Source organism: Leptosomus discolor, chromosome 12, assembly GCF_034619465.1.
Source record: "Leptosomus discolor isolate bLepDis1 chromosome 12, bLepDis1.hap2, whole genome shotgun sequence".
Lineage (NCBI taxonomy): Eukaryota > Metazoa > Chordata > Aves > Leptosomiformes > Leptosomidae > Leptosomus > Leptosomus discolor.
In genome coordinates this window covers 1,706,823-1,775,891 of record NC_141402.1, presented here as the reverse complement: position 1 = coordinate 1,775,891, position 69,069 = coordinate 1,706,823, and the positions used below count along the sequence as shown (strand labels likewise).

Here is a 69,069-nt window from a genome sequence, read left to right as displayed (position 1 = left end):
AGGAGAAGTCTTATGTGACAGGAAAAAAGTTGGAGTAAATCTGTACAGGACAGAGTAAGAGTATTTGCAGGGCTCAAAGCTGCAAAACTAGAGGACTATAGAACTTAAGGAGGAGATCTAAAATTGAGTTGTCTAAATTACTGAGCTAGAAACTAAATTCTCTGCTCATCAGCTGCCCTGGGGAGCAGCAGGAGAAGGGGTACTTGGTCAGGAGGGGTGGGTTGAGGTGCGTGTGCTGCGTAACTGCCAGGCAAGGCACAGCCACGGAGGGCCTGGAGGTTTTGTAGACGAGCTACGCGTGCAGATTATATGCTGTATGTGTGTGCAGAAGGTGCTGTGCGTGGGTGTTGCAGAGGAGGGATGTGTGTGCTGGTGTTTAGAAGTGTAGCTAATGGAGGCTCTGTCTGGAGAGAAGGGCTTTTTAGCTGTGGGTTATGGAAAGATATATATAAGGCTTAAATATGACACAAGATCAGAGAAACCTGGGCTTGATTCATCCTTGCTTACATAAGCAAAATGAAAATAGGATTCCTGCCGCCTTATCACATGCATCCAAATCTGAGATTCAGGAAGAGTAAAGCTACTTCAGCTTGGCAGGATTCAGCCCAGGATTTTGGGTTTTATCTTGCTGTGTCGTTAGGGAAGCGCTGGGTGGGCAAAAATTTCTCGGGAGAGGAGGAAGCACTTGGTCTGCGGGTCCTGGGGGTCGGTAGTACGTCGAGGCGCAGGACCTGCGCCGTTTGCTTTCTCGCACCTCTTGCAGCAGCGCTGCGCACGTGTGGTTACAGCATCTTTCTCCGAAGCACCAGCTGGAGGAAGTGGCTTGAGGGAAAGCGAACTGGTAAGTGGCAGGGGAACTGCCTGGATTTGATTTCCACTGGGTCTGAATTTGGGACTTCATTTCCTAAACCGGGAGGGAGCCGGAGCTGCGTGCACTGAACGGTTGGTGATTTTACTTCTCGCAGGCACGCTGCGCTCTTCCCCGGTGAGCTCCTCTGGGTTCCTAACGGACGAGCCTTTTGGGCTAGAGAACAGCTGTCGGCAGCTGGAAGGAGGAGCTCGGCTTGTCTCAAGATATTCCAGGGCATCTTAGCAACACCAACGTGGAGAAATAAATGGAGGGCTGCAAAGCGAAGTAATCGAGGGAAGCCACGGAAAATGTGGAGACTGAGAAAAAGGGAGTAAGAGAATGACAGAATAATGGGGGAGTGGGTTGCCAGAGGGAAGAAAAGATGCCTAAAACCTCGAGGCTTGGGTGAAGAGACAAGGGAGGCTTTCAGAAAGCGGCGTGCATAGGTGTGTGCGTGAGATCAGGACGACTCTGAGCGCAGGAAGGTGGTGTTACTACCAGGTGTGGGACTACGTCTGAGAGGAGCTGCGTGTAGAAGCAGCACGTTGGTGTGCGCATAACTGTGGAAGGAGGCTGCTCTCCCAGCTCGTGCGTGTGCAGAGCAGCGCAGACTTCGGAGGGTCTCTGTGAGGTGACTGGGATTGGAGTTCCTGCAGCACTGAGCCCTGGAGGGTGTTATTTATAGCAGCAACCACTGAGGCAGGAAAAGTTTGCTCAAGCTGTCATTTGTGCGAGCCAGAGCGCTGGAGTTTAGCTCGCCCTCCCTCCTGCTCTTGCTTTCTTCAGATTTTCACTGTAATTAGCAAGCTTTACATGAGCCGGGTCAGAGCTGGCAGCTTTCTTTAGAAGACTGTGTTCTCCAGGCAGGAATAAGGAAAGATTTTTTTTTCCTTTTTTTTTTTTTTTTGTTCTGGGAATACTTAGCCCGATCATTTGTTTTATTTCAAGGGCTGTTCTCATGCACTGAGGTGGAAGCCACGAGATGGGAGGGGCAGAACCACATTTCTTCTGAAGTTGCAGCAGCAGAAGCCAGCATCTGAAAATTCAGAGTGAGGCTTTAGATGTTCACTTTGAGCTTAGGAGCGAGAGAAAAATCTTTTTAAGATTCTAATCTGTGCCGATTTGGGCTTGTCTAGGATGAGAAAAGCATGTTAGTCAATACAAAGCTGTTCTACTGTTGTTTACCTTGAAAGCCCATTTCCTTTAAAATCTGAAAATCTTCCTTTTGAGTACCCGAAGCGATGGGTTGGGAACAGCAGAAGGGCAGCATACAGATCCAGATGGCTAATATCTGCGTTTGTGACAGACAGCGGCAATGCTCTGTTGTCACAGGCTGTGAGGCCTCTTACAGTGACTACATGCAAGCGATATTATCGAAGTCAAGGAAATTTCCGAGCCAAAATTCACGGTTCTCTGCTATAGGATTTTAGCAGATAGGATGTGGTTATGCTAGGTGGGGTGTACGTTAAAGGAGGTCGCTGCTGTGCTGACACTTGCACTGGTAACAATCCCTACCTTTGCCTGTGCGCGTGTTCGTGCATCCTGAGCAACGCCCGTATCCTTCACCAGACAGAGCTCGTTACTTTGGTGTTTGATCTTTGCTTCGTTAATGCCCTGGGGTAAACATTCAAGTGAAAGTGGATATGCGCCATGATACGGGCACGTGGCCTGGATTCGTGCCGAGAGAAGCCCTCCTCTGGAAAACAGCGGTCCTGTGGATGTTGGGAGACTCTTAGGCTTCACAAGATCTCGTTGGAAAAAAAAAAATTAATTCGGGGTTGGTTTATTTTGAGGTTACTTCTGTGCAGTTGTACTCAGGACAGGGAATGATCTCGATGTAGGGTTAGGTTTCTAACTAGGATGCCATGGATATTGCTTTAGGTTTGTTTTATTAAATGTGTTTGCAAGGATCACTGATAGCTCTGCTTGCGGTGAATCCCGATGTTACATTCATTTGCAGTGAAGGCTCTTAAGAAATCCAGAGTTGTGGGCAAGAAGAGATTCTGCTTAATAAGGTACAAGGGTGATGCTCTCGGGAGGAATAAGCTATTGGAAAGTGGGAACCTTGGCAGGTTTGGGGAGTGATGGGAGAAGGCAGACGTGGATGTGCAATGAGCTACGGGCACGGTATTTTCAGAAAAATCACAGCACTTGAGAATAGTCCCTCTCTGAAATACTGCTGCAGAATGAGGTGGGCCCTTGGAATACGTGGTGTGTCGGGGTGTGCCTGCGGGGAGTTTCATTTGAACATTGGAAGGAAACGGATTTGGATCGTGGGGGACTGGTAGGAGAGGTGGACTTCATGGTTTTGGAGCGACCTGTTAAGGTAGTTGTGAAATGGGTTAACGGCATTTGTGGGGCTGGTTGTGGGAGCAGGGGTGTAACGGGGGAACAGTTGGCAAAGGGTAACGTGTTGTGGGTTAGGAGAAGCAATCCTTAGTGGTGAATGACCTGGAAAAACAGTGACAGCTTAATTGTTGGAGACATTTACAATAACCTAGAGAGAACTCTTGACTTCAGATCTCATCCTGGCTGGTTTAAGGACACCGCAGAACGTGTATGGCCTTTGGGGTGTATGCCCTCAGTGACCCAATCTTTCCAGTCTGGTCTCTAGGAGTGTTAGATACAGGCACATCCTCGCCCAAAGTAAAGAATCCGAAGCACAAGTGGCAGTCTGAACCCAAGTGGAGGCGTAAGCTGTCCGACAAGATCAGCGGATGCGTTTTAGTGCAAATAAAAAAAGAGACCAGAGAAGCGGCGCAGGGGCCAGATGTTTGTTCGGAAACAGAGCGTCAGCTCCGTGTCCCGTGGAGGGAAATTGCTGAAATGAACAGGCAGCAGCAGTAAAAGGAGAATAGATTGTATCCAAGTCAGGTTTAGACTGTTTGAAACCAATTTCCAGCCTAGTTGAGCCTGGCGGTTTCACCTCGTTGGCATCCACATTTAACGAGGACAAATTGCATCAAGAAAAGGTGCGTTAGGGTTTAGTCTACCAAAGAGCTCGCCACATAGCAGTGATTCTCAGCGGTTTTGACTTGCAGCTGGGCACGTACCTGCCTAACCACGTGGTAACGGGACGTGAGAAAGAGAAAATTCGCAGGATAAGTCGTAGTGGGTTGTGAAGCAGAAAAAGAAGCGTCGTCTGTGAAGCCCGGTGAACAGCGCGTTGCAACGTGGAGGGAGAAGCTGGAGGCCCTGAAATCTTGCATGTGCCCCTGTTGCTCCTGGTTATATCCCCTTCAGGGCTAGGGGGGAGAGAGAAGAGGCACTGGTGTTAATCCCTTAGCATCTTTCCCTTCCAGAGACGCCTTCCCTCGCTGTCATCAGGCGGTCCTTGGATGTGAGCAGAGCCAGCATTTCCTCCCGCCGTCCTGGCGGCTGCACGTGGAGGAAACCGCTCCGCAGCGATTCCCTTCGCTCGGGAGCCTGGTGCTGCCTCTCTGCTGCTCGAACGGGTGTGCTGCTGCTCGCCGGCACGCGTTTTGGGGAGGGGAGCAGGGAAGGACTGCCAAGGAGTGGTGTTGACCGCACAGTTTTCCCCAGTTTGGCACTCGTCTTCCGTTCTCCCACTTCTTTCACTCTTCGCGTATTGGCAGCGGTGGTCCGTTTAGCTCCCGTAGAATGACTGGTGGCTTTCCCTGGATGTGACTCATCCTCTAGGGAATTCCTGAAGCAATGAGTCAAGTTATTGGGAAAACTGTTTGCCCACTAAGCGTAAACTAGGAAGCCAGGGAGCCTGCCTGTGGTATGGTAGAGAGGCAGTTGCGTTTTGGTACGGCTGGGGTTGTCCTCTCTCTTCCTAAAAGCAGGTCACTTCAAGGTTCGCTGTAGCAGGGATATTGCTGAATATATTTATTTTCACCTTGAAATATGCTCCTCCTGATTTTTTTTTTCTTCTCCTGTTTTTTTTAAGGTGACTGATCTGATAAGCATTCCGGGGTGGAGTAAAAGTGACTGATTTGAATTTGCCAGTATCGTAGTGATAAATAGCTTGCCTAAAGAAATGAGGCTGTCAGATGGGCACCAGGCAGCTACATCTGAAATCCTCCTTTCGTAAGTACTGTTTACCACTTCATTCTGCCCTGGCGGACTTAATCCAGCCCTGCTTGGTTTTACTATAGACAAATTAATGGTTGTGTGGTTTAAAACCATGAATTAAGAAATTCTGGATACAGCCATGGGATATTACACCAAAACCAAAGAACTTTGATCCCAAATAATTCTCTGCAGGAAAAAGTAACTATTGTACCACATATGCGAGTGTGAGCTGACCAGGGTTGTTTGCATTGCCTGCAGATGCTGGTCAGATTTGGGGTGCCCAGCCGCTCAGCGTTTTTGAAAGCGAGGTGCTTGCTGTATCTGCCGACTTAGGTCAACTCATCCGAGTGCTGTCTTTCCATGGCCTTTCCCTGCCACGTTCAAGCCAAGCTTTTCTTATCACTGGTTGCTGCCTATTAAACATTAGCAGATTTTATTACCCTGTAGAACAGTAAGTTCTATTTAAAATACAAAATTAGTTTCACTTTTTAGTACATTTTCCCCCTAGCAACTTGGACATTATTTTTGCTCAAGCTTGGAATCGTTAGAAAGCTCGCGTTGTGGGCTTCACTAGCACAAAATGTAGGTGGTTGCAGATATGTCGGCATTGATACAACGATTGGGTGTTGTTTTTAACTAAATTAGTGTCAGCAGACTTGGATTGTGCTCCTTCTCCACTCCTAGGTTTTCAATAAAGTGGCTGATTTTAAGGTAAGCTTATTGTTCCACTTTGCTTGTTTCTTGACCAGTTATTCACGAAGCCTTTTAATTTTCTGTAGTCTGACAAGTACGAAGCTTGGAGTTAAATTGCACTCCTGCCGAGGTCAAGGAGAAAAGTACTGGTAATCTTGGAGCTGTAGGGTGAGGCTCTTTTCATCTCTCTCGGAACATTATTCTTCCTTTAATCTGGGCGGTTGAAATATCTCACGGTGATCGGTGTCTTTAGGTACTAAATTGAAAGCGTTTTTAAGAGGCGACCTGTGCTCATCCCTACAAACTTCTTCCTTTTTGCCCATGGACAAATCCTGACCTGTGGGGTATCCCAACTGGGAAAAAAAAAAAGAGGAGGGAGACCTCAGATCCTGCTAATTTGTTTTTCTTCCTATTTACACACCCACCTTACTGCAGCCACCCTTGGCAAACCCACCTGTCTGAGTGCGCTTGCTGGAGACGTGTGTGTGCTCTAGGGTGCCAAGTGCTGCCGGGATAGCAGCGCTCAGCTGGTGTATTGTGAAACACAAGGTGGTGCAGAGAGGGCGGGAGGTGTCGGGGGATATCCCCCTGGAGGGAACCGTTGTGGCCACCAGCGTCATCGGTTTGTAGGACTGCGATCCCTGGGAACGGGCTCTGAACTGGTACCGGTTGGTTAGAGGAGGCACATTCCAAAGTCAGAGATTTTCTTTGTTTTCTTTTTCATTCAGTGGATCCCTTATCCTGCTTTCAACTGGTGGTTGTAAAGTTGTGACCAAACGCTGTGTGTTTTGGTACCGTTTAACTCTACTTAGGACCTTTCCATACTCCTGAGCTGAAAACAATGAGAATTGCAAGATAATACTTTTTTTTTTTTCCTGAAAACACCACCACTGTGGACAAGTACATGCCACGTAGATACAGCGGTCGTTCTGGTGTCTCTGTAATAAAAACCTGATCATTCAGAAAGCGTTTTCAACTTGGCAAAGAATAGCTTTGTTCCTGAAGGCCGCAGCGGCATGGCTAGCCAGCCCTCCGAAAGCAGATGAGCCACTGTCACAGGCTAAAGGCGAGAATTTTATCTGGTTTCCCGTTGCACGTTGGATGTTTGTGTGTGATTCCGCGGAATTGGATGTTACCAACTTGCAGTGTATTTTTTTTTTTTCTTAAATGATCACTTTCTATCATGTTGTTGTTAGACAGGGGAAAAGTACTGATCCTTGCAGTTGCAGAAAAATGCTTGAAAACTTGAAGCCAAGTGCAGAGCCCCAAAATCTGACTTAAATATTTTAATGGTAGCATCTCTCTTTAAAAATACTTGTGAATTTTGACCCGTCAGTTAATGGCTTAGACCCCCTGGGGTTATCAGGACTGTCGCTCAAGAGCAGGCGATGCGTCAGCGTTGGACCCCGTGCGGTGTGTTGTGTGCAGCGATGTTCTGCAGGAGAAGGACCAGTTTGGAGTGAATGGCGAATGTGATACTAACTCCTCTGCATTAATAGGAAGGTTTTGAGCTGATTTGGGTTTTTTTTCTCATGAGAAAAGAGGGACCATTTAAGAAAAACTCTTTATCAGAGGCTTTTGAAATTCAAGCCTATAAATTGTAAGGCTGCGAGGTTCAGGAAGGTAACAGGTAGACGTTGGCTATGTTTGAAAGTGGCGTGGGACTCATGAGAGCTATTTCTCCCCAAGGCAAGAGGTGTTTGGAGTAAGGGACAAAGGGGGTGGATTTAAGCAAGGAGCACGTGCCGTTAGAAAACATCTTGAGATGTTCATGCTGCCTGAGGCAAAGGGGCTTTGTGAAGAAATAGTAGGAATAAGCTGAGATGGAGATGGGCCAGTGTTGGGCCAACTGGCCAGTAGTCTGGTCTTGTTACTACCAATATATTCTCGTGACCATCGCCGTTGCACCTCCAAGGGTGTATTTATGCCAGCAGTTATGGTTTAAGCTGGTGGGACGTAGAGGTAAGTTCTTGCCCCCTGGGTTTTGAAGGTCAGTTTATACTCCGAGATGTATTTTGGGTATTTGTGTCGGTGGGCAGTGTTGTAGTTCCAGGTCTAACCTAATCATATTCGTTCTGTAATGATGACATTGTAGTGAGATGATTGTGATGCAGTGGCCTTATCCTGGGGGAGCTGCATCTGAAATGTGCCAAGTCACAAGAGGCTTTTTGAACCTTTCCTTTCTCAAACACGATGGCTTAGTCCCATGGCTCTAGCGCTGACTCATTTTATTTCCTTCTCCTTGGAAAATGGGAGACTACAGAGAAGAATCTTAAAAGTAGGTGTGAAATTGATATTCCAAAACTAAAGACCCCGTTGAGTTTTGCCAGCGCTCCCTGCCCTTGCTGAGCAGCCTGTGGCTTGGTTGTAAATACAGCTCTTGGATGTTACGTTGATACGTACAATATTCTGTAAAGTACAGAGCTGTTCCCTTCACCGTATTCAGTCGTGCTGGAACTATCCTCACGACCTTCTGGCAGCTGCTGTGCCATCTCCCCCCCCAGGGAAGGAGCTTTCCCTGCAATTCCTGCAGGCGTCGCTCGCCGTAGACGACATCTGCCACTCGTAAAAGGCAGCCCTGTCTTGGAAGAGCTCGTCTTCCTTTGGTGCTGTGTCATTTGTCCCCACCTTATATTATGAGCCTCTGTTCCATACCGTGTGTGTTGAGTAGCTATTCCTCCCTCTTAGAAGATGCTCTGAGAGATTCCCACCCTGGATGGCACTTTTTGAAGGTTTGGATATTTTTTTTTTTTTGATCTATCCTACCACTTATTTCTGCTGTTTCTTGCTAATGGTCGTTACGGGTACATTGCACAGGGGAGGTACACAGCAACAGACCTTGCTGTCTAGTTCATGCCACACACCGGGTCCTGCAAGAGGTGCTGGAGGAGAGATGGGCCTGTATGTGTGCGGTCGTAGGCAAGCAAATGCCTCCTAGCCAGCTTCAGGATAGTTTGTGTGGGTGTAACTGCATCCCTCCTTCTCCCTGCAAGGGAAGAACAATTCCCAGATTGTGAAGGACCGAGCTCAGAAACAGAAAGAGCTCCATTTAAGGCCCTTAAGAAGAGCTGGATGAGGACTGGTGAAGTTTGATCCAAGTCCTAATTGATGATTTCCGTCAAGTACAGTAAGTGCTTATAGAAAGGCATGCTTAATGGGAACAGGAGGTCTCTAAGCTGAAGGGGTGATGACCCAACCTGGGGTAGAAAGCCCCTGTGCCGTGTGGGACGTGCTTGTGAGGAAAGGAAGGATGTGGGGTTCAGGTGGGGGTGACTTGATGGGGCTGGAACCCTGTCTGTTAGTGAAGCGCTACTTCAGGGGAAGGGTTTGTGTTTTATGAACCAGCAGATGTTTAAGGGTCAGGAGCTGTACGGTTAAGCATGTTGAATGTCGTTTTTGGTCACCCAGATTTTATGAACGTCGTTATTTTAAAACGCTGTTGCTTTTTGAGGTCACTTCAGCATAAAAACGCTTCGGTATCTGTTGTAGAGAGCTCTAATAAATAACTTCAGAAAGGGGAAACGCAGGTACACCAGCAAGGGATGGAGCATGGTTCTGTTGGTAGAAGATGAAGGCTGTGCAGTGCTGTGGAGGAGTACTTGTAGTTGCCACCTTGGGTGGTAGGAGGCAGAAGGCAGTTCTAGAGGACCTAACTGGATGGAGCTCATCTGGTGGTGTTCAGACACCGTCCTGGGCCTGCCTGGGCTGCTCAGGTGGCTCCTGGGGCTTATTCTCCTCTTGAGGCTCTCGAGCCAGGCTGCAGCACCCAGGCTGCACCCGCAGGACCGGCACCTCTGGCTACCCGGGCAAGGCGACCCGGTTGTGCTGGCGGGGCGAAGGGAGCGGAAAACAACCCCCAAGGAAACGCTGCTGTTTGAGCCGCCGTCAGACAAAGCCGGTTTCCTCTCAGTTCTCCAGCTGGATTCTCCTCAGCGGCTCTAGCAGATGATCCGTGAGAGCTGGCAGTGCTGGGCTGCGACTTCCCAGCAGGTTGGGGCTGGGACGTTCCCTGGGAACACGGTGGCATTTCATCCAGCGCCGCAGGAGCGTGCCCCCGGGAGGACCAGCGTGCCGGTACACGTCGCTGGGTTTCTGCAGAACAGCAAAGGGCTTTGTCCTGTAGTGACTCCTGCAACTGTCTACAGAGCTAAGATGTAGAAATCCCCTTTCTTTTGGGCTGGGTCGCTGGGCTTTGAACAGTTGTTTTGAGGGAGTTTGGGTGAATGATACTGTAGGACTCTCGAGCTGAGGCAGAATTTGGGGAGACCAGCTGAAAGCGGGTGCTGACAGATACGGAACACAGATGAGAAGGGATTGCCTGGTCATACCTGAGTTGTGTCGAGTTGCAGGGAGGTCAACCATCTCAGTCCGAGGGGAAAGGTAGGGCATGAATGTATTTGGCTGGCAGGGTTTCCTCTGCAATTGCTCCGCAGACATCGCCAGCGGTCTGTCAAAGCGAGAAGAAACTCTTGGCACTGGTGGATCTGATTTCAGGGCGGTGTCGGGCTCCCCTCTTCTGCTTGACAGCAATAGCAAGTGATGGCCTGAACTGCGGGAGGTTGAGTGGGGACCAGGAGGAGTTTTTTTGGGTGACGGAGGTGAGGATGCAGAGCAGGTTTGCAAGCCCTTGTGGATCCCAGGGATGAGGGTTTGCAGGGGGTTAGTGTGTTGGCTTGCGTGGGTGCAAATGTGCCTCGGGTGTCTGTGTGGTGCTGTGAGCTTGAAGCAAATCTTGCTCGCGGATTTGGGTGGTGGGGAGTAGCTGGTTCTCTCCCGGGCTGTTGGCATGGTGTGGGTGGTCTCCTGCGGCGCGAGATCCACTCGCAGCCCTCTTCCTTCAGCTGCGGCCGTGTTCGGCTTGTATTTACTTGTGTGCCTTCTTCTGAGGCTAATGTCAGATGTGATGGGATGTTGGATTAGGCTAAATCTCCTAGGTTTAGCTGGAATGTTGTCTCGCTGTAGCATTTTTCTCCCTTGCTCTTTTCTCTAAGCCTTCCCCTACAGACAGCTAATTCTCCCCTTCCCCCACATCCTGTCATACCCCAGAGCATGTCACAAGGAATTAACGGCTGAAAAGGCCCGGGAGAGGCTGCTCCTCTGGAACAGTCTCTCCTTTCTGTGACCGGGGTGGCCCCCTCTGTGTGCCCCTTTTGTGTCCCATCCAATTCCCCACCCCCTGACCATTCAGTACATGCCAGAGGGAGAGCCCGGCGGCCCTGAGCCTTTCCCAGCCCTGCTCTGGCAGCGCTGCCCGATGCCATCCACCGCAGCCGAAGGGCTTCCCGCACGCACCCGGGGCTCTGGGACAAGCTCGACCCACTGCCGCAGCGCTCCCGGTCCTGCCAGCTTCTCGGGGGCGAGAGGAGGAGGTTTGTGCTGCTGCAGTTGCTGCTGGAGGGCTTTCCTTCTCTCCCGGCTTTGTGCATCTCTGACAGCATCGCCCGCTCTCGCTCCCGGTCCTCCTTCCCACAATTCACATACAATCTCCTCAGAATAGGGATGATGTCACTTCCTTCCAGAGGGTGCCGGGGGTGTGGAAGGGGGGAGTCACGACCCCTGGCTCGGTGGCTTTCAGCAGCTCCCATGAATAAATGAGGTGGCTGTCTTGGAGGGAGGGAGTTGCTCTGAAGATGATGCCCGGCTCTGTCGGCAGGCAGTCACCACGCCGTCCTTCCCTTTGCCGAGTGGGATTTTCAATGGCTGCAAGAAGAGTTTGCTGCTCCCTCCTTCGCTGGTGATGTCTGTCTCCGTGGATATACACTTTTCCTGATACACCCTGACGGGAGAGAAGAATGTGCGGCGGCTGGACCACATGCCATGTAAGATTTCCGTAGATCTTTCTGTGATCTGAGGGTCAAGGGCTTGTGGGCTCCTTGCACACAAAGCCTGTGTCTGCATGTGCTTCCCCCTCGTTTCGGCGTTGGGAGGTTGGGGCTGCTTCTGCTGGCGTTCAGGTTGCAAGGTCCTGGGAATTTGTCACTCTCTGCAGCAATTTTAGGGGCAGTGCAAGGGGTTCTTGCTGTCACAAAACTAGGGTCAGTGGTCTTAGGGCTGTTTGCACTCTGACCTTTGACTTTCCTCCCAATTCCCCTGCTAGATCTTCTGGGATCTGCTACCCTGGGATGAAGCCAGAGTCCTTGCGCTGAGAGCTTTACTTTTTTGGGGGTTTTTGTGGGCTTTACAGTCTCAGGCCTTCTATCACCTCCCTTCTTTCCAAACTGGGAGCAAGGCCCCAGACCTCAGAGTTTAGATTTTTTTCAACAGACAGTCTTTGAAAATTAATTGAGACTCTTTCTGCAGTGTACTGGGAGCCTGGTAAGCAGACAGCTAGGAGTGACAGTCCCACCGTGAGTGACAAGCTGCTCTGCTCTGTCCCCATCTGTTGCTGGGGATAAGGAATTCACATTAGATGTTTGCTGCTCGTGCCAGTACCCTGCCTCTTAAACTGGTGGAGGGCGGTGAAAGCGGGCAGAGCACCACCGCTCGTGTCCAGAGAGGTGGAAGAGCTGCGATGGTGGGATGCGGCCGTCGGCCCCGGGGTGGTTGGGACTGAGGTCTGAGCTTGGCTGGGAGGTGCTGCGGTGGCCAGGGCTGAGCAGGGGTGGCGATATCCGAGGTCCAAGTGCTGTCACACGGGCGGTGCGTGACAGGCAGGTGGGTTATTGACGGCAAGGCTAGAAGTTGCCAGATGGCCAGAGGAGTGAGCAGTTTGAAGGTAGAGCTGCAACGTACTGAGTGCTCTGATTATGATGTGCTGAGGAAGTGTGAATCCAAATGGTGTTGTAATTCCGCATTGGCTTTGTTTGTGGAATAGAGTGTTTCCTTCACTCGAGTGAGTAACATACTGCAAGTGTGTCAGCCTCTTAACTATGGAATCTCCCGGAAAGTGTGAAAGATTTGTGTAGGTTTTCAATACTTGGTGACTGAAATGGGTAGGAAGGTCTAGTCCACTGGTTGTGGGTGTCGGTGCAGGAGGGGAGGCTCCTGTTTTGAGGTGTCCTGCGCAGTAGGTAAGTGACGGGGTAACCACACCTGGCTGGTGAATAGGTTTCAGTAGAACAAGGCAGCTTCTGTTAGTGCAGCAGTCTGTGGTCTGCCACAAAACCAACACTTGTGTTACTTTGAAGGTTCGGATTAGTTTAACTGTGGTCATGTCGTTTCTCCCCTTTTTTTCCCCAGAGCACTAAGTTAGAGACATCATATACAAGTTTGATTATTTTTTTTTTTTTTTGCCTGGTGCACGAGGTATGGCAGATGATATTCCCTCTGAAATGCTGTTGGAAATCCTGATTACCTCGTCAGTAACAAGCGTGGACACCTTGATTTTTGCCTCTGTAAGCGTGAGAGCAAGTTGGCAGGTCGGTGCAAAGAGCAGGTAGTACTTTGGAGCTGCAGCTCTGGAGCAGTGTGGTCGCTGCAGGGCACGGGTGCAGTGCATGAACGTGAAGATGGGGAGGTTAGTGGGGTTAGAATAGGAGAAGTGCTGTGATTTGGAACCGAGATGTGTCGGTTGGGAGGACTTGGCTCTCTTGAGATGGTGGCTTGGAGCAGCGAGGACAACTTATGGTGTCCCCTGGTCTGTGGTAGCACAGGAGGGTAGAGGTAAGATGTGTGACAGGGTTTAGGGCACGAAAGAGAGGGACAGGAATGACCGCTGCAGTCAGGAGGTCATGGGTAGCTGTGGGCAAACCGCGTAGACACGATCTCAGAAACGAAAGGCTGACAAAACCAAACAGAAGTCGTGGTTGCGGGTCACGGTTGAAGTGTGGTGGACAAGAAATGCAGAAGGGAGGTTAGGGGTGTGCTGCAGGAGAGGACTGAGCTGCTCTGATGTGGTGGACTCGGGACTGGAGCAGGCTGGAGTATGTACAGCAGAACTGAAATGGTGTGGGAGAGCTGTGTTGGGAGGAGGTGTCTGGATAGCCCTGCGGAGTCTCGTGACTTGTACCATTGCTGTTTTGGTTTGGTTTGTTGTTTTTTTTTTTTTTTAAAAGGGTTTGTGAAGCTTTAAAAATAGGAGTACAAACAAAATGTCAGGAGGAACAGCCAGCCTCTCAATCTTCAACCTTTTAATTGTTAGTGCCCGTCAGGGCCAGTGTGAACACAAAGGAGATGTGGAGCTGGCAGAGTGCTGCTGTGCAACTGCTGGTCGAGCGAGAGATCTCCTAGGAGCTTGCTCCCTCCGCTGTAAGTGCTTGCCGTTGGGAGCCAGTCAATAGCTTCCCCAGACGCTGCCACTAACAGCTAATGGGTATTTTGGCTTGCCGAGCCAAGCGAGGGAAGGAACTGTTGGACAACAAGAGAAGAGGCTGGCAGCAGGTGTGTCTGTGGAAGAACAGGGTGATAGGGCCGCCTTGAGAGCCGAGGCCAGTATAACCTGTCCAAAACACCCCACAGTGACTGCTTACCAACACGCAGCCCTAACAGGATTCCAAGTAATCTTGTGAAGTGGAGCTGGGTGAGTGGTGATTATGTTCAGTGAGTTACGCACCGGCTTCACCTAATACTTCCCACTCTTTAAACTGTACGTTCCTCGCCGGTACTCTCCTCCTCGAGCATGCCGTGCCCCCTGGTGCTAGAAGGAAGAAGCTCTGCCGTCTTTGGTGTGAAACAGGATAGCTCTGAGGTGCACTCCGGCTGGCGTGGGGTTGTGGGGCTCTCCTGAAGCGGGTCGAAGAGGGTCGGCAGCATCTTTGATTCTGCTCTTTTTCCAGGAGGTGAGTGTCGTGCCTGCTGAACTTCCTCAGACCCGCTAGCCATGCCAGGGATTGTCGTGTTTCGCCGTCGCTGGTCTGTAGGCAGCGATGACCTGGTTTTGCCAGCTGTCTTCCTCTTCCTCCTGCATACCACCTGGTAAGTGAGAAAGGCAGAATGATGGTTTGAATTCCCCCATGATTTTTTTTTTTTTGGCTATTCCTGTTTCTTGCAGCTGTAATTCTTCCTGCGCTTATACATGCGGCTGGAAGGTTTGTTTGGGGCATTTGTGACACACCAACATATTTCCAGCTTCTGGTTCTTTGGATAAGTTCTATTCTAAGTTCTAGCTCCAGTTCCAAAGAGGGAGCCTGACCAGAGCTCCCTGTGTCCTCCAGTGCTGCCCAAGGTTGTCCACTGGAGTCTGGGGCTGTGTTTCTGTACAGGGGCTCAGGAAAAACAATTGGAGTGGCAGATCCCATGGGATAATGTGACTTGACACAGCTCATCAAATTGTTCTGACTGGGGTAGCAGGGCCTCTGGATGGCTTGTGGGGAGGAGATTTCTGGACCAAATTGATGTTAGTTGTAAGTAGCTGTGGGACCCTGAGATCCTCAGTAGCTTTGTGAGGAGAGCAGGTGTGGGATATTACATGAGCTTTCTTTGGCTTACTGCTGGTAACAAGCTGGTTTGTGACTGGCAGGTTTGTGATCCTCTCTGTGGTGCTCTTTGGGCTGGTGTACAACCCCAACGAGACCTGCTCGCTTAACCTGGTGGACCACGGCAGAGGCTACCTGGGCATCCTGCTCAGTTGTATGATCGCAGAGGTGGCAATCATCTGGCTCAGCATGCGAGGCAGTATCCTGTACACAGAGCCCCGGGACTCGATGCAGTATGTGCTCTATGTCAGACTGGGTAAGAGGCAGCGGCCTGAGGCCTCCTAATGACTCAGCCTCCACACTGCCATCTGCTATTGCAGAAGACTTCTCTCCCCACACCCTGACAAACACACAGCTTCTGAAAGACATCCAGATGGCCACTTGTATGTGATATGCATCTGAATACATCACATATACTGCACCCTGTCATTGCTGTAAGACTCTCATGCAATGCCCCAAATATCTTTCTAGCAAATGTTTAACTTGTCATCCTCATTGTGATGCAGGTACATCCTTTTTCTCTAACAAAATATGCTCCCCTTCTGTCTTGCAACACCGATCTGCCACCGTGAGATGCATCTACACCTCTCCCCCACCTCTCTTCCACACGTTCTCCTATGATACAGGCATATGTCTGTGTAAATCATGGTGGTTCTGACCCCGAGGCATGTGCATGTCCTTGCCTGTCATACAGACACTTACGTCTATACCCACCTACCTCCAGACATATACTTGACCTCTTGACTCACATGTGATGCATCTCTCCATCCAGCAACCTGCACTTTTGATACTCCCACCTCCAGGCACCGTGAGATAAATAGGTTTACCACCTGCTCACTGGTTGCGTCCTCTCTCTTAGAGTGCATATCTGTCTTCCTAAAAACATTTCCTGTCTCAATCGCCCATCAAGAAGTAGATCAGCAAAGAGATTGTTCCTTGATCTCTCCTTCAGGGCTTCCCTTTTAGCTCGGCTTCCCTCCTTTGTTCCGTTGTCTTCCAGGTACAGAAACTTGGTCAGCTTTTTCTGTGCCGAGTGAAGATTTCGAGAGGGAAAAAAAATCTTTTGGAGGTGCAGAGTCAAGCGCGTTTCAAACAAAGCTGCTCACGATTTTGCATCTCTGGGGTTTTTTTTGGTGGGTTGTTTTCATGCAGGCTCTGCTAGCATACGGGTAACCTTGCTTGAAAGCTCTGTCTGGGAGACATTTCCGCCTTTGAGTGCTAAGTGCAAATCATTAACGTGAATAGCAAACAAATCTTTCTCTCCAGCTTCCCAGACACACTGCAGTCTCCCTAGGGAAGCACGTAGAGCCTGACAGTTTGAGTAACACTGTGTTAAAACCAGACTAAATGGGGCAAGGGAGGTAGAGAGAATCCAAAGAGCCATCGTCCTACCCAAGAAACATCCACTTTTCTTCCTTGACTGCCTTAAACTATTCGTGGGTTCAGCATCTGTATTGACACTGTGTCTTGGGACTTACATATGCTTGTTTTGTGGGGCTTTGTACTCTGAATGGCTTCATCAGGTTTGACGATAGAAATAGGAGTGTGACCGTTGTGTGGGCAAGGTCCATGTGACTGTCCCATTTTAAGCCTGTGCTGTTTAGTGCATATGAATCTAGGAAAAGAGTTGCGCTATGAACCCAGGGAAGTCTCATCCGTGCTACTGCTGCTCCTGTCCTGCAGCAGGTCATCTCGGGGGCGAGACAAGCCGAGGTAGGCAAAGCCTAGCTCAGTTGAAGAACCTAGATTGGGCTGATCAGGAGCCAGGTCCAGCCCTGGTTCCTTGCCCGCTGCTGTTGAAAACTCGTTGCGATGGCTCTCTTTGGTCTTCCCAGGCTAGTGAGAGGCTGTAGTAAGCCTCTTAGGAAAGACTCTGTGCCACCATGTAGGTAAGGAGGGTGGGTGGCTAGCTGGCTAGGCTGGGACAGTGGGTTTAGTCTCCGCTCCACCAAAGGCTTGCTAGGCATTCCGAAGCAAGCTGTTCCCTCTCTCCGTACCCGATTGCCCTCCTGCAATGCGTAGAGAGGGTGTGGGGACGGCCACTTCAGAGCAGTGTTTCCCAACGTTTACGTTCCAGGGAACTGTTGTTAATCCTCAGTTTCTTGCTCATTGCCAGGGTAACGTGCAAAACCGAGGAGCCAGTAAATGACTCCTTAAGGGCTGCGTCCTGGGAACCATTACTGGAAGGACTGGAAAGGGCAGAGGTGCTGGGAACACCACGTGCTAAGTGTAGTAAGCGGGATTAGTCCTGGATGCACACTACTATCTCATCTCTTTGCGTCAGGGCAGCTGCCTGAGGTGGTTAAGACCTGGGCACTGTTACGTGGTGATTCTTGTTAGCTAAGGGACGCTTACCGCTGTCAGGGGCAGAAGGGAAGGCTGTCGGATTCGCACCTCTGATACAACAAAGGGCACCGACAGCTCTGTGTGGCCCTCGTGTCATTTAGGAGTGAGTAGTGTTAAGGACACATAACATTTTTGGTTCATCTTCTTGACTATCACCTTGCAAAGCTTTGGGGCCCCATCCTGCGGTCATTTGTTCTGTGCCACTGTCCCGCTCAAGAGCCTGTCTTGGGGTTTCCTCTCCGGACGGATGGGGAGAGGTAGTTGCTAATCCTTAGGGAGATGCTGCTACGATCCCTTGTGTTCCTTTTGTTTCAGCTATCTTGGTGATTGAGTTTGTGTATGCTATTGTGGGCATCGTGTGGCTAACGCAGTACTACGCTTCCTGCAATGATATCACGGCGAAGAGTGTCACTTTGGGTACGTACTTGGAATGCGGTTTGTGGGCATTCCTCTGTGCGCACAGACCTCCTCTTGCCTTGGAGAGCTCCTTCATTCGTGCGTGTGGGGATTGACTGTTGGAAGTGGATTGGAGCTGTAAATGTGGTGCTTGTTTTCCCGAGACATTATTGCTCAGAACAGTTGTTCTATTCATTTGCCTGTGCTGTCTGCGCTGAGGCAAGAATTCACATTCCCAGTGGAAGGGTCTGGCTGGGGAGTCTGTAAGACCTGGTTCCCTTCCTTCAGTTCAAAATGGCTTTCCTGTTTTCCTAGAACTCCCTTTTCAGTCTCAGCCAGTCTCCTGGCGGGGATGATGCTAATGTTGCAGTCCCCCTAGATACTCAGTGAGTATTTAATGGCCTTCTGCATGGGCAATCTCCTAAAACAGCTGGAAAAATCTTTCCAGAGGATTTCCTTTTGCTGCAGCTGCCTGCAACAGCGTTTGGGGCAACTTTCTCTGCCCTGCAGCCGCGGAAAGGTGGGTCTGATGCGTGGGGTGAAACGCAGGAAGCGATTCTGCCGAGACTTCCCGGCGGAGCACCTGATTCCCTCTTCTTTCTTCGCAGGGATGGTGGTGTGCAACTGGGTTGTCATCCTGAGCGTCTGCATCACTGTCCTGTGCGTCTTCGATCCGACAGGCCGGACCTTCGTCAAACTGCGTGCCACGAAGCGGAGACAGCGCAACCTGAGGACATACAACCTGCGGTAAAGCAGCGTTTCTGGAAGGGTGCCCTGCTGCTTTTTTTTTTTTGGTTCTTCTTGACGTTCCCCTTGCCTTGCTTCAGGGAGCATTCAGCTTCAGGCATGGCTTCCCTTTAGCGAGGGTGACTTTTGGAAGAAGGCAGCTCGGACTGTCAGGCGCTGTGCGTGGGCATCTGGAGCCAAAGGAGGCGAAGCGCCGCGCTGTCGGGCTGGGCTGTGCGTTAGTCACTGCGCTTGTGAATCTTTGTGAGCCCCCTGAGCCCGGGCTGACCACTGCAGCTTGTTTGTCCGTCCTGGAGCAGTGTTTTGCCCGGTAACAGTGAGGCAGTGCTTAGATTTTGCTTAATTTGAGGCGACATCTTCTTCCAAAGCCCTTTGCTACCTTTGTTTTTGTCTACACGCTGCGACCTCTCGGCCTGAGGTTTCTTGTACTTGGTCTTGCCCGAGAAGCAATTTCTTTTGTGTTGGCAGTCGGATCTTTTAATTAAGAATTTTCTTGCATCTTTGAGCTACCCGGGTGAGGATATGAAAGCTTTTTTCACCAAGCAAGGCATTTTTCAGAAGTTTTTTTTCCAGTAGCAGGACAGCACAAACCGGCTTTGTTTTCTCATGCAGCCTCGACATATGTAACTGTCAGCAAGGAATGTGGCTTTGTAGGACTCGAGGGCATTGCGCTTTGAATGCTAAAAAAAAAATGAGGCTTTTTAAAAATACCCTGCAAATTTTGCATTTCTCCTTGGGAACGTATGTTCAAGAGGGTGTTTTGAATACGGGCTCTTCCAATGTCTTGAAATGAGATCCTTCAGGTTGTCTTTTTGAGGAAAAAACAGGCTTTCCTAAGGGCCATGCAAGCAAGTTGTGTTTGAAGGAGCTGGTTTTTTTTATTATGGAATGCAAGACATTCTTTCTAACCTTTCCAATATGTTACTAATACTTGAGTATTTGGGGGTAGTGCCCTGTTAGCCTCACGGGTGAGATTGCTGCGTTGAGATCGGGATGAGGAGGTGGTGATCCTGTGGATCTGGTACCCCACAGCATGTATGTGGCTCAGCGCATTGTTTTCCCGAAGCGAAACCAAGTGCCGCAGGTGGCAAAGTTTTATTGCCAGAGAACTTAATTTTTGGCTTTGTTTGGATTTCCTTTTATCGCCCCTGTGAGGATTTTTGAGATCCCGGACAACCGAGTGAAGGTATTTGTCCTTTGGGCCATGGCCAAGTTCTTCCTTCCAGGCCTGTAGCGTTTTTCAGAGAGCTCGTGCCTCCAGTTTGCAGATTTCCACTCTAGAAAGGGAGCGTTAACAGATGTTAACAAGCGAAATGCTGTGGGCTATAACGTGAAAGGGAAACAGAAAATGTTACTGTGCGTTTGCTACTAGAGCAAGTGTTTTCAAAGAATGTATTTTGAAATCCTCCACCTGCTTAAAGGGGTCCTTTCCAAAGAATATATAAGGAACTTCTTTGCCTCTTTCTGGATTGTGATCCCGTAAGATGCTGGGGGCCGGCCTTTCCTGCTGAAATCCCTCGGTCTGCAGCGATACGTGCCTTGGGACGTACAGCAGTAGTTTGACCTTTGTATTCTACTTATTTCCTCCGTCTTAACTCATGGAAAAACTCGGTTTGCTTGTCACATTAAGGACAAATGTCACATGTCACTTTGGCTTCCTTTTTGTGGTACTCTGCTGTAGCCATGGGACGCACTCTTACCCAGAGGTTTTCCTTTACCAGTGGCATCGTGACGTGTGTGGGCTTTTATGTTCTTGCAGAGCTGAGAAAATAAAACAAGAAAACAAAAGGCTCAGCTAATTGTGCTGAGGCTTTTCTAAGAAACTTGCTTTGGAGCTCATACTAAACATGTGGAAGCTCAGTGTTAGGGAGAAAGAATTTGGGAAAGTTGGAGTGAAAATAGCTCAGAGCACACTTGCTTGTTCAACCCCCGCGGTGCAGTTGTGGAGTTCTTTGCATTGCTGCCCGAGTTCTTTGGCATTTGGTGGAGCAAACCGAGTACTGACAGCTCTGTCTTAGGCCGCTCGTAGTCCTGTTCCTCTCTTGGAGTCGTCTTTGGAGGTTCTGGGTAGTTGTTTTAAAATGCTCAGGCATGAGTTGACGGATTGCCCTGCGGGATCTGCTCCTTCTGTTGCAGACAAATATTCCTTTACCAGCATCTTTTTTTTTCCCAGATGCAGCCCCTTTTCTGTGCTTGGGCTTTTTGTGTTGTGATCATTTGCCAGAAAACAGAAGTGGTCTTTTTTTTTTTTTTTTGATTAGTCTGACCTGTGTTGAGTTAGTCTGTGTTGTCATTAAAAAAAGACCCTGCATTGGAGGAGCTGTGAACTTTGTGTAGGTAGGTAGCGTGGTGCTCTGGCAAAGGATCACACAGTCACCTACTCCAGTGCCACTAAGCCTGACTTGATCTAAGGATTGTTTGCAGTCGAAAATAAGGGACTGTCACCCTGCAAAACGTAATAACTAGGACAAGCTCACAACAGGGGAGTGAACTCAGCTATAGTTCATTTTAAATAGGGTTGTCCAATTAGCTAATTTTGAAGCTGAAATGGAAATGTCATATAAACCAAATGTGGGTTGAGCTAAACCTTCTGTGTTCAGCCTTTTTTAACCTTTTCTAAATTGAAAGAGAACCTTTAGCTTGCTTTCCTTTTTTTTTTTTTTTTTTTGATTCAAGTTCTGCACCGCACTTGAATAAAGAGTGCAAATTGTTTCAGGTCTGAGGCTGTATTATGTTTTAATAAATCTATTTTTCCAAATAAGCTGCTTATTGGAAAAAATTTTACAGCTCCTCTCACAGTAAGTGCTCAGGGTCTTTTGTGCCATTCCCACCCCCTCACCCCGAGGCAGAGTTTTCCTGCTGAGTGGCAGCTAGCACATCCTAGCGCCTGATGCAGCTGCCAAATTGCCAGCAGATCCTCCTTCCATCCGGAGCGCCCGGTGCTCTTGGGCATCCTGCCTCCAGCAGATACCACAGAACACCAGTAGCTTCGTTGTGGCCATCCCGTTCAGATGGGACACCGTGTGTGTGAGTACAGAGGCTTGCTCCTGACCAGAATGGCCAGATTATTAATGATCGCCTTGTCCTATAAAATCAGCTGAGCTTTTAATCGATCTGTGGTCTCCTTGTCTCTGCCAGACCGGGGTAAAGCTAAGAATATGGTTTAGCACACGTTTTCCCAGGGGCAGCGTAGGCTGTGTGACGGTGTTGGATCCTGCTGTCTGCTTGCAGCCACGTTCTCCTGCCTGTCCTCATGTGCATCCTCTACCCTTTCTTCATAGACACCGCCTGGAAGAAGGGCAGGCCAGCAGCTGGACACGCCGGCTCAAGGTTTTCCTTTGCTGCACGCGGACAAAAGACTCTCAGTCGGTAGGTACCGGGTATCTCCTGGCAGAGCGCGAGCTCTGGGAGCGTGGCTGACCATACGTGGGACCGGGCAGAGCGTGGCAGCCTGCGGTTCCTGCTGTCAAGCCTCGTTTCACTGGGAGTGTTCTGTGAGATCCGGAGGCACGAGGAGGCCGGTGAGCTTTGACGGTAGCGCAGGCAAGGACTGGAAATGCCTCCCAAGAAGCAGTTAAGCTGAGCTGCCCTCAGAATGCCCAGGCTTGAGGCTTTGCTGCGTGCCGGTTCCTCTTCCTTCCTTGCAGCGCAAGGAGCCTGAATGAGCACTTGCCTTTCTGCAGGAGGGAATTCCGAGCAGAAACAGCAGCTGATGTTTCCCTCTAGAGGCAGCTGTAGTGTCGATGAGTAGGGCGGTTGTCTTCAAAATGGCTAGTCTTAACCCTCTGGTTTTGGGTGTTACGGGACTCTGAAGGTAGGTAGGAGCACTGAAAAGTAACGTTGTCAGTTTTAAACTCTTCTGAAGTTGTTCTCTACCTTGCTGTTGCAGTGATCTGGGATAACAACTGTGAGTGAAGGTATCAGTGGAAGAAACAGATACTTTCACTCTGTCCAGGTTCAACACTTGACAGCACTTTGTGCTCAGCTCCAGTTTCCTGTTATCGGACAGTTTGCAGGGGCAAGTTTCTCCTGTTGTTTCCATCAGTCTCATACACTTCAGGAGGAGAGAGACCTCTTCAAAAATGGGAAGATGTAAACCTGTGTGAACCAGCAGGAGTACTGCTGGATTACAGTCAAAAACTACTACTTAATCCATCAATTCACATGAAGGTCACTGGTTTGAAGTTCTCACGTAGTTCTTACTTGCTGTAATCTGTCCAGCAGGGAAGGGTGAGGGGCTTGGGTGTTGCTTCCCCAAAAGCTAGCAGTCCATTCCTATTAGAAGCAGTGGGAGCAGGTTTATGCCTTAGGGTGGTATTCAGCAGTGCTCCTGAGGACCTGCTGGGGACGTGAGCACTAGGGTGGAAAATTCTGCTGCTGACTCGTAATATTTAAGTTGGTCAGAATGAGGAGAATCTGAGAACTCCTGAAAGACCAAGCAGAACCAGGGAATTGTTATCAAAGATAGAAGAAAGTCGTAAAGATGAGGTGATGCGTGCACATCTGAAGAAACCATTTAAATTGCTTGCGTACACTGGGCTCTGAATTAGTTCCAAGCTCTCAGGAAAGGAGCTAGGAGTTATCAAGGACACTTCAACAAAGACATCAGTGCACAGCAGCGGCCAAAAAATCAGAAAACCATTTAGCTTCAGTAGAAGGACATAGAAAATGACAAGGAAAACGCCAAGGGACCGACCGCATCAGTGATGTCCTCACTAAATATAGCCTGGTGTTTGGTCTCCTAAAAGATGCAGCAGAAAAAAGAGCATATTGGAGCGGGTGTGAAGAAGAGAAATGAGACTGGGATTTTAACCTCAAAAGAGAAAGGTGTAATAAGATGAAGAGCTGTGTAAGAATAATAGAGAGTCAGGTGAAGGCTACCTGAGCATTTGTTCATCCCAAGATGGCAACCAGTATAAATTGGATGAAAAGGGTTTGCGGTGAGTGCTGTGTAGTTGTCCGCAGGGTGCGGCTTCCAAAGCGCGGAGGCTGCGAGGGTTGTCCCAGCCCTCGCAGAAACCCAGCGACGTGTACCGGCACGCTGGTCCTCCCGGGGGCACGCTCCCGCGGCGCTGGGTGAAATGCCACCGTGTTCCCAGGGAACGTCCCAGCCCCAACCTGCTGGGAAGTCGCAGCCCGGGACTGCCAGCTCTCACGGATCATCTGCTAGAGCCGCTGAGGAGAATCCAGCTGGAGAACTGAGAGGAAACCGGCTTTGTCTGACAGCGGCTCAAACAGCAGCGTTTCCTTGGGGGTTGTTTTCCGCTCCCTTCGCCCCGCCAGCACAACCGGGTCGCCTTGCCCGGGTAGCCAGAGGTGCCGGTCCTGCGGGTGCAGCCTGGGTGCTGCAGCCTGGCTCGAGAGCCCCGACAGGCATCCGAATGGCCTGGTTTCTGAACAGCTTTATTTTATTCAGGAATGCAAAATATTTCACTTCATGTCAAGCTTATTTTAACAAACTTTTTGTTCTGCAGTGACTGTTGCTACTTTTTTTTTTTTTTCCCCCCCAAGTTCAGGCTAAAAGCAGATACCAGAATCTCCAAATTCCTTGTGCTATTGAATTTCAGCTTTACATTCAGCTCGAGCAATTCCCAGGCTCTTTTCTCTGCAGAAACAAGCTCTGACTTTGTGTGTCCTGGCATGACAGTGTGTGGAATGAATGCGTCTGTAATGGATCAGAAATGAATCCATTGCTCTCTCTCTCCCAGTCTTCATGGAAAAAATGTTCTAGCAGAGGATCGTCGTCCTCTGGGCTGGAAAAATAGTTCTGCAGAGTGGACACGGCACCGGGGCAAGAATCTGCTCGCATGGATCTGGAGTGAATTCTGAAGTGCTAAGCCTCCCCTGGCTCTGCAGGGTTTGTAGCAGAACACTACAATCAATCCTACGACATAATATCAGGTGTTCCAGCAAAAACTCATCCTCCAGAACAGAACGTACCTGTTGAACCTCCGTGACGGCCTTTTACGTTGGTCAGAGTGTGAAGGGCTGTTGCTGTCACTTTGGGTTGATGGGCGTTTGTCGTATTTTACTTGAAGGCTGTTTGCATTTCTTGTGTGCTTATAGGAGCCGTGCTAGGATTTATGGGGTCAGTACTTGAAGGATACTGCAGCGGGAATGTTGGAGAGGTTAATGCCAGTCCATTTGCTCTTCAAAGGCACAGCTGGCATGGAAACCTGCGCAGTTGGCACCTGAAGCCCCGTCCTTAATGGTGATTTAACTTGCTTTTGTAGGCAAGTGAAAAATGATAGAAAGTAATCTTGCACTCCAGGAGTTTGTCAGAGATGAAAGAATGTAGGTCATTTCCTGCAGGCCTGCTAGGGAGAGGAGGGATTTGCTTTCTTGCCTATCCATGAAGAGAGATGGAGACATCCTGTCCTGAAGACCAGCCTTTCTTCAAGTGCACGGCTCAGCCTTTCTCCAAAGACTGCAGTCACGTGGCTTTAGGTGCTGAGTGAAGGATGCTATGAAAACACGGGCTGAAAATTCAGGATAAGGCCGTGACAGACCTTGGTAGGAAAGGTCATGGATGGCAGGAGTCAAAATACTGACCGCTGGTGGACTGCAGCGCTCGCTCAGTCCCACGCTTTGTTGATCCAACCTCTGGGTCACCCTTGTCTTTAAGCTTGCTGGTCGGAGCGTTGTCACTTTGGATCTTCTGGGGGGTTTTGTGTAGCACAGAGCGAAAGGGAAAATAACATTTCTCCTCAAAATATCTTTGTCACTCTGCTTCAGAGCCTTTGCTTGACCCTCTCAGGGCTCTTCCACTTCTGTCCCTGCTGTGGTGTCTTCCTTTTTTTGGCTTTGGTCACCTTCTCTTCTGGGAACTCTACATTTAATGACTCAGATCTTTTTCCAGGTTTTCCTTCTTTGGGCCCTTTTGGCTTGGGTGTAGTCCAAGATAAACCTGGAAAAGCGTGGTAAGCTGGTCAGCTCCTTCAGTACCACAAGCTGCCCTGTGTAACACCTGCTGCTTGTAATTAACTCTTGGAAATCACGTAGCAGAGAGCCTGACGGTGAACAGTGAGCAGCCACAGAGACTGTTGGGCGGCAAGATTCCAAAGCTGTCAGTTTGTGATGTGCCTGGGATGGTGAGGTCTGGGTTAAATACGGCCAAAATGATCCCAGGGCAGAGTTACAGAATTGAAGAGGCTGTTAAATAGGACAGAAACAGTGCTTTTTTTCCTGAAAAAGCCTTTGCTCAAATGAAATTGCTTTTCAGGAGAAAGGATGACTCGGAGATGGATTGGATTCTTATCTTGCTTCCCGTGTCTGTCTTACAGTGTCGAGATGAAAACATTTCCCTTCTCTCCCTTTGTGTCTATTTTGATGTTGAGGTGATCTGCTTGCTCACCCATAAGCACCAAGCATAGTACCAATTCAGTCTCAGCTGAGGCCTCCGAGTATGACTCTGTAAAATAAATAAGAGATATTAATATGATTCAACCAGATATGGTGTTCCCTGAAGGAATCTCGGGGATGTTTTGGAGAGCGAGCTACCGAAATGAGGCCGTTGCTGCCGCATTGGTTCTCATTCCGTGCCCTGTTTTGAGGCTCCCCACACCCAAACTCCTCCTCCTAAACTCTGCTCTCCCTGGATTTTTGCAGGACGCCTACTCTGAGATCGCCTACCTTTTCGCTGAGTTTTTCCGAGACCTTGACATCGTCCCATCTGACATCATCGCAGGCCTGGTTCTTCTGCGCCAACGGCAGCGGGCAAAGCGCAGCGCTGTGCTGGATGAGGTGGGTGGAGGGGGCCCGTCGCTGGGCCGGGGAGGCAGTGGGCATTTCGCTTGGCCTCTGACTTACCTGCTGCTCTTCTGACTCTGCCCACCGTGTTTCTGTGGTGTGACGGGCTATTGCCAGTCACGGAGCCGTGAAATAAAAATATAAACTTCTTTAGCAGCTTTCTCTGAGATTCCCAAAGGGCCCAGCTGAGTCACTGGTGAAACCTGTCGTCTTTTTCCAGGCAGGTGATACGTGCAGATTTAGCTCTTGCCCCCGAATGGGCACCTGCCCTGAAGGAGGTGGCAGGGCCGTGGAAGTGAATGGGAAGATTATTCCTCCTGTAGTGATGTGGAGAGGACTCCAGCATCTGGGTAAAGCTGCAGGAGGAACTCGAGGGGAAAACTCCTAAATTCCCAAGCTGTTACTGGCGTTGGGATTTGCAGATTGTCAACCTGGGAGAAAATGGGTTTGGTTGTGTTTTGATTTGTGGGGTTTTTTTGTACCCTGGAGGTGGGGTTCAGACAGCAGTGGTCAGGTCAGGCAGAAATAAGAGCTGCAGAATCAGAACCAGTTGAGGAGACTGGTTGGGATACTGGAAAGTATCTTGTCCCGGGTTACGCAGCGCTTTGTTTCTCAGGCGTGGATTTTGTCTTGGTGGCACAGAGAAGACTTTTTCATGTATGTTTGTGACTTACAGGCAAACAATGACATTTTAGCTTTTCTGTCTGGGATGCCAGTGACCAGGAACACGAAGTATCTGGATCTGAAAAACGCGGTAAGTCACTGGACTGTGACCTTGCAAACTTACTGTGCTTCCCCGTGTAGCCTGTTTGCTCTTTCTCTGTGACTTCTCTTATCCCTTTCTGCCCCTCTCTGGACTAATCAAAGCAACGAAAGATTAGTACAACGGACTATAACAACAACGCGGGTTTTTGCCTTCAGATCTCTTTGGAAGCGTGACGTGCCTCTGGCCTCCGCTTTGCGGGAAGCGGGAGAATTCAGGTGGGGGAAGGCAGTGCGAGGCTTCTCCAGAGCCAGAGGGACGAGTGGAGCGCTGCATCCAGCGGCGTCGTGTGCAGAGCTCCCTCTGGAAGCCCCTCCAGCAGAGCTCCTGGCGCCCAGCAGGCAGGGCTCCAACTTGGATAAGGGCAGGGAGCTGCCTGGAGGGAGCTGGAACCTTCCTCCCTGGGGCTGCTTGTCGGCGCTTCTCCGGCTGGAAGTGGCCGCGGTCCGTTCTGTCTGAGTTAAGCTTGGCTTTGCTCCTGGCGTGCTGCTACCGCGGCCCTTGGCGGGGCAAACTGGATTCACCCCCCGCCTCGATGAGATGATAACTGCTGCAAGGGAGGCAAGACTGACCCAAACCCTGCATCTCCGATCCAGCGATGAACCTGCTTGTGGCTGTGCCGCCCTGCGTTGTGTTTAACGCGGACGCCCTGCTCGTGCTCAGCCCGTCTCTCCTTCTGAAGAGACGTGGCAGGGGGAGGGAGGTCAGCAGAGCTTGTAGAAGGCAGCACCGAGGCCCCAGCCTGGCTTTTGGGCCCTCTCTGGGCATCTTCTGGCCTGTGACTACGTGGAAGCGGTGTGTTTAGAGAGCTTCTTGGGACTTAAAACTGGTTTATCTTCTCCTCGGGTAGGGTGGGGCAAAACCCACAGAGGGTGATGTTGCTTTGCAGCGGGGTGTTTGGTGCACGGAGGAGAATTTCCCTAGAACTAATTTGGAATTTTGTTAAACAGCTAGCGGGGCCCCTCCGCTCGGGAAAAGAGGCGTAGCTGTGCGGAGCTGTTCTTGGGAGGATCTTGCTCGGCATAGCCAGCTTGCTGTCCTGCAGTCACCTGGAAATGCTGACAGGGCTGTTCTGGTGGTGCTGAGAGAGGAGGCTGATGCTCAGAAAGAAGGGTGCACATGTCTGGCTACAATGGGAGAAGGGAAACGGTAGAAAAACTCGCTGTCCAACAGAGAATAAGGGCTTTAGCGGGTCTCTTGTCTCTTTCAGCAAGAGATGCAGCGGTACAAGGAGGTGTGTTACTACATGCTGTTTGCCCTGGCTGCCTATGGCTGGCCCATATACCTGATGAGGAAGCCCACATGTGGACTCTGTCGCCTGGCCAGATCCTGCTCGTGAGTGGCCATCCTGTCTATCGCTCTGCCGCCTTCCCTTTTCCCTTCTGGTGGTGTTTTTTTTTTTTCCCCCAGATTTAGAAATACCTTTCTTTCACCAGTTTGCTCTCCATCACCCCTCTAGTTCTTCCTTTTCTGCTTTTTTCCTCTTTTCCCTTCTCATGCTTTTTCTTTCCACCTCTCTGTAACTCTGTGCCTTCATACTCCGACGTCTTTCTCCCCAATCTCTTCCTCACGGTTGCTTATCTGCTTTCCTTGTTAAATTAACCAGACTGTCCTATGCTCGTGTCTTCTCTGGTGCACTAAGGATCATCCCAGTCCCGTGTGGTTTGAACAGCCAGCGGAGAGAACTCACCTGGCACAAGACTGCTTTCCCACTGGGTCAGAATAGCTGCCTTGGAGCTCAGGAATCAGATTTATCAGCAAGCCCAGATACGCAGGGAGTTGGCATTTGGGTCTTTCTTAAAGCACCAGCGAGAGCTGGCCACAGTTTGTGCTGTACAGGGCTCGCCTCATGGTAGCAAGGCTGTAGTTCAGTGCAGGGTTGGGTTGTTTTAAACGTTTGCTTTCAGCTCCCATACTGCTGTCATCAGATGCTCTTTGGGGGTTGAGCTTTTTGCACTTAGGCAGGCAACTTCTGTGGCAAACCTGTTGGGAGGAATATACTTCCTCCTGAGTATTTTGATTTGCAGTGTGTCATAAGCGAAAAAAGAGGGGGAAAAAAAGTGCTGCTGGTTTTGTTCTGGGATGATTCTAGACCCGTTTTCTTTTTTTTTTGTTATAAATAGATCTGGATCCCAGTACATGCTTTGTGTGAGGCAATGTAGGACCACGCTGTGAAGCGTAGCATCCCTTGAGGAGAGATCCCAGCCCCTCTGTGAGTTGGTTCCTCGGGGACTGGTTGCACTGTAGCTCTCTCTGGTGCTCGGAAGGAAAACTACACCTGATCCCAGAGCCCCTTTTTGATGGTGAACCACGAGCTGTGCGCTCCTCGGTTCCGACAGTCGCTGCTGCGGAGATGGGGCCGGCGTGGCACGCAGGGTCTGCCTTTCCTTTATTTCCCTTCCACGTTCCCCTTTCCCTCAAAGCTATTTTGTTCCTCCTGCAGCTGTTGCTGTCTCTGTCCTTCCCGCCCCCGCTACGCGCCCAGTGTCACCATCGAAGAGGATAACTGCTGCGGCTGCAACGCCATTGCCATCCGGCGCCACTTCTTGGATGAGAATATGACCTCGGTGGATATTGTGTACACGTCTTGCCACGATGCAGTAAGGAGAACCTGCAACCCCCTCCGCGTTTGGGGCATGCTCCTAAGGCCCTCCCTGATGGGATTTGCGTGCTTCCGGGTGTAGTGGTACAAAGAAGGAAACTCAAGCCTTTTTCTAACCCTGGAGCTTCCCATCCTCCCTCTCTTTCAAGAAAATCTGCCACTTGGACAGAAATATTTGCTGCTTGCCCAAATCAGATCGTTCAGAGGAGTGCTTACCCATAAGGCATAACCTGTCACGCTGCTCTCCCTCCTTTTCCCTGAGCAGGAGAATAATTAACCAGGAATGTCTCACCCGATTGTTACAGTAATGGATCTTTTCCAGGTTTATGAAACACCTTTCTATGTGGCTGTGGACCATGATAAGAAGAAGGTGGTCATTAGTATCCGAGGAACCCTGTCTCCAAAAGTAAGTGCACTGTGCCGTGGCCACCCTGGGAAACTTTCAGGAGAGTCTGAGACCTTCCTGACTCGCACTTGGTGTTCGGCTTCACTGAAACACGGTGACTCCTTTTCTTCCAGGATGCCCTGACTGACCTAACTGGGGATGCAGAGCGCCTTCCAGTTGAGGGTCACCACGGAACGTGGCTGGGACATAAGGTGGGTAAAAGGAAACAAAACAAAACCCCAACCAAAAAACCACCGCTTCTTTTTCTAATGTTTTGACTTTTTAATTATAAGCCCAAAAACAAGTGGTCTTAATTGCTTGAGATGCTTTTAAGAAGGACGTCACCTAATTGCAGTGAAATGGCTTTGAGATGTTAAAATGAAATCCTTGGTGTAACAGCTAAAATCGCTATGTCTGTGATTAAAAAACCCGTGCCATTGTAACAACCAAACCGTAAAAGGCATCTGCGGAGACCTAGAACAAAATTATTGGAGTCATTCAAATTTTTCTCCCAACGACCTTTTCGGAATTTGCAATCAAACCCCGAGAATGTCTTTGAAATGCTGTGGCAGCGGGATGGGCACTGGGCCTCAGAAAAGGGTACGGGCAGGACTTGCCCCTGTGCGATGAGACTGGTGCCGTGTGTCTGCGTTGGTGATCGGGGCTGGGCTGGCTAAATCCATTGACTGTAGAGCTGACCCTTGCCCCAGTCCAGCCAAGTAAAGACACACATGCTGAGTTTTAAGATTATCAGGAATTTGGCGGCCTCTCAAGGTGCGGTGCCAGACTGGGAAAGCAAAACTCCGAACTGGAGGTTGTGTGTGTTGGAAGGAGCGCAGCGGCTGCTGGAAACGCTGCTGCTCGGGGAGACGAGGTGCTGCTGATCATCTGGTGGGGGTCCCTTCGGGGCAGGGCATTGAGCTCGAAACTCCTCGGGAGCCGCGAGCTGAGAGCTGCTGCTTCATTCCTGAGGTCCTGCCTGAATGCCAAGCCTCTTCTCTGTGCTGTGGAAGCAGAGCATTAGGAGCTGATGGATACCGGGTACTCAAATGCTTAGCTAGGAGGGGTCTGAAAAAGAAGTGGTTACCTGAGGAGGTGTTGTTTGGGCTCTCTGTGATCTCCGAGGGGTGGGTCTGTTTGAAAAGTGTTGAGTACCTCCTGTTTGGCTGAGGAGTTCCCTTTGTTTCCCCCAAAATGAGAGGAGGAAATCAACCTGGTGATTACCTAGGACACCTTAGGGGGGGACACCCATAGATAGATGAGGTGGTGTTTTGTCACGGGGCCGGTATCGGTGACTCTCTGCCGTTTAACGCTTCCCAGGCCTTACCTCTGCTGTCGGGGCGAGTGGCACTCGGTTTGTCCTCCTGCGTTTAGCACAAAATGACTTTGCACCATCGGTGTGATCAGCGGTTTGCAAAGAGAGGGAGGTGAAAGGAAATGAAAGGGAAGCAAGGGGGATTTGTTCTATTTTTAATGTGCAGAAAAGCTGGTAATAGATCCTGGCAGAAGCTGCCTTTTCGTTTGATCTTTAGGTGAAAGCATTCATACGCCGGCGACTTAGATGGAACATTCTCAGATCATTCCCTTTGTTCGCTATCGAGGTCTTATTTGGCCTTTGTGTTATTTCTTTTTTGATTGTTGCTAGTACAGAAATGTAGCTTTATCTTAAATTATTACCAATATTAATCTTCAGACAATAGCATGCTGTTGATTCCTGAGGGAGGCTAATGGAGATAATAGAATTTAAAAATGTCTGTCTTAATGCATTTTTAATGTCCAGAAGTCAACTTCAATGCAGAAATAAATGAAGTGTCTTGCTAACACATTTAATTTGGAGAAAAGTACTTGGCCGTGCAGGAGCTTCCTGTAAGTTGTTGGGTTTCTGTTCTTTTTCTGGCCGGTTCCGCCCCGCACACGCAGCGGGCTGGCCTGGCCTGTTATCTCCCCCTGCGGAGCTCGCTGGGCTTCACGCCGTGTCGATCAGACGTCCTCCAGATTCAAACTCTTGATCTTTACATGCGCCGCCTTTTCACTCCACCGGTACCGCCGCTGAAAGCGTTGGGTTGCTTGGGTTGCTGCGAATGCCACGGTTAAAATATGTATTAGGTCTCGGAGCTATTTTGGATCTGAGGTTTATGGGTTAGCATGCCAAAAGAAAAAAAAAAAGGGGGGGATTGTCGCAATTTGGAGGGGAAGTGAACCACAAAAAATAAATCTAGCGTCGCTCTTTTTGAAATAAAATCCACTGATTTTATAGCAAAATCAATTTAATAATCGTAAGTCAAGGGCACGAATCCGTACTTAATTCTGTTGTACTCGCGTAGAACAAAACTGCTGAAACGATGATGTTACGGAGGTTTTTTCCTGGTGTTGAGCTAAGCGGGATGACAAGAAGTAGCTGCCGGAAGGAAGCCCTGCGAGCTCAGCCGTGAGAGCAGCTCTCACCAGTGCGGGAGAACAGTCAGAAATAGCAATCACTTTCAATAACTTTTTCTCTCCCAAACAGACCCTTCCGTGGGTTTTCACACACACAGTGCAAACACGGCAGAGCCGTTTTCGTGCCTCCAGACTGCGAAGCAATACAGAATATTTCCGCTTCGCTTTCCCCAGATCCTACAGCCTGTTTGGTTATTTACGTGTGAGGTTTGAACATTAAGCTCGGAGAGGTTTATTCCTTTGAAACTTAGGAAACGGTGTCCGTTTTAATGGAAAGTCTAAATGCAACTTTGCAGTGATAAGAAGTCTCATTTCGTAATATTAAAATCCCTGTCTATATTAGAATGTACTTTAATTACAAAAAATATATAGCTATAAGGCTGACTAACAGCCCATTAGTAATATCAGCATGGATTTAGGTCATGCTTTTCAAAAATAGAATCCTAAATTCACGTTAGAAATTTATATAAGTAGTCTGCCGTTCACTTCTCATTAGAGTTGGAAATGGAGACTCCGCTGAACGCGGTGGAAGCTGGCGAGCTGCTGCGAGATCTGAACGCGGGCATGAAATACCACGGCATCTGCTTTTTGATGATGATGGCAGCGTTACGGATGTCCCACTTACCGGCTCAGCAGAATCACCTCCGTTCTGCTCTTTCCCTTCGCTAGCCCGATGGGTTTTGCTGGTGTGTTTGATACGGAGGACTTTGAAAGGTCCGCGTTTCTTTGCTTTTTGAGAGGGCCGTGAATTCTTTTACGTCTCCGAGATTAAGCAGTGCTGGGTAACGTTCACTTTGTACTTAAACTGTTTTCAGGTTGGGGGTGTAATGGAAAATAGCAAAGGGGATGATCTTCCCTGGGTTTTGACCAGCCCAGGCAGTGTGAATTATTCGAGGTCTCTAATCACCAGATCAGAAGCAGATTACTTCTGTTTACCCGTATTCATCACTGGTTTTCAGGCTTGCTGACCGCTGGATTACACTGTAGTGAAGGCACAACCAAGAATTTCTGCCACAGACCAAATTCTAGTCGCTTGTGTAGAACAGATCAACTGCATCTGTAGTTAGTGCACAGAGGGGGAAACACTCTTCAGATGCAGCCGTCAGCAGAGAGGATAAATATTTAGAACCAGACTGTCAGCTCCTTTCCCTTCTTCCAGCAGTTCTTAGCTTCTAGTGAGTAAAAACCTTTATTAAACTGTGATTAATGTCCTTTGACAGCTGAATCCCCTCACTAGTTGCTGCCTTCTCCAGTCATCAATAACTCTTCCTATACACACAGTGCTGCTGCTTTTTCCCTCCGGTAGTGTCTTGGTGTTTGTTTTATTTTCCCTGCGAACTTGTTGGGCTACTCCGTGCCTTCGCTCCCAGGTTTAACGGGAAGGGTACAATTTTGCAGTTAAAGCACTGATGTGCAGAAAATCAAAGTTTGTTTCTTCGTTCCACTGCAGGTCCCAGTGTCTGCTGACCTACCAGGTACCCCACCTTGGGTTTAAGAAGTGGGTTGGTTTGTGTTGGTTTTTTTCCTAGACTTTGCACCGTGAGCCCAGGAAGAGGCCCTTGGGGTGTTATCTTCACTTAAGAACTGTCCTTACTTCTAAACAGTTTGTGGCTGCGGTGATCAGTGAGCCAAGACATCTGCCTAATGAAGTCTGTTCCTAAACGTGGAGCGGAGTCAGGATTCATCCTGATTCAACCCTGACACATGCTGCGTGGCACTCCAGAGCATTCCGGGCAGCACGGTGTCTGCTAGATGTTTAGATCAGGGCTGATGCGCGACCGTTTACATCCTGTTCTGTCTTCGTGTTTCCCTCAGGGAATGGTGCTATCTGCTGAGTACATCAAGAAGAAATTAGAGCAAGAAATGGTGCTTTCTCAAGCTTTTGGACGAGACTTGGTGAGTTTTCTTCTATCCTTGCAGGCTATACAGAAGACAAGATTTCCCTAAAATCTTGGTGCTTTGGGGAAACCTCCATGTCCCTGAATCTGTTATACTGATTTCTCAAATCTTCCTTCAGTTCCTCTCCCTCCGGATTGTCAGACAGGCAACTAGTTTCTCCCCCAAGTGACGGTGGAACCATCAATACCGCACAGCTCCTGGGTTTTATTCTTTTTTTCTTAGGCGAAGCTAAGGCAGGAGGTCCCATTCGGTGGCAATGCAGGGCAGGGACCATTAAAACCAAATCAACAGGAACTAAAATCCCATCTCTATGGAGATTCTGTTTGGAGACTCCATCGGGATGCTGTGCTGAGTGTCTGTGCCTGCACTTTTCTTGTGGTAGCGAGCTACCAGAGAGCCCGAGAGAGATGTTACCTTAGTTTATGTGTCAGCAATAGCCCAGCCTGTCCTCGCTGGGGAGGGAGCTTCTGAACGCCTGGATTCCCTGCTATCAGCCAGCTGTCCTTTCCTCATGCCCAGAGAGTGCCTTGGCCTGAGCAGCGCCTGTGGGGAAATGAGCCATAGCTCAAGGGAGAAGGAAAAGCGAGATAAAAGCCTTAATGGTTCCCTGAAACTGGAGTGCCATGCCAGGCAGCGCTGCAGCGTCTGCCTTGTGACGTTTGGTGGCTGGAGGGAGGCATCGGGAGGCATCCGACTTCTCGATGTGGTGCTTTAGTCCTCTCTGCCCAGAAAGTGCCAGTTGGTCTTGTTAAGTGAGCTGTGACTCATGAGGATTTTTTCCTGATGTCCTGTAGAGCTCAGTTGCTACCTGACGGGTAAGGATACGGTGGCATTCGAAGCTCTGTGCTTTGGTTGTCTTCTCTGCGTGACAATAAGTATCATATTCTGCTCTGTTGGAAGGTGGCTGTGTGGATGGTGGGCCCCCTCTTTTAGGGAAGACCCGCTAGGTCAGACGCTGACTGATGGAGATGTAGGAGAGAATTCCAGAAGAGAATGAATTCTGGCATCCCTCCAGAACAAGCAACGTGGCAGGGCAGGAGTGTGCTGGGACTGCCACGGTGACTTAGACTGCACGCTGTAAATCAGAACTTTTGCTTCTGTTTCGAAACCTAACATACCCTCACCAGTTCCCATCGCTGGAGGAGCTGGTTAGCCGGAATCCGGGCCGCTCATGTATAGGAAAGGCTCACAGCTGGGGGGAAAGGGATGCGTTTGGGGGGTTGTGGACTTGCCTTGCAGTCTGTCCTCAATTTCTTGTTGTGTTTTTTTTTTTTCGTTTGTTTTCAGGGGAGAGGAACAAAACACTATGGCCTGATTGTGGTTGGGCATTCCCTCGGGGCTGGCACGGCTGCCATCCTGTCCTTCCTCCTGCGCCCGCAGTACCCGTCGCTGAAGTGCTTTGCCTATTCCCCCCCAGGTGGGCTGCTGAGGTAGGTGTTGGGGCAGGAGGACCAGTGAGAGAGAGGAGGGGTGTAGTTGTGGCTGGACCAGATCCTGTTTGTCATGCTCTGAGGGGCAGTAAAAGACAAGTCTCTGCCCTGAGAAGCGTGCAGAGAAACGAAGAGGCAGTCTGTAGGAGCTGCGGGTCGTTGGCAGCCCGTGCTCTGTGTTGTAGTTTGGAGTTTAGGTTATGATGGCAGGCGGCCGCTCGCACCAGTATTCTGGTTTATGACTTAGTTGTCTGTGGCTGTAGCTCTAATTTCACCCTGACCTGCGGAAAGGGCAAGTTGGGCAGATGGGGTACAATCCCCTGATCCCCTGCACAGTACCAGTGTGTCCCCTCCTCGTCTGCTGTGAATAGATGTACAATAAGGGAGGTATCTGACTGAATAATGTCTGCATCAGTTGAGCTAGTTGTTTGGACTCCTTTTGCAGCTGACGAGGAAATTGGCACTTGTGGGGTGTGATTTTTTTTTTTTTTGTCATTCTAAAGTGGGTGCCTAAAATGGGTCAGAGGGATTGTGCTTCTTGGGTGCCTGTTTCTCTCCCTTGGCTATAGGGGGAATCTAGGGTAGCCGCCTGGAAGCCCTCTGAAGAGAGGTATGGCGAGTTCCTCCCACTGTAAATTGGAACAGACCTGCTGGTCACGTTATTTACGTGGCAGTCAAACAAAAACATCCCACTGGAGTGCTGTGAAGCGGGATAAGGTCTTTCTAGTTGTGACAGACATCCCGGGGGCACTTGAAAGCAGCTATGGATTATCAGGAGCTTCTTGTGATAGTTATTGCATCCCGTTCCAGGAGCAGCCAAGGGTTTTAAACCATCCCTGGATGTTGGCATGCCGTGTTTTGATAGTAATCCCTGGTCTTCTGCAGCTATGGAGGAGTTGCTCTGTAGAACGTTTCATGAGAGTTTTTGGTAGCTTTCTGCTCAGAGCTTCCACTCCTGAGATCCCTTGATAGCTCGGGCCAAGCTGTGGTGTGCTGCCTCCGCTGTTTCAGAGTTCGAGGAGGTGCCTCTGCCTGCCACGCTTCTGTTGCGCTGTGTGCCATGCCCAGGATCGTCTCTAGGTCAGTGGTGCAGCCTCCGCCTGTGGTAACTGGTTCAGAAGATCTCTAGGAAGGTTAGCTGATGGCAGAACCAGCTCGTGGCGTGGAAGCCTTAATTCCCTCTTGCCTTAGCCCTCGGGTTCCTGCAGAAAGTGGCCGTCTTAGTTCCACAGTGTCTTTGTAAAGTAGTCTCAGGAGCATGGAATATCTTCTTCCTTCCTGCTGTCCTGGCCGTTCCCAAGCTATTGGAAGATGATTGAGGTGTTGAGTTAAAGTACTTCCTTTTCCAAGTATATTCAGAGCCGTGTGCAGAGTAACGTTGCTTTGGGGCACGGGATGCGAATGAATCGGGCTTTGCTCTATCAAGGTGCAGATCCCAAAAGCCTCGAGCAGCCTGGGTTTGTGGGTTTTGTAACCCTGGTTCACTCTCTGACACCAGTGGCAAACAGGGAAAGAAGTGCCGTTTGCTGCTAGTGAAACGCTGTTTGCTGCTTCTTGGTCCTGTTTCTCTTCCAGTGAGGATGCCATGGAGTATTCGAAAGAGTTTGTGACTGCAGTCGTGCTTGGCAAAGATCTAGTGCCCAGGCAAGTTGAGAAGCGTCTGAATTTCTTGATGAGTATCTGCTGTTCTATACCAAAGTCACCTCTTTCCTATCAGAAACACTTAGATCGTATCTGTCGCTGGCGGCCTCATTTACCTGTCCTTGTGTGCGTCACACTTGTCTTCCTGATTACCTGCATTGCTGCTGCTTTTGTGTGAACACCTATACTGGTGTTTCACACAGCTTTTTAGGGGCATATCCCTCCCATCTCTCAGCTGCCCGTGTGAAAGAAATGGGTGAATATCCTGCCTCTGTACTGGTACTCGTATGTCAATGCCATCTTCCTGGTTGCCGGTGTTACCTCAGCCCTCTTTACACTCTGCCCCGAACTAGATGTGCTGTCATCTCATCTCTGTGTTGTTTGTCCCTCGATACCTGTTTCATATCATCTCACATCTCTGAACCAGCTCCCTCATTTCTTGTGTCTTGGCGTTTCTCACCTCTCGTCATCTCCTGGGACGTGTTCTGCCGGACGGGGCGTTGGCCGAGGGGCCAGACAACCTGGGTTTTGCTTTTGCTTCTGCCCTGTTGTGTGACCTCAAATAAATGGTGACACTTCTGTCTGTGCAATACAAGGCAAGTAGAATTCAGTGGAGGAGGAGCACTACACGGTATCGAATGTGCCTTTTGGTAACCTGCGTGACAAAATCTTGTCCATCCTGTCACCTGTCTAGTGGTGTCATAGAGCTCTGTGACATTTCTCTTATACTTGTTCCTTGCTCGCTGGTTTCTGATTGCATCATCTCCCTCATTATCTGTTCATTGACCTCTCTCTTATCTGTGTTCACTGATCTGGTTCTGCTGTTAGATTTCGTACTTGGTTATCGTCACGATGGTTTCCTGTGGCCTCTCAACCCTCGTTACTGGTCCTGGGTGATGCCACAGCCCGCCTCTGAAATGATCTGCATTATGGCCTTGTTGCGTTCTTGTAGCATCTTTTCATAGCGCGGTTTCTTGTCCTGGGCCGTGCTGCCCTGTTCCCTGCCCAGCTGCCTTAAGCACACCTGCCTCTCTTCCCAGGATCGGCCTCTCTCAGCTGGAGGGATTTCGCCGGCAGCTTCTGGACGTTCTTCAAAGAAGTAACAAACCAAAGGTAAGAGTGAGGATTAACAGAGGCCTGAAGGTGAGTCTCTGAGCCGTGATGGTGAACTTCCAGTGTCACTTAGCCACGCTGCAGGCTCCTCCTGCCCTCCAGGGCTCCTCCTGCCCACGGTGGCTGCTGTTTAGGTGACCAGAGGAGTGACAGCAGGAGCTGGAGAGGCCAGGCCTGCGCTCTGCAGGCCCTGTGATGGTTCTGGCTCACGTGCTGTAAGCTCACCATCGCAGCTCTAAAATAACTGAGCGGGAAACTTTCTCATCGGAGCCTGTTTCGAAGCCTGTGTTCCACCTGCAGCTTTTCTTGGCCAGTGACAAATGGTGACGGGCTCGGAGGTGCAGCAGTCGGCTGCTTATAGACACTGCTGCGTGCTGCCTGGCTGGTGCTGTTCTAGGATAAGCGGTCTGGTAATGTTTTGGAGGAAATGTGGAAAGTTGTTCCTCCACAGGCTGCTCTACTGTTACACTGAGATGGAAAAAAAACCATAAGACGTTAAGATTTTTTTTTTTTTAGGGGTAATATATTATAGAGTTGACCTGTAGAGGGAGAAAACTGAGCTGACACTGATTTTTCTTGTCAGCATTCTGTGGGTTTTGTGTTTTGGCTTGTGTGGTTTTTGATGACTTTGGGTTTATTTTTAGGATTTCTTTCAGTGCACAAAGTCCTAAACAGAATTTTCGGCTGTTTGTTGTATAATCTTTTTCTTGGTTTTGTGCATTAAAAACTCAGATTCCACCTACCTTGTTTATTTTGAAAGATACGAAGCTATCAGTTGGTGAACCAGTTGGTGCTCGCTCTAGAGCCTTAACTCTACTAAAACCTCCAGCAAAAAAAAAAAAGGATGAGATGTTGCCACTTCTAAAGTTAAAATTGGAAAAGGAAGAAACAGCTTTTCTGGACAGGGTTATCTCTAGGTCTATCATTTAAGCAGTCAGGGCACAAGACCTGGCTTGGTTCTTTTCCTGGTATTGGCAGGTTTAAACTGAATGCTGATAGCGTCTTGTGAGGCGACTCTGCTTTGCTTTGGTGTTTTTTCTCTTCTCAATATTCTCCCTCCTTCCTCTTCCGTTGGACAGTGGCGAATCATTGTGGGTGCTACCAAGTGCATCCCCAAGTCAGAGCTCCCCGAAGAGACGGAAGAGAACTCGGTGACGAGCAACCGCCTCTGGACCCATCCCAGCGACCTGACCATCGCCCTCTCTGCCAGCACACCGCTCTACCCGCCCGGCCGCATCATCCACGTGGTGCACAATCACCCCGCAGAGCAGTGCTGGTGAGTGGGGGGCAGGGGGGTGGGTGTGAAAATTTTCCTTTGGAAAAGGCTCCCCAAGACAGGAACCCATCTATGAAGGAGGTGATTATTTTTTTTTTTCCCCCCACTGTCTTACAGTGACTGGGTCTGCGTTGTCAGAACAGAAAGATAGTCGCGGCACTGTTGGCTAGGGCAGAGTTTTGGAGCAATGGCAGTAGCACGAGCACTTTAATATCTTCTGGTTTTCCTCCTGTGGCTTTTTCTGTCTCTGCAACCTGCTGTTTCGTTCTTTTACGTGCCAAAATATTGCCCTGCTCTTTCATCCCTGGCTCCCTGTTTTCCCCTCTGGATCCCAACTCCTCTTCCAGTTGCTGCGAGCAAGAGGATCCCACTTACTTTGCTATCTGGGGCGACAACAAGGCGTTTAACGAAGTGATCATCTCGCCGGCGATGTTGCACGAACACCTCCCGTACGTGGTCATGGAAGGGCTCAACAAGGTAACGCAGAGAATGGGGATCGAGGGGTAATTCGGTGCCCTAATGAAAGGAGAGCCTTGTCACAGGTCGTTACGTACACAGAAGAGGCAGTCCTTGCCCAGGAGAGCTGGCTGCTTAGATACACAAGGCCATTTGCTTTGGAGAGGAGGAGGAGGAAAGGAGATTGTTCTGGGCCAGTCACGCACAGGCTGTTAGAGTTGAAGGCAATGAGGTCTGGAAATGGAATGTCGATCTCCCTCCCGATACCCAGAGTCCCAGACTGGGTGGTCTTTCCAAATTTAATGTCCTAATAACGTGAGGTTGGGCGTTGTTGGGTTCCTTATCTCGGAAGCTGCCTGTTACAGCCTGCAGCTGAGGTGACATCCAAGCTGTGACAAGTCCTCCCTGCTGCGGCTGCAGCCCCTCTGTTAGTCTGAGGGGTGACAGAGCTTACGGATAGTGGTTGTAGAAGGGGTCTCGGCCACCGAGCTACGGTCCCTTAGCCGGGTCTCCCCTGCTCCTGCCAGCTTCCTTCCAGTCGCCTCCCCAGCACTGGATTCCCAGGAGCGTATTCTGACAGGATAGGGTATGTCAGAATTCACGGATAGAATCCTTTCTCTCAAGACCTTGCCCTGTGCTTGTGGAAGGCATTGGTAAGAAACAGAGGTAAATCCAGCTGTCTGGAAGTCCCGAGCAAAGCTGCTACCTCCAGTAAAGCACTACTGTTCCTCTGCTTGCCTTGAATAGGTCTTGGAGAATTACAACAAGGGGAAAACAGCTTTACTTTCTGCTGCCAAAGTGATGGTGAGCCCTACGGAAGTGGATCTCACCCCAGAGCTGATCTTCCAGAGTCAGCCCTTACCTAGTGGACCCGCAGTGCAGATCGGAACTGGGGCCATCACAGTGGACCGAAGGAACAGCAGTACTAAGTAAGGATATATCTTTGGTTCGTTGGCTGTGGGTGTGTGTGTCCTCTTTCTCTTGGGGCGTTGCGATCCGTGTTTGCGGGAAGGCTCGATCCAAGGGCCGCCTTTGTGGGACTTTTGCTTAGCTTCAGTCTGTCTTGAGTCACGAAAAAATCCTTTGTGGTGCTCAAGAATCGGTGAGTGCGGCAAGGGCAGGAGAACCTAGAAGCTGAGGGTATGGAAGAAACCTCCTTTTTTCCTTATCCAGACAAACGGGATCTTCTCTGAAACCATAAAGGCAAAGCTTGCAGTCTTGCAGCCAAACTTCTGTTTTCCTGGGCGATTTGTGTGCCCAAAGATAGCTGATAACTTACCAGAAGATACTTTATGATGCCACTTGTGTAACCTTACAAACAGGACAGTCTGGCAACATGGATACGGGTGAGGGGAGAGCAGTTGGCGTCCTGTTTCTGAAGGACGAGAGCAGGAAGCTCAGTCCAGTGGAAAGCAGGCGAGGGGAAAAGGCACGTTCTGAGTGCTAAAAGGGTGGTTTTCTGAAAGCTGGACCGTCACTCAGCGCTGACATCAGTAGTCCAGCAAGGGCCAAAAGGTGGAGGAACGTGGAGAAGGAGGTATAGAAAGGAGCGGTTTGGAGAAGAGCTTGTTCTTTGTGGTGTATGGAAACAGCTTTCCTCCAGGAGCCAGTGGCAGAGAGGCTCCTTGCAGATTTTCAGGTAACATGAGGCGTTGCGGGACGACAGACTTGCAAGAAGCGAGGGAAGTAAATATATAAAAATGTGGGCAAAGACTTTATTTCGAAGTTGGAACACGTGATTTCCATCACAGAATTGCATTACACCGGGCGAATTTTCAGGCAAACCAGGGAAGTTGAGAGAAGGAAGATGGTTTGTTGTCAGGGATAGCACATGGGAGCTGTGAGGGGAAACAAAGACAGCATGGTGGGTGGGAGATGATTATTGCTTTGCAGGGGAAGCCCTTCCGTGGAGATTTCAGGTAGAGAGACCCAACAAGAAGCTGTGCCTCTGTGGGGAGAGGCAGGGTGAGATGGTGTGTGCTGAGTGACGGACAGCTGAGTATCCTTGAGGTAACGTGAGTGAGATTTAAATTTAGAAGAAAGATAAGACGGCAAATCGTAGGAAAATGGTGAAGCGGTTGTCACGGAGTGAATGGTCAGAGAAGGAGAGCTTAGAAACAGAACGGCAGCTGTGGTGGAACAGCAGGAACAGGGGTCAGCCCCCCTTTGTGAAGGCTACAATAAGACTGAGAAGATGAACTAGGTCAAGCAGCGGGGAGAGGAGCGTTGGTCTCTGTGCCGTAGCCAGCGCAGACCCAAGGAGCTGCTTCCTGAAAGTAGAGGGGGAATTCCAAGCTATGAAAGGGAAAGGAACAAGGGAGAAGGCAGAGAGGCTTAAAGGAGGTGCTAGAGTGGAAGCAGTTGTAGGTTGGTTGCTTTTAATTCGAGGTTAGAGCCAGCTTATTGTGTCAGACTCCCTCTTTTAGGGTTCTTGAAGCTTGTTCTCAGATCACTGTTCCTGTGAAGTTACACAGGGATCAAATATTGCCTTAACTTCCCAGCCTCTCCCTGTGCAGCACGTCCCTTTGGCAGGTGCAGCAGTCCTCTCCCGAGCTCAGGCTCTTTTCCCAGCTCTTTCCTGAAGTCCTTGTCCTTGGGGCTGTTGCTCTGGCTGCAGCTAATCCCAGGCTTTGGTTGTGCCTGGTGTGGGGAGCTCCTTCCCTGGGTCTTTGACATAGGGTCTTTCTGGAGGAGCCTGCCTGACCCTTTAAAGTCTTAGTGTGACTGGAGTCTTTCTAAAGCTCTTTTCTTGTTTTAAACTGAGTAAATTGCCTTTTTTTTTACCTGTTTTAAAGTCTGCTACCCAAAACGGTAGCTGAATTGGTCATGGGCAATGCTCTAACAGCCCCCTGGCATTGGTAGTAGTAAGGTAGGGATGGCCAGCATGGATTAGGAGGGGAAGGCATGAGACTGGAGTGGTTCCAGCCAGAGAACAAAGAGAAAGTAGTAGGTTAACTGTAGGCTAGTCCTTCAACCTCGCTTGCCTCAATCCTCTCTAACACAGAGGTCTTGGGTGAGGGGGGGTTTGTCTGTATGTGTGGAGACCCCACCGTGATTTTGGGCCCTTCAGTTAGAAGCGCTGCAAGTTTCACTGGAAGCAGTGAAAATGGTGCTTGAGCAGGAAGACATTGAGGGGAAAGGGAGAAGGGCAAGAACCTGAGTCTGCAGAGGGAAGAAACTGTGCCTCATATTTTCAAGTGGGAGGATGGAGAGATGGGAGGTTTCTTGCAGTTGTGGATGGCTCTGGTTAGAGCAGCAAGTGCCCTCAAAGTCCGAGACGTGGTTCCTCCGGCTGTTGTGGCAGCTTGTGGTTCTGGGAGTGATGCAGCCTCACGTTCTCCGTTTCTCATTGCAGGAGCAAGTCCCATTCTGAAATTAGCTTGGAGGGGTTTTACGAGACAAAGCCACTTTCTCCTGTGCAGAAAGACCCTGTGGAGCTGCTTCTCCTGGATACGAAGGAACGTCTGTCTGTGGAGCTGCAGGACCGTCGCGCCCCTCTGGCCACCATGGAGAGCCTCTCGGACAACGAATCCATCTACAGCTTTGATTCAAGGCGCTCCTCCGGTTTTCGGAGCATCCGGGGCTCCCCCAGCCTCCATGCTGTCATGGAGAAGGATGAGACGCACTGCTTTTATATAGACCCTGCGATCCCTGAGGAGAACCCCTCCCTCAGCTCGCGGACAGAGCTGCTGGCTGCTGATAGCCTCTCCAAGCATTCCCAGGAGACTCAGCCCCCCGACAATGTGCTCAACAGCGGTGGCACTACCCCCCAGCGACGCTGCAGCGAGGAGGGGGCCAGCAGCGAGGGGGACCGCGTTTCCTTAGCCCCCCGTGAGGAGCTGTCCCTCCAGAACGGACGGCTCACCGATGTTCCCAGTCCCCAAGTGCTGGAGTTTGCTGAGTTCATAGACAGCCTCTTTAATTTGGATAGCAAAAGCAGCTCCTTCCAGGACATCTACTGCATGATGGTGTCAGACAGCTCCAGTGACTTCGCAGAGATGCCCAAGTCTGTCAGTGAACAGGAGATCCTGTTGAGGGCCCAGTATGAACCCAACCTAGTCCCAAAGCCCCCAAGGTTGTTTGCAGGCTCAACAGATCCTTCGTCGGGCATCTCTGTCTCACCCTCTTTCCCCCTTAGTTCATCTGGAGAACTCATGGACATCACTCCTACAGGCGTGAGCAGCCAGGAGTGCCTGGCCACTGACAAAATCCGGACTTCCACCCCCTCTGGGCACGTAACCAGCCCTGCCAAGCAGGACGACCTCATGATTTCGGCCCTTTAGTGCAGGGTAAAGGGGTGCAGCTCTGCGAGCTGATCCCGTAGGCTGAGTGCTGGGATAATACTCGGAGGAGAGGTGGTCCTTGGGCAGTTTGGATTGGAGGAGACAGCTGGAAACGTTCCTTCTGGGGTGGCACGGTGGTGGCACGCTGCTGTCTGGAGGCTGGATTGTGCTGGAGTCCCGTGCTGGCAGCTGGGAGAAGCAGCGTTGCCTCAGGAGGCCTGTTACGCTGAGAGGGTCCGAGCCACTAAAGGCAGATGTGAATTCCCTACCTCAGCCTGCCTCGTTGCACCTCAGAGGCAGATTCCTTGCCCCAGGGCACCTGCTGAGTCTGGGAGTGAGATATCCCGCTTCAGGGAATCCTCTGGGGTGAAGGGGGGGCGGGGGATTCCCTGAAGCTCGAGGATTGGATAGACAGAAGCAAGGGGGCCAGGCCAGATCACACACACACACACACACCCCTCCTGCCCTTGGTAACCCTGTCAGTGGTTTTGGAAATGAGCGGATTGAGACTTTGGGCCCTATTGCACTACCACGTCGGATCTGGCCCAAGATCCAATTCGTCACACTTCCACGGGGATTGCTTTTGTAGGACACTCCTGTTTTAAAGCCATTGGGGCTGTATTCTCCCCAAATGCAGTCTCCCCTCCCCTGGCCAGGCGCAGCAGGAATGGGGCTGGCACTCTGCTTTCTCTCCCCTGAGTACTTCTGTGTTCAAGTGACCACCAGGCCGCTTCTGAGAGGGAAGGACGCTGTTCTGAAGAGCCAAAGCCCTCTGCCACGTCCCTCCTTTTGCCAGAAAGAGTTCTCCTGGATGTTACCGCCATCGCTTCTCAGTTCCCTGGACCACTCTGAGCTGCCGACATTCCTGCGGGACTGACAGGATTCTCACCTCAGAGCTGCACGGATGGAGCAACTTAAAAATTCCAGAGGCTTCTCAATACCCAGCGTTATTGGCCAGGCCCCTGCGGAGCCTGGGAGCCTCTCCTGGACTCCGCTGGGTCCTCACACCACCCCTGCGCAGTAACCGCAGATCAGTGCCAGCCTCTGTCATTGGGAGTTCAGGGAAAAGATGAACTTTTATGAAGTATTGAAATCTCTCGTATGTTTACAGAGCTGCTAAGCTTTTTGGAAGGTATTTATTAAGCAAACGGGGGGGGCTTTCCCTCAGCAAAAAGCATGTTCATTCTCTCCATTCCGTGCTCTTCCCTCTGGGCGCTGAGGGAGGGAGAGGATGGGCAGGTATGATGGCAAGCCCCCTGCTTTTAAAAATGGGTCGGAGCCCGGGGGGAAGCTGCTTGCGTCCCTCGCCCACCCTCCCTCGTCCGCCTCCCCGTCGCAAAGCTTCACCGAGTCGCGAGTAAAACTACCTGAGTGCTGCTGTGCAGAGCCTCAGTGCCCGGAGGGGCCTGCTGTGCCCTGTCTAGGCAGGGACTTTGCAATGAGGGAAGCAGGAGAGAAACTACCTATCTAGAAAGTTAAACCTACTGTGACCTGGAGAAGGCCTTTAATTGAGAAAACACCTTCATATCAAAGCTCAGCGGAGTAACCAGTCAGCCTCACTGGAGCTCTGTCCTCCCTCAGTGGAAAAGAAATTCCTATTTTAACTTCCTTCTCATCACAGAGATGTTCTTGCCCTCCTTTCCCCTCCTTAGCTGAGGTTTTTCCATTGTGGGAGGATGCTGTGCTTCCCAGGAGCTTCGCTCACGACAAATCCCTCGGCTCCTGTTATCCCTAGCCTCCAGCTGTGTTCACGGAGTAGTTTCTGGAAGGCCCAGGCACGGGTCAGGGCTGTGCTGTCCTGGCTGCCAGGTAAAGAGAGCACGAGTGTGGGGTCAAATGCCGTCGGGTCAGAACGGGAGCACTTTAGAGCCAGTGTGCGTTGAGATAAATGACTTCAGGTGCACAGAAGTGAACTGGACTTTGTGTCCCAGCGCCGATCTCCCGCTCAGTTCGGTGTGGGATACCGTGTCCCCTGCTCCTTATAAATTGCAGGGACTTAGTTTTACTTACAAGCAGTAAAATCTCCCTGTGCTTTAGGTTCCAAAGGTGACCTTTTTTATACCATCTTGAACTGGAGGGCAGAAGCCCCCTCGGAATTCAAAGTAAATTGTAAAAGAAAAAAAAAATGCTTTCGTTCTGAGCAACAAGAAGTTACTTTTTTCTGTGTGGGTCCTTCAGAGAAAAGCAGTGTTGTTGCCCCTTGCTGAGAGCTCGTGTGGTTCAGGAGCTGGTCTAGCAGAGCTGTGTAAGTGCCATCAGATCACCCACTGCTGCAGGCACGGCCTGAGGCCGAATTGCTGCACGCACCCAAGAAAGACTGGAAAGGCAGGGGCCGGGAATACGCACAATAAACTGGGTAGTTTGGAGCTGAAGTGTGGGGAGGCTGAGGCTAGCGGGCTAGCTCGCCTCCTGCTGCAGGCTGCTGACACGTGGGGAGAGAGTGGGGGGAGAAGGAGTTCGTTTCTGCCTTCAGCCGTCGGCAGAAGGTGGGTAGTGACAACACTTAGCACTTAGGCAGAGCTTTATATCTGCAAAGCACTTTACAGACCTTAATGAAAGAATCATCTCTGTCCCTGGCACCAGGTACTAGGAGATGGCTGTCTCTGAGACTAGGTGGAACTACTGGTGTCCTACCCGAGGGTGGTGGGGAGGTGATTCAAGGTGAGGAAGGTAGATGATCTCCCTCTTTAGAAAAAAAAAAAAAAAAAAAAAAAAAATTGTTGTTTCAGGAGTGACCTGGTGATGTTTAATGGGTCACAATATTGCACTAGAAAGTCGCTTCTGACCTGGACGTACCTCCGCCGTGTCCTGGAGGACGTTGTGCCGTGAGTGTTTCCTTCTCTGTGCCATTGGAACTGTGCCCCAGGGGCATGGGGTTACCTCGCCCTGACCCAGCGGCAGCAGGAACCAGCCTGGCGTGCTGCCTTTTTCTGCTCTGTGCTTATTAGGCTGCTTCTGAAAAGCCTGGAAAAACCTCATGCTTTTGGGACCTGGGCTTGCCATAGATCAAGGCAGTGGAGGTGCAAAAAAAGCTCTTAATTAAGGTTCTTGTTGTATCACATTACGGGCGATTCCTGTTCGCTCTTGACAAACAGATCTGTTCCCAGTCTTCACAAAGTAAACCCACATTCTTTGCGTTCTCTCTGCTTTACATGTCTCTCTGTGTCTTGATCCTCATCACTCCTTTGCTGTAAGAGCATTTGGACAGGCGGATCTCCTGTTTCATCCTGGAAGAGCGTATCTGGAAAGTTAAAATAAACGCTGAGCCCGTAGCTACCTCCTTCGTTTGTGCTGCACGCCCTTGCCTGTGCTCTCTGCCCTCACTCCGATGCGCAGCCGCCTTTGGAAGCACGAAGCATCTTCAGATTTCTTCGTGTCTTGGCTTCTGGTTCCTACCCTTAAGCTTTGTGCCATCTAATCTTTGTACCTTCCCTTGATACTTCAACGGGATGTTCCGCCCCACGCGGAGGCCGCGCTGGACGTGCAGTTCGTAGTGCCTCGGACGCCCTAAACCCCCCCCCCAGCTGAGCAGCCAGCAGTTCACCCGGCTCAGTGGCACATCCTGAAAATCTCCTCCAAGAGCTTTTGGTAGAGGAGTGGAGCCGCAGGCCGTGCAGTTCCCGGAGAGCAGAGTGGCCTTTGTGCACCTTCAAACCAAAGCGCCGTAAGCGAAACCCTCTGCGGCTTGGCCCAAGGGCCCAGCCGGGTTCTCTGCCCTTTCCACCATCCCCTGAGCTGCGTGACCGGCGCTCGCAGGCGCGTGTGTGTCCGTGCCATTCTCCCCAGGGCGGGAGGGGAAGGTCAAACTGCCGCCTTGGAGCCTTCGGGGGTAACCTGGGAGGCCCTGGACTAGGCGCGCGTTGAACCGCGTCCAGCAGCTCAGTGAGGAGCCGCCTCTGACCCGGCTGCGAAGGCGCTCACGAGGTGTGAAGGGCTGGGTGCTGCCGCCTGTATTTTGCACCTACCAGCTGCCCTCCAGCCCTCTTGGGTGCGTCCAGAGTGGGATAAAATAATGCCGTTGAGAATATCCCAGGGAGTTTTGATTGTCAAGCCCTTGGCGTGTAATGCTGGCCGGCGGCGGTTTTGCAGGCCCTTCTGCATCAGTAATTATTGCTTCTCGTCTTGCTTTAATTGCAGCAGCGCCCAGAACTTGGACAGGATCCTGCTGGGCTGAGGGTGTGCGAGTGCTGAACAGAAAGCAAGCCCTTCTCCAGTCCTCCCCGTCGTCCCCTCTCCTTCTCTGGGGAGCTGCCCTCGCCGTTTGGCACATGCTTTTCCTCCTAAAACTGCCGCTCTCCAACCTTTCCTCTTTTCTTTGCTCCCTATTCCTGTCACCTAACCAGGAGCGACCTTGTCTCTCTTCTTGGTTGCTCTGTCTCGGGATGGTGGTGTGTCCGTCCACATCCTTGATAGCACCACGTAAGCACGGCAAAGCTCTTCCCCGTGATGACCCAAACCAGTTGAGTGGGATTCCTGCCTTGATTGACTTGAGAGAGCCGCTGCCCGCCGTGGCTATCTGGAAGGCCAAAGCGCTGTCAACGCTGGGAAGTTCTTTAGCTTTTGCTTACCTGGTCTGTGGTCGGTATTTTCAGTGTTTGCTCCTAATTTCTGCAACTCTTAAAGAATGTTTTTCAAAGTAAACAGGAGTCATATGAGGGATTTTGCTCTCTCAGGAGGACTGAGGTGGCAAAGCTGGTTGTGAGCGTAGATGCACAAATCCAGTGACTCCCATTTCTGTGCTTTCAGGACACAGTTGCTTGGGTTGCAATAACAGCTGAAGGTCCTGAGCAGGATTGAGGTGGGAAGTAGGTGTTGCTGTTAAAGGATCCAGGGCACGTAAGAAGGAGGAAAAGCACCAGACGTGGGTTACAGGGTCAGCGTGTGCTCCTTGGAGCCGCTTCTGCGGCGGGAGTCTGACTTCTTGCCGTGTCCTGTCTCTGTCAAGAGAAACAGAGCGGGGCTGATCTGTATCAAGCGCAGCAAACTGGATGAATGTGGCATTACTTCTGTGACAGGTACTGCCTAATAAGGTTCCCCGCTGCTCAGCTGCACTGTTTGTAAGCTGGGCCTAATTAAGAGTGGGCTTTAAACCTTGCCTTAATGTCTTCCGTGATTTTGTTCCATTATCAGGCGTGTCTCTGATTTTTTTTCACTGCTGTAGGTTGACATCGGCCTCAGTCTTAATGCTCTCCCTGTAAAGCTTTTCCGTGTTTCTGGTTCCTACCGCTTCCCACTTTAAATTGTGATCCTTCCCGCGTCCTGCTCTTAGAGGAGGCACTGAGGTCGGCACAGGTTTGAGGGCATCCCGTTGATTTGTAAAATGGCCTTTTCTGATATATTCTTTATGCACTTGGGATGTTTTCTCAGCTTTTTTTTTCTACTCTGCCTGCAGGCAAAGGCTAATAGTGTCGTTGAATCGCACGCAGATACCCTGTTTAATTTACAGCTCGAGGCACGTGAATAATCAGAACTATCCCTTGCAAGGGGGATGAGCTGGGGTTCTCACGTGCAGGTGTTGGTGTGTTCAGAGTTTGCCTTCCGTGGCTGTAGCCCTACAGGGAAGACTTGGGAGGCGGAGCATCGTTCTAGCGAGCCCAAAACGGACCTGCTTTGTTGTTCGCCGTTGTATCGGCACCCTGGTATTGGCCCCTTTCCTAGGGCAGCTGTTGGGTCTTTCTCGGAGCCCGCCAGGGCACACGCTACCTGTGCAAACTGTACCTGGGGTCCTTCGCTCGTTTTCCAGCCTGAACGAAGCGGGGTTTAGGCAAGGCGAAAATTTGGAACGTCTTCAAGTTTGCCTCCCGAGCTACAAGCTCCTTGTTGCTGCGGCTGAGCGGGTGCCGCGCGCGCAAGTCCTGCACGTACCCCTCAGCGCCGCCCGCCTCTCAATCCCACCGGAACCGCGATGCTGGCGGGCCTTTTAGCCTCCCCTGTTGCGTTTCCGTCTGTGCTTGCCTTGGGAATCGGCTGGGCTGGAGCTCTGCTCGACGCTGGGTTCGCTTCGTGCTTGCGGGTACCCACGGCCGGGATGTTCCCTTCCCTTGGCAGCAGAGGACACGCTGGCTTGGCAGCAGGGCGAGCAGTAGCGTTTGATTCCCACTTCTTTAGGTACGGTGGTTGCAGCTGCTGCCCGCGTGTTAAGCCACACAGGCCGGTGGTTTGCTAATAAAGTGGTTTCTAAGGCTTGAGATGTAATGCAGAAACACTGGCAGGCACTTGGAGTAATCTCTAGCCCTCAGCAAAGCAAACAGCTTTGCTTTTCGCTTCAAAGCTTCTTCCGCTCTCCTCCAATCTGCAGCGTTGCAGTCGTTCCTTTCCGCTCAGGCAGCTGAAGCCCGAGATGGCTTTTGCTGACAATCCTGCTGTCCCGCGGCTTCTTTGTCCTCCCTTCTGTTCAAATTCACCCCGCTAAAGCTGGATTTTTGCTGAGAGCCGTTGTGTAATTGTGCTGCTGCCGACAAACTCTTCTCGGAGCTTCTCTGCGCTTCTCTGCGCTTTTAGGAAGCGCACGGACCGTCTCTGCCGTCCTCTTTCTAGTCGGAGAAGCGCGGGGCGGGTGGCTGTTTGTTGGCGAAGCGCGCCCTCCGTTGTGTAGCAGCAAAAATAACGGGTTAGGGAAGTAAAAGGGAAATGGAGTCAAGCATCTACGGCACCGAACCTGGAAGCTCAGTGGAAAAACCAAGCCAGGTCTAATGCGGATGGTGCTCGTTTCGTGGCTGTGAAGTGTCAGCTCCTCCCCTGCGGGCAGCGTACCTGCCGCCCCTTCCGCCTGCCTCGGGGAAGGGAGGGTGGGACGTGCAGCAGCCCGCTCTCGTGCTCTGGATGAAGGAATATCTTGCTCCGAAGCACTGGCTGCATCGGGCTTGTTGCGCGCTCTCGGAGCCCGTGGGGTGCCGACCTGCAGCGGCGGGTTTCGGGCAGAGCTGCGTCTCTCGTGCCGAAGCCGCCTCTCACGGCGTTCCTGCGTGGAGGAGGCGATGCTCCGTGTCGCAGGCAGAGCGTGTCCTGCTGGAGGCAAACGTTGCCCGTTCTGGGCAGCAGGAGGGAAAGAAAGGTTGCAGCTGGGAAGATGGGATGTGGTCTTGGGAGTTCCTTGCTCTCCAGTCGTGCTGGTCATACTGGCGTTACGGGTCAGCTGCGAGAGGTTTGCGAAATGCTGTGTCGGCGTTTATTGACGTCCTTCTCCCCTCTGCCCGCTCCTGAGCGGGCTGCGTGGCTGCTCTGCTCCCTTTGCCCCTGGCGGTGACACCTGGCAGGGCCAAGCCTCCCCTCCGTTTGCTTCAGAGTTTCATATCCCACCTCTTGGCTGCCGAGGTGTTAGATCTGTGGCAGACAGAACCCGAACCCAAAACCCCATTATTTTGTAAACTCTAGGTCAGCGGAGCGGGGAAGGGTCTGGGGAAGGAGCTCTTTGGCTATGACGATAGCCCGCGGTGCGGAGGGCAGCGTGTTCTGCAGAGCCGCCAGGCTGTTGGCTTCCTGGGGTGGCGGGAGCACCGCAGGCTGCCAAACTTCTGCCTCTTTCTTCCCCGTCTCCCGCCTGTACCTGCACCCAGCACTTCCCCGAGAGCCCTTACGCTCTGCACGGGAGGGTCGTGCTGGCCTAAACTTAGGCTGCTCAAGGGCGTGGAAACTCGAAACAGTCGAGGAGAGGGGAATTCCTTGCTTTGTGGTGGGACTTGCAGTCCGAAGGAGCATCAGCTGTCTCTGAGCACTTTCTCTGTTACTGTTTTTGGGGGGTTTTTTTTGCTGATGTTCTTCAGTTCATACCTGTTGTGCCTTTTGTCTTTCCTTCGGCTTGAGGTCCAAGCCGCCTGCTTTGAGACCAGGCATCCGCCAGCTTCCTTCCCTGCTTCTGCGCGTTATTTCTTCTCCGGGGGCGTGAAAGCGAACGCGGTGCGGCCAAGGCCTCGTTCAGAGTTGCCCTGGCGGCCAGCCCCTCTCTTTGTGTCCGCGCTAGGACTTGCCAGACTTCCCCGCTGTCCCCTGCTGCCTCGGGCCGTAGCCGAGCGCCGATAGCAAAGCCTGACCCGAGGCAGGCTGTTTCCTCGAAGCCCCCTCCCATCGAGAGCCTCGTCTGGTGCAAAGCGAGCGTTTTCTGTGCGGCAGGAAGGGAAGGTGTCCGGCTGCTGCTTACCTTCTGCCGCACGCGGCCTCAGTCAGTGTCGAACGAGTCTGTTCACGAGTAAAACTTCTCTCGGGTCTATCCAGGAGGAAAACTCTTCCTGCTCTTCAAGATCTGACTGTGGTTTTGCAAAAGCTGATGCTGAAAAGGACTCGACGTGTTCTGAGCTGCGGGTTTGATTCGCTGACGTTTCTCTCGCTGGCTCTGGAACAGCCGTCTTCCAAAGGTGAGCGCTCTCTTTTAGAGAGCTGGGCGGTTTTGCTGCTCTCATTGCTGTGTTTGAGCCCTCACCGTGTCATCCTGTGCTCTCTTTTTTTTTTTTCACTTGCTGAAGCTTTCCTACCTGCCCAGCATATCTGTGTGAGGAGGGGGACCTCTATCTGGCTACTTACCTATTTCTGAAAAAAACCAAACCCACATTACACGCCGAGCAGCCCAGGAACAAGCCTTCGTTTTGGTTTTTATTGGGATTCCGCTGCCCTGCTGTCCCTCGTGGGCTCTGTGCAGCTCTGATGGCTCCGAGTCGGAGGTACCTGGTGCACAGGAGGAAGGAGCAGTCCCAAGCAGCGTGGGCATCGCTCGGGCTGGGTTGGTGGCCTCCAAGTAGGGGGTCTGGCCTGTGCCCCGGGGGGGTCTGGCCTGTGCCCCGGGGGGGTCTGGCCTGTGTTGATGCGCTGCTTTGGGGGTGCTGTGTGTGCAGAGCCATCACGGTGTGTTTGCTAGATGCTGCCACACACCTTTTTGGGGTCTGAACCCCTTTATCAGTCTGTCCCACAGCCCTCGCTGGTGGCCGCTGGCTTTGGGGGGCTCATCTGGAGCTACTGGAGGCTGCAGCTTCCCAGCTTGCCCTCTGGAAAAGCTGCGGCTGACTGAAGAGGGGGTGTCCAGGGAATAGTCTCCGGCTCCTGTCCTAGTGATAAACTTAATTACTAACGTCAGCACAGGGTTTACTGGCGAGGGGTTGTGCCTCCCTGCCTGCGTGCGCGGGGCGGCAAAGACCCTTTCCTTTGGCTCAGCTTCTGCTCCGGTGTCCTGCCGTGACAGCCGCCGGTCTGGCCTGTCCTCCCCTACGGCTGTGAACGAGCAGAGACAGCAAGACCGGAGGAACTGGCGGAAACTGTTTCTTTTCTCATCTTTTTGTGCTTTTTTTAGTGCCAGCTGCGTTGGGTGGAGCCCAGCTGTCTGCTGGGGGGGGCTCCACGCAGCAGCGGCGCAGGAGAACTCCCTTGCCTCCCACTTCTTTCTGTCTGGACACCGATGCCTCTATGGAAAAGCCCTTCTGCCTGCTTCTGTCACCTCTCTCACATCATGTGCTGGGGCAGCTCCGAGTAGGGGAGCTATGAGTTCACTCTTTGACCCCCATTGCCTCTTTTTAGCTAAAGCCTTTTGCATTTATGGGAGAAACGGTCCTTCTAGGGAGCTCTGAGCCGCTCTGACTGCCTCTTGCAGGGCTGAGAGCACCTGCATATGCAATCGGGGAGCGGGGGGGGGGGGGGAGACAGCACAGGATCCTGTGTCCCCGTGCTCAACCAAGAGGTCACTGCCTGTCCCGGGAATGCTGCCCTCCGAATCCCCGCTCCGAGCTGCCCCAGCATGAAGACTACAAGGAAACTAAAGCACTCCTCACGTGCCATTCTTATGTGACTTTTTGTACCTATGTATGAAAGATCCAAACTAATAATTGCTGTAAAGAAAGATACAGATTAATATAGCATATTATATAAAGATATATGTATATAAAAGTTTCTGTATATTACATGGCACTGTGTATAAAATGGATGTAGAAGCATGACTGGTGTATGTGACTGTTCCCAAGTCTGACCTGGAGGATGATCGTTGTGATTTGCCTGAGGTTATGCCTTAAAGGATTGTGCATGAGTTTGAGAGCTGGAAGAAACCGCGCTGTGCTCCCTCGTTGCGGAGGGACGGGGAATAGCGGGTTGGCGCCTCGCCTCCGGAAGGCTCTGGGGAGCAACTCGGCTGCCGCTGGGGCTCACCGTGGCCTCGCTAGCTCTGTTCTGGATCCCGGCCTTTGATGGAGTGGGGGGAGAAACATTTTGGGGAACGTCTCTGTCCTTTGAGATTGGCTCGATGCCCCTGAGCAGCAGTCGCTAGCTCCAGCTGGGCCCTGTGCAGCCAAGGGTGGAAACTGCAGGACGCGGTTTCTTCAGTGGAGAAGAGAGTTAAGGAGGAAACTTGGTGCTTTGAGTTACCAGGTACTTGAATTCACGATGCTGTACAAAAAGAGTGACACGAGTGTGGAAAAAAAAAAAGGGCAGCTGGCTGCAAGGGACACTTCGGAAGGGTCTGAGAAAGCGGCAGGGAGAGGAGAGGAGTGAGTGCAAGGGACAGGAATGGCGTGGGAAGCGTGCTCTGTGGGAAAGCAGCAAGGAGCCGGGATCCCTCTGCAAGGAAGGTGAGTTCGGATTAGGGAGAGTTTCGCTCTGCCGGTGCCCCGCAGAGCAAGGGGGACGTCTCTCTAAAGCAGGAGCTCCGTGTCTGCTGCCGTGTACGGCGGAGGAACGCCACCGTAATTCACGTGCTGGAAAGGGGGAAGCGGCGCTTTGGCTTTACGGGATCAGAGAGGAGGAGAAGGGGAGCCAGTGGAACAGCCTCAGGAGAGGAACAGGAGCTTTCTGACCAGCCATGAGGAATGGGGGCAGGAGAAGGAATGCCTGGCAGAAGGTAATCCTATTAATGGCTGCATGGAATAGTTTTTATGGTTGCTCCTGAAGAGACTATGGGGGAATTAAGAGCTCAAAGGTGGCTGAACTACTGAGTCCCTATAAAGTGCTGGTATGTGTAAGTGCCTGCCTGATGCTTTGGGTTTGTTGTGTGGGGTTTTTTTCCTACCCTTAACTCTATCAGTCTCGTAAAAGGATATTGCCTCTTCTGTAAACACTTCCTCTCTGGGGAAAGAAAAACATACAACTCTGGATACTACCCTTGTACAAACATGAAATAATCCATGCTTAGGAGTGACTGGCTTGATACAGTTACTAAGGAGAAAAATACATGAATGTGTACGCAGCAGGCACCGTGGATGTGGCTTTAAATCCCGTTTTACTATTAAAAGCCTTAGCGACTGAGTGTAGCTAGGGGTGTAGTTGCTATTGCCAAGAAGCCTGTTTGGTATGTTGCTGGCCACAGGAGAAATTTCCAGCTCATTGAGAAAAGGGGTGTTCAACCCCTTGGCCGTAAAGCGTTCAGAACTGCACCAGAAACCTGAATTTTCGGATGATTTGTAAGGCAGACTGATGCATTCCCAAGCCAGCAAAGCAGATGAGCGATGGCTAATGGAAACATGTAAGGAGTTAAAGCTGCGCTCTGATGGTTGATTACTTGTAAATGGAAACCAGCATTGCACAAACTAATTCATCATTTTTTATTTATTTTTTTTTTTCCCAAGGAGGCTGGGTAGAAAAGAGGGGGAAAAAAAAAAGTGATCTGAAGGTGACTGAAAGCGTATTTAAAAAAATCAGGCTGCGAAAGGTTGTTTAACTAGTCTGTGCTTTTCAGAAGAGGTGGGGGTCTGGTGAGCTGCGTTCCACACCACCTTCCTTGACCAACTGATGTTTTTAGGAAGGGTGTTAAGCTTAAGGGAAATAAACCCGGTGTCTGTGCGGAAGGATTCCTCGCTGGGCGGCATCTCCAGCTCCCAGGGCTGAGCTGCAGGTTAACGCGGCGCTTTCGACGAACAGCGCAGCAGAGAGAAGAGGGGGTGCTACCTGCAGCTGCAGGGTGATGCTCGCTTGCCTTAGGAGGCCAGGTGAGTACAAAGAGCTGAGGAGCCGGTGCGAGGAAACACTTGGAAAACTCTCCAAGTGGAAGAGCGGCAGGTGGTGGTACAGGAGAGGAAGAGGGGGGGGGTCAGAGCTCGTGAGAGGCCGCGCAGCCGATGCCTGTAGCTGTGCAGCGGAGGCCCACGCAGCTTGAGTGAATGGCTCCGAAACCACTCGTGTGGGAACGTGTGGGCTCTGCTGGCAGCGTTTGACCTCCCCTGCCTTTTCAGCCACCTCTTACACCGCGGTCCTTCCCCTGGCAGCTTCCTCCGGAGGCAAGCCCGGCTTTCCGGGGGCTTGTTTGCTCCTGTCAAAGCCAGCAGCGGGGCTCGGTCAGCCCTCGCTTCCCTCGGCAGGAGCTGCCGGAGCCCACGTGTGACGGGTCCCGGTGCCGTTGGCCCGAGGTGCCCCGTGTCGCTCGGCCGCGCCGCGGCAGAGGGTGCTGTGCCCGTGCTGGCAGCGCTGCCCGCCTCGGGCGCTTCCCCGCTGCGGGGGCTCGGCTGAGCACCCCCACCCCACCACCCCCCCCGGGACTGAAATACCGCGCTCTGCAGCAGGCACGGGCAGGCCTGGGGGATGCTGATGATGGATGTGAGGGAGCAGGGGGTGTCCTCACTGCTGGGAGGTCTCAGATGAACTGGCAGAGCTCTGGGGGGGGGGGGGGGGGGTGCAGTAGAAGCTCCTTTCCAAAAAGTTTTGGACCGATCAGCCCAAAAAGCGAACGGCCTCCTGAGCTGCATCCAGAGCAGCGTGGGCAGCAGGTCCAGGGAGGGGATTCTGCCCCTCTGCTCCGCTCTGGTGAGACCCCCCGCCCCGAGGTGCTGCGTCCAGCTCTGGGACCTTCAGTGTAAGAAAGGCAACGGACCCGCTCGAGCGGGTCCATCGTGAGGATGCTCAGGGGCTGGAGCAGCTCCCCTGCGAGGACAGGCTGAGAGAGCTGGGGTTGTTCTGGAGAAGAGAAGGCTCCGGGGAGACCTTAGAGGGGCCTTCGGTGCTGAAAGGGGGCTGCAGGAGAGGTGGGGAGGGACTCTTCATCAGGGAGGGTGGTGATGGGACGAGGGGTAATGATTTCAAACTAAAAGAGGGGAGATTTGGATTAGATATTAGGAAGAAATTCTTCCCTGTGAGGGTGGTGAGGCCCTGGCACAGGTTGCCCGGAGAAGCTGTGGCTGCCCCCTCCCTGGCAGCGCTCAAGGCCAGGCTGGATGGGGCTGGGAGCAGCCTGGTCTGGTGGGAGGTGTCCCTGCCCACGGCAGCGGGGGGTGGGAACTAGAGGATCTTTCAAGTCCCTTCCAACCCAAACCATTCTATGAATTACTTTTTTGCGTGCGGACGCTCTCCCTCTGCCCTAGTCGTTCCGAATCCCAGCGGTGCTGGTTTGAGCCCTTGTGCTTCTGACTCTGTGCTGGTGTCCTGGAACGGGTGTCCCTCGCTGGTGACCGTCCTTTATCCTTTTTGTTAAATCAATGGTGCCGTTCTCTCCATCTTGGGAACGAACCTCTTGCAGTTAATGAATAACCAGCGAGAGGTTTATCAGTGCCCTTCTCTTGCCAAGAGGAGATAACAGAATGAGCCCGCAGAAGGCTGCTTCCGCCTCCCGCGGTGTGGGAGCCACCTTGGGCGTGCACAGGGCGTTGGAGAAGGGCACGATTGCATCCTCTGCTGTCTTACCCCGGCCACGGGCCGATCCTGAAGGAGGCTTGTCGTCAAAGCATGAGGACACTCAGAGCCGAAGCAGCCCACCGCTGAGAAAGCCTCTGGTGAGGACAGATCTCCTCGGGCTGACCAAGCCCTGCCTGCCCAGTCGGTCTGCGGTGGTGCGGGTCGGGTCACACCTGGAAGACCAAGGTGCTTGTGTGTGGGATGTGTTCTTGCTGCTGATGGGGGGGTGCTGCTCTGGGGGGGGGGCTTCGCTGAGGATATCTTCCTCCGCTTTGATAGCCCACCACGTCCACAAAAGGCCTCCCTGTGCCCATCGCTTTGTTCCGCGGTCGCTTGCCAGCAGAGCCAAACTGGTCTCCTGCTGCAGCCGTATGTTGATTTGAGACATCTTACCCCGAAACTACTGGGGGGTACTTGGCTTTTCGCTGTGTTTTGGATACAGACGGAGCTCCTGGGAATGGAGGCTCTTCACCGAGCGTTTTTCGAGGAGGAGGCTCCCAGCAAGGCCCCCTGGGATCCCAGTTTGCCTAGAAACTGGCAAGAATTGCCTGAATCCCGAGCGAGAGGCAGCCCAAGCAAGCAGCATTTCCTTTAGGTGGCTGCACAACTTCCACTATGAAACACCTTCGTTCCGCACAGCGGGCAGGGGGGGAGCCCAGGATAACCGCGCTCCCTGAGGAGCGGGAGGATTGCAGCAGCGTTTGAGACACGGAGATGCTGTAGCACAAAGCTCCCAGGCAGCTTGGAGGGAGAGACCCACAGAGAGGAGGGGAGAGGTGTGGGGGCACTGGGGGCAGAGTTAAATGTGCCGTAATTTCCCAGGATGGCATGCTGAGTGCTGTGCTGGCTGCCTCGGAGGGAGCCGGGGAGAAGGGTGCTCGCTGTGCGAGGCCAAAGGAGGGTGGAGGGTAAGGAGAAAGAGTATTTAAGGTGGGAATATCCGTGTAAGTGCAAACCCAGGGAAAAAAATCAAGTGGCCTGGGCTTGTGGTACAAGCCCTAGTTCATCGGTTGGCCTGTATTTGGGCTTGCTCAATCCAATCTCCGAGGGAGAACGAGCTGGGAACGTCAGGGATACGCGGAGTCGACTGCATCCACTAATCCGTCGTCACGCCTGGGGGTGGGAGCAGGGAGGGCTCCCCTAAGCCGGGAAGCGCTGGTGGCGGGCGTCCTCCAAGAGACCCCACAAAAGCCCCTCTGCCCGGCGGCGGGTGTCCTCCTGGGGCTGTGCGGAGAAGGGGGGGGGGTTTGCTTCCACGCTCCGGCTGTTCCCAGGACGCGGGCGGAGCAACCCAGGACGTGCCTTAACGCATCCCTGGGAATGACAGTCTCGGCGCTGGCGAAGCCGGCAAGGCCGGTGATCCCAGAGCAAAGGACGCTCCGCTTTGTACCGCGCTCCTGTCGCCTCCCGCCAGTCTCCCTGCGTTCCCCTTTCTGCGCCCTCGGGCAAAGCCCAGTTACAAGAACAGGAGGAAAGCCCCGAGTTCAGCAAAGAGACGTCTGGGAGTGTGTAGCAACAAGAAACAGCAGCGTTCGGGCTCTCATCCCTCGAGATCCCAGCTCAGCAGAGATGTCTCAGACATCCCTCCGTTTGCCCGGTTGAGCCGTTCAGACCACGGCTGCCGGAGACCATCGGGCGAGGTAAGAATGGGATGGATTAACCGGCATCCAAAAGCCTTTCCATAACCTCCTGCCAGCTAGCTCGCTCCCTGGGCCGGGCGTCCTCTGCCTGATCGTGGCTCTTCTGTATGCCAGCTGCGGTATTTCACTGGCAGATACCACAGTATGGGTCAAAATCTGACCCTCATCTCACCTGCCTTCTACCCTTGAGACCACAAAATAATCCCCTTCTCGGCCATACCGATCAAAGAGCCAATCTTGACGGAATTTCCAAGGATTTGTCTCCATCCTGACATCCTCTCTGCATGCTGCTACACTACACTGAGGGGATTTCAGTCCTGGATGTTGGCTAAAGGTGTCAGAGATCCTTATTTTCCCCACACAGGTTAAATTTAGTGGTGAGCTAGGCTGCCCTGTGTTAAAGGGTGGCACAGAGATACATTCTCCATCAAATTCAATGGGACCTGAGCTGGGCTCTGTTATAAATTCATTTCAGAACGAGGAAAACACGGTTGAGGTAAGAGTCCTCGCTCTGTGACATGTGGCTGGCCCAGACCATGGTCCTAAATACATGGTGTGGTCCTGGCGGCCTGACCTGTTCGCCCTGCGATGAGATGCGGAGGAGAACTTGGCTCTGTGTGGCACGGACCCTGAGAAGATCTGGTGGAGGGGCTTTGCCGGGGTGCACGACCTCGGGCAGCACTCGTGGGGAAGCCGTTCAGCTCCTCGCTGGGGTGTGACATTGGCACTGCTGGTGCTTTACTCTTGTTTCTAGGTTTGGTTTTTTCCAAACCTAGCGCTTAGTTCCTACTTCGGACTCACGGTTGATTCCAAACTCGTGTTGGTGCCTTTGGAAACTTCATCTTTACGTATGTGTGGAGAGAGAGAGCGTTTTAGGAGTGATAAAGTTGGAGAGCGCTGCGTGGAATAGCCGTTGGGTTTTGCGAAACAAGAACGTAGGTGCCTTCGCTGGTGCCCTGGGAAGGGAGGGATTCCTGGACTCTGCAGAGCACTAAATTCATTCTTCCTGCTGAGCCGAATCAAGAAATACTGCGCTTGGCTCGCTGCAAGGTTCTGGCTTTGAAATCTGTGGTTGTCTTTGCAGGTTTCTGTTGTTGGAACACAAGCTGAAGCTGGGGATAGCTGTTCAGTGATGGCGTGGGTTAGATCCCTGCTGTCCTGGGTTACAGTGTAAAATGTGCCAAAAGAAAAAAAAATTCTATGACCATCTTGAGGAGCTGTTGAGACCAGGTGGGGCGGTGCTCCCTGCCTCCCCCCTCTGGACTATCTCCTGTTCATGGGCACAACAATGCCTTATCGCCTGACCCATCGGTAACTCGCTCCTGGACTATCTCCTGTTCATGGCCCATCAAGGAACTGCCTCACGACTCCCCATCCCATTGTGAGATGCTCCGCCTGGGGGGAAGGAGCCAAGCAGTCCATGCCAAATAAAAATGGAGATTTTGAACACCCTAGCAGCCTTTCTTCCACTGGATTCCCAGAGGAGCTTTTCCCCCCACTGGAGTTCCAGAGGACAAGAGCTACCTCCCTACCACTGGACCTTCGGAGGAAGACCAGACCCTTTTACAAGATCACTGCTTCCACAGCACTACACCCATCGCTTCAGGAGGACTGCAGCCAGCATCTTATCGGACTGCTACTGCCACCCTAACAGGGTGTCAGGTTGTATTCCTGACTCTGTCAGTGTAAACCAGGGGGTTGTTTGTTTTTCCCTGCCTTGTGTTTTATATATATATATATATATATTAGTAAAGAACTGCTATTCCTATTCCCCATATCTTTGCCTGAAGGCCCGTTAATTTCAAAATTATAATAATTTGGAGGGAAGGGGGTTGCACTTTCCATTTGAAGGGAGGCTCCTGCCTTCCTCCGCAGACACCTGTCTTTCAAACCAAGACACCTGCGAAAGGGCTGGAGGGCTGGAGTGCACTCTGTGGGGCTGCTGGCATCTCAGAGGAGCAGCATCCTGCGTGCTTTACGAGTCTGAAGCGTTTGCCTGCAGGGTCTCTCCTAAACGCTGGCGCTTGCCTCGCGGCCCTAGATATTCAGCAGTGGGCTCTACCAAGTCCTTAACGATCCGGTGAGCTCTTTCCGGTGAGGATTTTTCCCAAGTGCCTTGGAACCAGTCGGAGAGCTCGTCGGACTCGCGAGCTCCCCAGCTCTGCCTGGCAGCGTGGTCCAGCGAATTCAACGTCGTAAAGCCAACGCAGAGAATCCCAGACCAGAGCTTGGTCCTGACGCCGTTGCTGCGAGACCCTCCAGAACTCCATCGCAAACGGGTTCGCTCCCACATGCCGTCTCTGTTTTGGGCTTCCCGACTGTAGCTACCGCTCGGTTGCACGCTGGTTTCTTTGGGGGGAAAGTCCTCCAGAACAGCAGGAGCTGCTGTGAACGCTCCAAGCGGTTGGAAGAGGCCTGCCGTGGAGTTGAAGGCCACCTTTGGAAAGCAGAGCTCTGCCAGCTCTCCCTGCACAAGCAGCGCTTGCTGACCTCCTCGCCGAGGACAGGAGCGTCGCTGCTAGATGTGCCTCCCCGCTCCTGAGGGGACAGATCCCTCCCCCTACTTCAGCCCAGCTCCATCGTGACCGTAGCAGCCCACCGGTAGCGATGGCTTCTTGTTGCTCCTGCTGCTGGGCAGTAAAGGGGGACCCTGCCTCTCTGGCGGCCTCGGTCCGTTTAGAAGAGGGGCGTCCTGTCCGGCAGCAGGGTTCTGGGAGGGGGTGAGCCAGAGGTGGAGGCCTGGAGAGAGCTGACCGTGGGGGAGCCACGGCCTTGCGCAAGCTCCGCGTTGCCTGAGAGGCAGGGTGGCTGCCAGCTCGCTGGCTCCCGTCAGGGACTGCATTCCCACGGAGTTACTCATTGAAGCCCGTAGTCTTCGCTCGAAGGTTTTTTTGATCTCTCTGTGATCGCGCTGGATTCACTGGCTGGCTCAAAGAAGCGTTGTCACACCAGATAAGCGCAGCAGCTCTTCCCCAGGGAAGTCAGGTGGGGTCAAGGAGAGATGTTTCTCCGTCCTGCACGGCCGAATAACCAGGGGAAACGCGAGTCCTGCGCGGTCCCTGAGGCTGAGCTGGCTCGAGCCCTGAACAGAGACAAACTCTGCGGAGCGCGGATGAGGCTGTCCTCAGACAAAGCCTTTACGCAGCGGACTCTTCCTCACCCAAACACCCAGTAACCCCAGCGCTAGTACAGGGAGCGTGGGCAGGAGCCTCGGCAGCTCCTATGGTAGACGGGTGGTTTTCCCTGTCACCTCCGCAGCGTCACACGCTGCCCCAGGTCGGGTAGCCAGGACTGCGGCCGTGCGGGTGGCCGCCAGGTTCACACGACCCCGAGGGCAAGTCGGAAGCCCCTCGCTGCAGCGTGCCAGCGCACCAGTGGCCATCGCCCCTGGGTGACTCCGGAGAGACTGGCCGGGTCATGGGAGGGGACGACGGCAGCTGAGCAAGGGAACTGCTGCCGCGGGCTCCTGTAACCCGCCGAGCGTGTGGGAAGAGCAGAGCTCCGCGCTGCGGGGAGGGATCGCTGAGGTCTGCCACAACAGCGCCTTCTTTCGCCAGCCTTTCTCCTCGGCCTTCGGGAGCGACAGTAGATTCGGGCGTGTGACGGTTTCTCTGCTTTTTAAACCCAAGGGACTACAGCAACCTGTGAAAAATTCTAGCAGCCATGTGTGAAATCTTCGTTTCCAACCATGTGACTAAATTCAGGGCGTTTATTTTGTTTACAGTTTTCTTAGTTGCTTCTGCTCGCCTGTAGGCATGTTTTAGGGGGGAAAAAACCCCAGCAAACCCCTAAATATTTACATGGGTGACGTACCAATATCCTGCATCCCAGCAGAGGAGCGCTGCTGCGGCTTGCTTGCAAGTCCTTGCAGTTGTTCCACACCTCACCTTGAATGCGTGGAGACTCCATCAGAGGATAAAATCAGCCGGAGGGTTTGTCTTGTCTATGGTAACGGGTATTTTTAGGATGTAGCCGCTCCCCTGTCCTGGCTGACACGCTCAAAAAACTCCCGGGTAGTTAAGCCACCTAAATCCAGTTCACGTGGTCCAACGTGACGGTTTCAGTACGTCGTTATTTAGTGCGGCGTAAAACGTGGACGATATTGCCTCGCCGTCCCGCTCTTCAATGCCGGCGAGCGCCGTCTGGGGCTTGGGGAGGCACAACTGCACGCACAGCGTGGGTTTTACTTTTTTTTTTTTTTTTTCCCCAAAGGAAACCGGGCAAAACCCAGGGACTGAGGGAGACTGCTGGTGGGTAAGCACCTTTGCCAGGGACACAGCCCCCTTGCCCTTTGATTTTTGCTGTAGTGGCATTCAGCAAGGTTTCTAGTAACTCGAGTGGACTTTAGATCCGAAGCAAAACTGCGTGAGCGTTGACGGATGCGTGCGCACGCTGAGGATATAACGTGTAAACTGTTAGCGGGAGATACCAGCTATTCCAGCGTCTCCAACAGGGAAGCAGCGGCTTGGTTGGCACCCGGCGGCCCGGTCCCACCAGGAGCGATCGTGCATCTCCTGACCCAAGCGCCCCCGCTCAGCCGAACCTCGCGTTAGCCGGGTCGGTGGTTCGGCCGCCCGTAGGGCAGGTGCCTGCGGCCCCGTCCGGGGGCTGAGCTGTCTGTCCGTGCTCGGTGCTGAGCAGGGAAGATAAAAAGAGACTAAAAAGCTGGAATTCCAGCCCAACTGGGGGTTGGGGTGTGGGGAGGGATGGGATAGCGCGCACACACACACACACACACACGGCTGAATTAATTTTTTTTGTTTTAAACTGGACTTTGAAATTTAGCGCTGGAGGGAGCAACAGCCACACCTTCCATGAGTAATATCCCTCCACCCCCTTCTTGGCTCGCCTTCCCGCCCAGCCACATGGGATAGGGAGAGCAGTGTTTACAGAGAGCGTGACCCGGAGGACACGAGGGAGGGAGCGTGTGTGTGTGTGTGTGTGTGTGTGTGTGTGTGCGTGCGTGCCTCGGAGGGGGAGATGGGGAGGACAAGGGCTGGCAGGGAGGAGGCCCGCTGGGACGGGGGCTGGATCGCTGTCCCCTTCGCTGCAGAAGTAGCGGATCGAAGTGACAGCTTTTGACTTTTCGGGGTTCAAACCTCACTAGCATCTCTTGGGACCCCGAAATGCTGGATTCTGAGCTCGTGGCAGGAAGGGACCAGCTCCCCTTTCCTCGGTGCCACCAGGAGTGCGTGCCCAACCGGTCTTTTCCCGTTCACTAGGTGCAGGAAGGGAGACAGCAGCACTCCTTGGGGCAGAGCTGAGCAGCCCTGAGGCGGACGTGCACGCAGCAAAAGCGGGTGAGACGGACACGGCCCCTCCATACCTTCCTTGGTGCCGACACCCGGGAAGGAGCAAAGATGGGCGAACCAGCCCTAGGGGAGGGAGTGAGGTCCAAGCAGCTTGGGAGCGGGAGACACGGCTTGTGTCTCCTGCTTGGATCGGGACAAGTACAGCCGCACTAACCCCTGCCTTCCCGGTGCAAAGTGGGAGTAAGATTTCGTCGTCACTGATGGATCTTACTCTTACGGTAAGGGAGGACACGACGCTGCGGTAACGGTACGACGTAGGTGAAACCACGCTGAGCGGGGACACCGTGGCCGTGCGCTGGGTACGAATACCTGGCTAGCTTAACGCTGTTACCCAAAGGCACCAAGTTGTTTCAGAAATTGTTTCTGGGCCATTGGCCTGCCTGTTCTTATGATAACTTGGTAGCACGGACAATAGAAACGAGCGTTCGGTTTATCCTGCTCCCCCACGGTACGTGCTTAGGGTGTTTAGCAGGGGGACGGTTTGCTGGGGGTGGCAGCCACGGTTTGCCTCGTTCGTGGGCTGTTCTCAAAGGGCTTTTCACGTCTCGTTAGCGGGGTACGTGGCACTCGGGGACCGGCAGGGCCGTGTCGTGGGAAGGGTGTGCTGCAGGGCCGGTCACGTTGCTGCTGAGGAAAGGAGAGCGGTGTCGCGGTTTTGTTCTGGATGAGCTGCCGCGCGGGAGTTCGCACCTTGGGGGTGGGGAATCCCAGGCAGAGCCGGACACGGTCGGTCCGGAGGGTCACAAATCCAAGGCAGATCGGTCTCGGGGTCGTTTGCCTTTCCAATCTTTCGATCATCTTTAGACCCAGCTTTAGGGTCCGGAGCCGTAACAAGCAGGAACTTGCTCCTCTGCCAGCTTGGCCTGTTCACAGGTTCTCTCGCTGGCTTTGACAGTCACCGGTGAAGTGACCCAGAATAGCCTTGGCCTTCCCTTGTTGTTTTATTGTGCTGGAGCAGCCGAAGCTCCAGCTCCCTCCTGCCACTCCTGTAATTTATTGGACGTGTGGGTGATGCGCCGTAGGGCTGACGGCACGAGAATAAGGCTGACGGGCGAAACGCTGCGGTGAACCATCAGGGAGCACGGGGGAGGTTCTGCAAGCGAGCCCTGGCCGGCAGCGAGCAGGGACTCGAAGGAGGAGGCTTTTTTTTGTGTGTGTGTGTGTGCGGTGGTAGCGCTGAGCTTGATCTGTGCGGTCCTGTGGGGGCCTGTGAACGCCGCCCGCTGCGTCCTCAAGTGAAACTGGGCGTACGGGGCTCGCTGGGAGGCCGATTCCTGACATCTTCGCGCAGGAGGCTCTCGCTGAGCGGAGATAACGTGCTGCTGGGAGGATGGGGGACGGAGGGTCAGGGCTTGGGATCCTGAGCAGGAACATTTAATTCTGGTAAATCTAACGCAGCCCAACATCTGGCCTGGCACCGATTTGGTTTGGGCCTGGGCTACAACTGGGGCTCCAAGGCAAAAATAAAATTTTTGCTTCCTTCCCACGCAGCTTGTGCCTGAAGATGGGGGAGGTGAGTGTGTGCGCAGGAACAAGGGGCGTGGGGTAACAGAGAATAACAATTGTCTTAATGGAAAGAGAGAGGGAGAGAGAGAAGAAAAAAGGGCTGTTGAGGCTCTTTCTCTCCATCCCCGAAATAATAGACCTATTACTGTCCCCAAACCTCAGCCCCCCTCCCCTCCCCAGAGAAGAATTGGTCACTGCACAGCTGTGTGGGCGAGAAAAATATATTTATATATATAAGAGAATCTGCCCTTCTGAATTGGTTTGTGGGGACGGACAAAACCTCATTGTGCGCTTTATCTGCCCAGAAGAGAATGATCCCACAGTTTTTGCCTGGCAGGGGCTCTGCCTTTGGTTAACTGTGGTCAGATAACTGTAACTTCATTTAGATACTGTACTGGGTTTTGGTGGTTTGTTTGGTTTTTGTTTTTGGTTTTGTTTTTGTTTTTGTTTTTTTTTAATTGGGAGGCATTATTATTGATTGTGGGCACATCTGGGGAAGCAAACACCACTGTCCCTTCCCCCCTGGGAGGACAGGGGTTGGGGGGGGGTGGGGGGGGTGGGGTGTTTGTTGGGATTTACGCCTGGGATTTGTTGGGATTTACGGTTTTGAGAGCGGGGGGGGCGGCTCCGCGGAACGGGGGGTAAAGCCATTTTGGGGGGGGGGGGGAATAGGGGTTTTCTGGAAGAGTGTGTGTATGGGGGGGTGTGGGTACGGGGGTACCGGGGTGGGCTCTCCCTGCCGGCGGGGGCGCGCGCTGCCCGCAGCGGCGACGGAGGAGGAGGAGGAGGAGGAGGAGGAGCAGCGGGGCCGGAGCACCGGAGGGCGGGGAGGGAGGGAGGGAGGGAGGGAGGAGCGCTCCTCCGCAGCCCAAGTTTGGGGGCAGCTCTCGGCGAGAAGCGGCGGAGGCCGATGGGCAGCGAAAAACCGTTCTCGGTGCCGGTACCGGCTCCGGGACCCCGCCGGCCCGGCGGTGCGGGGCTCTGAGGAAGGCGGCGGCGGCGGTGGTGGCGGTGGTGGCGGTGGCAGGCGGTGGCAGCGGGTCTCACCTGCCGAGAGGGGTGGGGGGTGGGGGGAGGGGGTGGGGGGCAGCGCCGAGCGGCCGCCCCCGGCGCTGTCCCGGCACGGGGGGATGCCCCGCTGCGGAGTCTGAGCCCGGTGCATGGCCCAGCTATGGAGGTGGTGGACGAAACGGAGGCTCTGCAGCGGTTTTTTGAAGGTAAGGGGGTTGGGGTGGGGGGGGGTGGGGGTCCCCGCCAAGTCCCAGCCCTCTCCTGCCTCGCTCGGGGTAGCCCCTGCCCCCAGGTAAAGGGAGGGCGAAGCCACCGCCTCGTCCAAGGTCGGAGCGGCACCAGGGCTCGCCGCCCCTGGGGTGTCGGTGCGCGTCCTCCGCGTCACCCCGAGGGTCCCGAGCTGGACATCCCGGCCCACCGAGGGCTGGCGAGCGCGTGGCGTCGGGCGTTAGACGCCGGCCGGCCGCCCCGGCGAGGAGCTCGGTGCGACCCTCGGCGCGGGGTCCGGGCGGTAGGGCTGTGGGCTACGGGTCGTAGATGTCCACCGCGGGGTCGAACGCCTGGTCGGCCTCTCCGGTCGCCTCTCGAGCTGTTCCCCGAGCCGTGCGTTGGAAGTGTGGCTCACCGCCGCGCGCTTCGCTGGGGGAATCGCTCTGCTTTGGTCTAGAAGAGAGGTGATCCTGCAGCCTAGAAGACAGGTGATCCTGCAGCCTAGAAGAGGTGATCCTACAGCCTAGAAGAGGTGATCCTACAGTCTAGAAGAGGTGATCCTACAGCCTAGAAGAGAGGTGATCCTGCAGCCTAGAAGAGGTGATCCTACAGCCTAGAAGAGGTGATCCTACAGCCTAGAAGAGGTGATCCTGCAGCCTAGAAGAGAGGTGATCCTGCAGCCTAGAAGAGGTGATCCTGCAGCCTAGAAGAGGTGATCCTGCAGCCTAGAAGAGAGGTGATCCTACAGCCTAGAAGAGAGGTGATCCTGCAGCCCCACACCACCTCGTCACCAGCGTCCATAGGCCAGTGCCGGCCACCCACGGCCCAGACCCCTTTGGGCACCACGTGCCTGTGGATCAGAGACTTCTTCCCCCCCCCCCCCCCCCCCCCCCAGTGCAAACCACAGGCAGCTTTTACCGAAACTAATGGTGGGAAAAAGGTTGTAAATTCGCCCTCTCGCTCAAGCAGGGGTGAAACGCGGTCGCTCGTGGCAGCTGAGGGGTTGGTAGGGCTGAACCGTGCGGCTGGGGAGGCGCTGGGACCCCGAAGCCCTTTGTTGTCCCTCCCTTGGCTCGGTGTTTCTTCTCCCCGGTCTGGCTTTGTTGCCCCGCTTCACTTTTCCTTGTTGACTGTACCGTCGCTCCTCTTTCTCCCTCGTTTTTGTTTCTCTCTTTCTGGTGCTCCACCCCACACCGTGTGCTCCTCGTTCTCTGGTCGGCCGCTGGCCAGGTGGAGGTTTCGGTTGCACCTCGGTGTGAGCCCCCGGCACGCAGATGCGCTGGGCGAGGGGGACCGACGTGCCCGTCCTCGCGAGGCTCCGTTGCGTCACCGGGTCCTGTTGCCGGTGGCGGAGCTGGGGCGGCC

The 69,069-nt window shown here is 52.4% G+C and overlaps 1 protein-coding gene across 1 annotated transcript; it reads left to right on the top strand.

Annotated features, from left to right (window-relative positions):
- The first annotated feature begins 14,318 nt into the window (after positions 1-14,318).
- DAGLA (diacylglycerol lipase alpha) lies at positions 14,319-44,904 on the top strand. The gene is made up of 19 exons (XM_009949454.2): positions 14,319-14,434; positions 14,979-15,190; positions 17,596-17,697; positions 18,285-18,423; positions 21,705-21,792; positions 26,032-26,166; positions 26,849-26,926; positions 28,146-28,270; positions 29,379-29,535; positions 29,860-29,943; positions 30,057-30,134; positions 34,174-34,254; positions 35,545-35,687; positions 37,263-37,331; positions 38,369-38,441; positions 39,521-39,717; positions 40,065-40,194; positions 40,921-41,102; positions 43,529-44,904. Exons 1-19 carry the CDS (start codon positions 14,340-14,342, stop codon positions 44,454-44,456), a joined length of 3,096 nt encoding a protein of 1,031 aa, XP_009947756.1. The 5' UTR covers positions 14,319-14,339; the 3' UTR covers positions 44,457-44,904.
- Positions 44,905-69,069: the final 24,165 nt, after the last annotated feature.

Excerpts from the sequence above, each read along its gene's own strand:
- DAGLA (XM_009949454.2), top strand. The coding sequence starts at position 14,340 with ATGCCAGGGATTGTCGTGTTTCGCCGTCGCTGGTCTGTAGGCAGCGAT. Across the intron at positions 29,536-29,859 it reads ACACGTCTTGCCACGATGCA|GTTTATGAAACACCTTTCTA; the intron begins GTAAGGAGAACC and ends GATCTTTTCCAG. Across the intron at positions 30,135-34,173 it reads GAACGTGGCTGGGACATAAG|GGAATGGTGCTATCTGCTGA; the intron begins GTGGGTAAAAGG and ends TGTTTCCCTCAG.